The 72,089-nt window shown below is 40.4% G+C and overlaps 2 protein-coding genes across 3 annotated transcripts; one reads left to right on the top strand and one right to left on the bottom strand.

The window, feature by feature from the left end:
• Nucleotides 1–24,838: 24,838 nt before the first annotated feature.
• Nucleotides 24,839–46,738, top strand: PYROXD1 (pyridine nucleotide-disulphide oxidoreductase domain 1; the record flags this gene model as incomplete). Of its 2 annotated transcripts, none has more annotated exons than XM_079542674.1 (12): nucleotides 24,839–24,919; nucleotides 27,405–27,485; nucleotides 37,281–37,400; nucleotides 39,327–39,455; nucleotides 40,510–40,583; nucleotides 41,595–41,755; nucleotides 42,411–42,511; nucleotides 43,908–44,037; nucleotides 44,710–44,822; nucleotides 45,544–45,666; nucleotides 45,910–46,047; nucleotides 46,490–46,738. In XM_079542674.1, 12 exons carry the CDS (start codon nucleotides 24,839–24,841, stop codon nucleotides 46,736–46,738), a joined length of 1,500 nt encoding a protein of 499 aa, XP_079398800.1. The 2 variants fall into 2 exon arrangements, with proteins under 2 accessions (XP_079398800.1, XP_079398799.1); XM_079542673.1 differs by having other exon boundaries at nucleotides 43,908–44,041; nucleotides 44,687–44,822.
• Nucleotides 46,739–52,649: 5,911 nt separating this feature from the next.
• Nucleotides 52,650–70,287, bottom strand: RECQL (RecQ like helicase; the record flags this gene model as incomplete). The annotated part of the gene is made up of 14 exons (XM_079550785.1): nucleotides 52,650–52,838; nucleotides 52,984–53,113; nucleotides 53,772–53,991; nucleotides 55,605–55,696; nucleotides 56,075–56,213; nucleotides 58,381–58,498; nucleotides 58,584–58,732; nucleotides 60,451–60,532; nucleotides 61,060–61,226; nucleotides 63,160–63,358; nucleotides 64,319–64,425; nucleotides 65,837–66,016; nucleotides 68,066–68,263; nucleotides 70,272–70,287. The coding sequence occupies 14 exons, from the start codon at nucleotides 70,285–70,287 to the stop codon at nucleotides 52,650–52,652; spliced, it is 1,986 nt and encodes a 661-aa protein (XP_079406911.1).
• Between the last annotated feature and the right edge of the window lie 1,802 nt (nucleotides 70,288–72,089).

The following is a 72,089-nucleotide window of genomic DNA, read 5'->3' as shown; positions in this document are numbered from 1 at the left end:
TTTTAACCTACCACATAAAATCAGGTTGCTCCCCAGAAACTAGCGCTTAAAGCATCTGCATTTAGTGCTTTCCCTCAGTCTATTTCTGTTAAACAGGCTCCAGGCACACTGCAGGTTTGGTTTTCAGGAGGCACTGAGGCTGCTCACAACTGCAGGAGGAGGTAGAAGCATGCACAACAGGGCGAGCAGACCCTAAGGCCCGAGAAGACACAGTGCAAGTAATCTGTACTTCCCTTGGATCATTTTTGTGGCCACTCTCTGGACTCACTCCAACAGGTCCATGTCTATTCTGTACTGAAGACTCCACATATAGACACAGTACTCCAGGTGAGGCCTCACCTCACAGAGTAGAGGGGCAGGATCACCTCACTCGCCCTACTGGCCACACTTCTTTTGATGCAATTCAGGATACAGTTGGCTTTCTGGGCTGTGAGGGCACACTGCTGGCTCACACCCAGCTTGTCATCCATCAGTATCCCCAGGTCCCCAGCTCCCCAGGCTGAGCTCTATCCCAGTTTTTGCTGATAGCAGAGCTTACCATGACCCAGGTGCAACACCTTACACTTGGATTTGTTAAATCTTGTGAGATTCACTTGGGTCTCTCTGGCTGGCATCTTGTCCCTCGGGAGTGTTGACCACACCGCACAGCTTGGTGTCATCCACAAACTTGCTGAGAGTGCACTCAATCCCACTGTCAATGTCATTGATTAAGATGTTAAAAAGAACCAGTTTCAGTACAGATCCCTGAGGGGCACCACTCAACACCAATCAATAATTGGACACTGAGTCATTGACTTCCACTTTCTGAGTATGATCTTGTAACGAGTTCCTCATCCTTCAAACAGTTCACTTGTCAAATTAATATCTTTCTAATTTGGAGAGAAGGATGTTATGTGATCATGTCAAAGGCCTTACTGAAGTCCAGACAGATGATGTAAGTGGCTCTTCCCTTGTCCACTGACTCATAAAAACCCACAGGGTTGGTCAGGCAGGACCTGACCTTGGTGAAGCCATGCCGCTTACCCCATATCACCTCCATGTGCCTTAACACAGTTTCCAGGAGGATGTACACCATGATCTTCCCTGGCACAGAAGTGAGGCTGATAGGTGAGTATTCCTTGGGTCATCCTTTCTACCCTTCTTAAAAAATGGGGGTAATATTGACTTTTTCCAGTCACAAGGTACACTACCTGACTGCCGTGTCTTTTCAAATGTCATTGAGAGTGCCTTGGTGACTACATAAGTTGATTCGCTCAGGATTCTGAGATGAATCTCATTGGAACCCATAGACTTACGGAAGTTTGGGTTTCTCAGGCGGTCAAGAACCTGATTTTGCTGGGGGCATCCCTCCCCCAGTTCCCACATTTCAAATCATCCACTTGAGGGCTGTATGTAGAGCAGTTGCTAGTGAAGACTGAGGCCAAAAAAAAAAGTTGTTGAGTACCTCCACCTTCTCTTTGTCTGTTGCTACGAGAGTGTCTGTATTGCTCACAAGGGGGATATTTCCTCCTGGATTTTTAATTTTCTGGTTGATGTACCTTTCTTATTCTTCATTGCACCCCTTGCCCAAGTCCAGTTCCAGTTGAGCCTTGGCTTTCCAGACTGCATCCCTACACAGCCTTGCAGCATCTCAACACTCCTCCTAGGGTACATGTTCCTGCTTCCACTGCCTGTGCATTTTCTTCTTGCTCTTCAGTTTGATCAGCAGGTCCCAGTTCAGCCATGCTGGGCTCTTGCTTTCCTTTCCAGTCTTCCTCCACCTAGAGATGGAGAGCACTTGTGCCCTAAGGAATGCTACTTTAAGATCTGCCAGCTCTGCTCTACTGCCTTGTCCTTGAGAACAGATTCCCAGGGGGTGTGGAGCCAGGAGCTGGACTCACTGATACTTATGGATACCTTCCAACTCGGGATATTAAACAATTTTATGCTTATTGAGAAAAGACTTTCTAAAAACATTCTTCAGTCCACAGATACTTGTTGTTAACTTCCTTTTCTTTAGGAAGCCTTTTCCAAAAATCAAAAAAGCAGATGTTACCACTGTTTTTCCTACTAATTCTTGTCTATCTTACAGTAAAGCTTGCCAAGAGGCTTTGTGTGCACTCCTCCAGATAATGTACAGCTAACAGACCGGATATAAGTATTGGAAAAGACCTAATCACAGAATCACAGAATCATGGGGGTTGGAAGGGACCTCCAGAGATGATCGAGTCCAACCCCCCTGCCAAAGCAGGTTTCCTACGCCAGGTCTCACATGTAGGTGACCAGGCAGGTCTTGAACATCTCCAGAGAAGGAGACTCCACCACCTCCCTGGGCAGCCTGTTCCAGTGCTCCGTCACCCTCACCGTAAAGAAGTTCTTGCGCATATTTGTGTGGAACTTCCTATGCTGCAGTTTCCGGCCATTTCCCCTTGTCCTGTCTCCACACACTGTTGAAAATCAAAATATCATTTCATGAACCCAGAGAGTATAAACAGTAAATAAAGAGCATGGTCCCTCAATTTATTTCTGGAAAGGAAGAAGTTTTTCTCATTATTTATTCAGTGTTTTCCAAGCTCAAATTAAGGCAAATGAAACACAGCACTGACGACATTAATACAAGCTCACAACCATGTATATATTGAGTGCTGTAATGTAAAGCCACTAGACCATGATATTTGGAATTAAATGACTGAAGAAATCTATTTCATCCTAATATTCATCCTCTTCATTCCACACCTTAGTGATATAACTTCTGTGAGTCACCACTCCAAGCAGCAAACTAATTTAAAAACAACTCTTTCTACACTTTCAATATTGAACAATTGGTACTGGAGACAGATGACTTCACAGATGATTACAGTCACCATCACCCTCAGTATCACTTTGAGCTGGGTCAGTCTTAGTGTCTGAAAGGAAGCTAACATAACTAGCCACATAACTAGTCATTGTCCAACTCAACAGCAATGGGTGAGACAGTGGTTTTCCAGAACAGCATGCTGCAAAACTTGCTCCATAAAATCAAAAGAGAAATCACTCTATCTCTAGAAGTGTGTACTTGTGTTCAGGTCTCAGTCCAGCAGATGTAAAAATAATTTTATTCAATTTTTCCTTATAGAACACATGGGAATGAAAGAAAGAAGGAAGATCAGTAAATAACTAACTACGGCTTTAGAAGAGTACAGCACAGTCAGCAAAACCTTCTAGAGAAGAGATATTTGGATGTTTTTTGAGGTTGTAGGCAGACACCACTTCAAACATACAATAACTTATCAGTCAGAAAACTGATTTGAATGTATGGTCCAAGTGGCTGTGCAGAAACAATGCAGATTGATTCAATGACCACACAAGGTAACAGGAGAAAGAAGCAGAGATTTCCAACATTAAGGTAAAATTGAAATCTTGAAACAAAATGGTGAATATATTATTGTTGCTTAAAATGATAACTTTTGCCCTGAATTCACAGAGAATTTCAGAGACTTCTCTTGAAGCCATCAACTTTAATGTATCTGTATTCTTCTTCCAAAATATTCCATCTCACATTCTGGTAACTAGCTTTATAAAACATCAGCAAATTATGGGCACATCTCATTTCTGATGTGATTTTCCACAAAGCTATCATTCATGTTAAAACCACTTCCACGTCTGGCAAGACAAAATTTGACCACAAGAAGAAATACTAATAAACTAGGAAATATCTCGAGTCAATTTCAGGCTCAAAAGAGAATAAGAAGAATGTCTGAATTTGAGATTTCACATCATTTCCTTTACTATAAAAGCAAAGTGGAAATTCTGTGGAAGCTCTGCAGCAAGGAGCCTTGGCACACAAATCATTTCATTGACACTATGTGCACGCACACATACATACATGCATATACAGCACAGAGAAAAATTCTGCAATTTCAGGTAAATAGGTTTTTTTTTGCATTCTCAGTTGTGGGATAAAAAACTGAATTTCCCAATTTCTGCTTAGTTTCAGCATTTCATTATTTGAGGGCTGGAACATCTCCCCTACAGGGACCAGCTGAGAGAGCTGGGGCTCTTCAATCTGGACAAGAGAAGGAGGGACCTTATAGAAGCCTTTAAGTACCTGATGGAGACCTACAGGAAAACCGAGAGGGACTTTTTATAAGGGCAGGCAGTGACATGAGGGGAAATGGCTTTAAACTGGAAGAGTGTAGGTTTAGACTAGATATTAGGAAGAAATTATTCACTGTAAAGGTGAAGAGACACTGGAACATGTTGCCAAGAGAGGTTGTGAATGCCCTCTCCTTGGAAGCATTCAAGGCCAGCTAGATGAGGCTTTGAGAAACCTGGTCAAGAGGAAGGTGTCTCTGCCTATAGCAGGGGGTTGGAACCAGATGGTCTTAAACATCCTTTCCAACCCAAATCATTCTATGATTCTGATTTATTATAGTATTGCCAGAACTAATATCAATTCTTATCTTTCTGATAATTTATTTTGTCAAAATTCTTTATGACAAATGTAAAAAAGATACAAATATCAAGAGCTTGAAATCAACACACATTATTACATGGTCTGCGAAGTGGGGAAGAAATTAGAAAGCATAAATTAGTAGTATTGTGTTTGCTGGCTTTGTAGGTAAAGTCCAAAAAAAGGTAAGGATAGCATGCTGAAACTCAGGAGGTAAGTAATGGGCAGTCTAGAGAAAAAAGAAATGGAAATCTTGGAGATGCAAGTATAAATAGAAAACAGTTATGGTGAAGGGAACCATGGAGGAGATAGAACTAACTTTCTGCATCTCCAGAGACCAAAATGCATTCCTACAGAATCACGTCAACACAGGAACTAAACAATTTTGTCTGACTCTCAGGGACTCAAAGAAAATGGAGAGCTCTTCCACACAAGAGCTAGTTTCATGCTAGAGCTGAAACCCATAGTTTCTTCATTTAATCATCATATTAAGCAACAGATTTTACTGCATAAAGACTCTGGGATTTAATCTACTGCAACTACATGCCTGTGAAAATAACCAAGATTTGTATGTCTTAGGAAATTCTGCTCTGTACCCTCTGTGTAGAAATGTAAACAGGAAACTCTTGCAAGATCAATCATACTCATAAATTTTACTGCTCTGTTATTATACTTTATTTATTTATATATCCTGAAAGGACTGGAGATTGGGTATCTGACTAATGCTAGGGTGATAAATTGCTCAGAGAAGAAATCTAAACCTCACTGTGAGCTTCTTCCTCATCTAAACACATCCATCACATTCTAATAATTTGAAGAACAGTTCTAATCAAAAGCGGTCTGGACTTTTTTTAATCCAGACAACAGCATTCAATGCAGATTCGTTGCCCAAAATAAGATTTAGTTTGTTGGTCTGCATTACCATTAGAACTACAGAACTAGAACAAATCACTGCAACAGAAGCTTTTCTATTTCCTACAAAATCTTTTTTTTCCTCGAAGTTTGCATAATGATGTCTTATAACTGAAATCAAAATACTCACCAAATGAGCTGGCACAGAGTGTGCACTCATTTTACATGCTGGGTATGCATGATGCCCTGTGCCTCGAAACCTATTAAATATCTTCAAACAAATGCCTGTTATTTTGGACTGACAGAGGTATAAAGAAAGCATGTATTTGCCCTACCATTTTCCATTATGGTTTGCTATGAAACATAAACACTGCTCATACATGAACGCTGTTAACTATTTCACTTTAGCTAGAGGCTGGCAAGTGAGTAGACCTGAAAATCACACTGGTGATCTGCCAATCTGTTGATAAAACCATTTCATCTGGGAAAAAAATATGGTACCTTTAGCAATTTGTCAAGGTATTGTGGATTTCTCCTTTGCAAACAGTGTAAGTTTGATACTCATATCCATGCAAGTCTACAGAGGTTATTTAGCCTGACCAATTTTTCAAAGTAAAGCTAACTTAGAAGACCTTACAAACAAAACTCAGGTACATCACATACCAGGTGAAACTTCAGCACAAAATATGTCTCAATAAAACCCAAATGCACAACCATAAATAATGATTATATTTTCTACGGATATATCACCCTTTGCCACCCAGTATCATTTTCTGTTCTTCTTGTTGTACCTGCTTGTGTTACTTACAGATGCACTCTTTAAGCCCATGAATTTTTCTGTACCTTCTGTGTAAAGCTTTTACTTTTCAGTGTAGTAAAGAGCATTGTTGAAGCCACAGAACTCTCCTTGTGCAGTTATCTTTTCCCAGTTTGCAACTAATAGTATTAAATCATATGGTAAATTCTTCTAGACATGTCCCACATTCTGAGCTGGCATAGCTTCTACTCTCCTGTCCCTCTTGCCTCATAGCCCCCAGGTTGTTCTAGAGGCTTATGGCAGCTATCTTACTATGCTGTAACTGAGCACAGGCAGAGTACTTGAAAGATGGAAGTCACTGCTACTGGGAATAAGATTCTGCTGCAATCTGATACTACTACCTAAGAAATCAAAATAAAACAGAAGCAGCTGCCCACGTGAGCACAGTTAGGCAGTTGAAGCCATACAACAGAAAAGACTGTTATACCTTAACAAAACAAAACAAAAACAATTACCAGTGCTTCTAGTGAAGTACAGAATAGCAGCAAATTCCACAAATGAGACTAAGTTATAATCAAACAAGGAAAGACTGCTTCAAGTCTACACTATGATAAGAATATGAAAACCAGTTCTGATGGCAGTGCAAAAGGACCCAGTGCCCCCATTGTACCTCCTCTATGAGAATGGATCCCTTCCTCCCTTTTAACTCCATATCATTAGCACACAGACAGTTCCCTGTTGGCAAGCCATAGGGTATTGATTACCATTCCCACTCACCTTTGGTCCAGGCTGTATGTGATAGATGAGTGAGAGCTGTCGGCTCAAGAGAAGCAGCCCCACGCTGACTCCTAACAGCCCCAGAACTGCAGAGTTTGTCTCTGCTCCCCCACCCAAGTCTACCCTCTCCAGCAAAGCAGCAACATCCAAGTTCTGTGTTCAAGCTGCTCTCTCCTCTTTCAAAGAAAACTTACAAAAGCAGCTGCAAGCCCAGGAAGACAGCCAAGTTTGTTTGCCCTTGAAAGCAGGTGGTCATACAAGGCGAAAGACAAAAGGAACTGAAAACCCCTCAGGAAAAAAATATTCACTGCCCTCTAAGCATTATTTGGAAATTCCAGAAGCTGGGCAACAAAATGCTGTTTTCACAATCCCTATGTGAAGATTTGGTGGTTTGTTTTGTTTTTCTCCTTAGTTCACCACAAATAAAGAAATTACTAATGCAAGAACACACATATTGTCAAGGAAAAAACACCATATTGATGAGTTGAGGTTCACTCTCGTTAACATAATGTGTTAAAGAGACAAGTAGTTCCTTTACACAGTGCCGGAAATCCCCTTAGAATTAGAGTTACAGCCTCTATAAACCCAGGGTTAGCAAAGAGGGTAAAGGTCCGTATCTAAATAAGTTTCACAGAGGCAGACCTGAGATTGTGAATGAGCTCATACATACACACATATGTATATGTATCCATCTGGCCCAATTGCAATAATGTCCACAGGTGACTCTTGCAAGTCAGCCAAAGGGCATTTCTACAGAATAAAACTTTTACGAAATAGAAGAGACAAGGACCAGCTACTTGGAGAGCAGGCCTTACTGAGATCTCCCCAAAAGCGGTGAAAAAGGAGACGGAGAAGCCTGCTTAGCCACCTCTTTCACATGAGAATTTCAAATGATGGCAGTATTGCAGCTGGCAGCATTTCATTGCATGCTATGAAACCTCTGAAAACTACAACATAAATGACAAAGCAGAGAGTAAAGTATGCTCTAGTTCACAGCATGCTGTTTCAATGGCCAGAGTGCAATGAATCCCACTCTCCCTTGCTCGTTTCCCTCTTCCTGGAGAGCACTTTGGCATCCACCAGTAACCTCAAGTTTCTTTCAGCAGGGCTGTATGCTGTCTTTACATCCCTTCATTTGTAATGATGGCAGAGGTAACCATGACCCAGGTGCAACACCTTGCACTTGGATTTGTTGAAACTCATGAGGGTCTCCTGGGCCTACTGCTCAAACCTGTCTAGGTCTCTCTGGATGGCATCCCATCCCTTGGGCACGTCAACTGCTTGGTGTTATCCACATACATGAAGAGGGTGCACTCAATCCCCCTGTCCATGTCACTGATGATGTTAAAGGGCACTTTAACCTCTTGGTACTCACCCATGAGGGACAACACTCATCACTGATCTCCATCCAGTTATTGAGCCACCGACCATTAGTTGCTAAATGTGATCTTGTAACTAGTTCCTTGTCCATCAAACAGTCCACCCATCAAATCCGTATCTTTCCAATTTGGAGAAAAGGAGGTCTTCTTTAGCTCCGAGCCGCTCTCCATCATATTTGAGAAGTCGTGGCTGTCAGGTGAGGTCCCGGACGACTGGAGGAAGGGTCACGTCACTCCCATATACAAGAAGGGGAGCAGGGAGGACCCGGGGAACTACAGGCCGGTGAGTCTCACCTCCGTGCCTGGGAAAATCATGGAACAGATCCTCCTGGACAACATGCTCGATCACATAAAGAATGAGCATGTGATCCGAGACAGCCAGCACGGCTTCACCAAAGGAAGGTCATGCCTAACTAATCTTGTGGCCTTCTATGATGGAGTGACGGCATTGGTGGACGAAGGGAAGGCGACCGATGTCATTTTCCTGGACCTGAGCAAGGCCTTTGACATGGTCCCCCACCACATCCTCATCTCCAAATTGGAGGGAAGTGGATTTGATGGGTGGACGACCCGATGGATAAGCAATTGGTTGAAAGGCCGCAGACAGAGGGTGATGGTCAATGGCTCTATGTCCAGGTGGAGGCCGGTAACAAGTGGTGTCCCCCAAGGGTCTGTCTTGGGACCGGTGCTCTTTAACATCTTTATCAATGACATCGATGAGGGAATTGAGTGCACCCTCAGCAAGTTTGCTGACGACACCAAGCTGAGTGGTGCGGTTGATACGGTGGAAGGAAGGGATGCCATTCAGAGGGACCTCGACAGGCTGGAAAGCTGGGCTCGGGTGAACCTAATGAGGTTCAACACGGCAAAGTGCAAGGTTTTGCATTTGGGCCGGAAGAACCCCAGGCACCCGTACAAGCTGGGAGGAGTGGTCCTTGAGAGCAGCTCGGCAGAGAAGGACCTGGGGGTCCTGATGGACGAGAGACTCAACATGAGCCAGCAGTGCGCTCTGGCAGCTCGAAAGGCAAATGGGATCCTGGGCTCCATCAGGAGAGGGGTGGTCAGCAGGGACAGGGAAGTGATTGTCCCTCTCTACTCGGCTCTTGTGAGGCCCCATCTGGAGTACTGTGTCCAGGTGTGGAGCCCTCAGTACAAGAAAGACATGGAGATTTTGGAAAGGGTCCAGAGGAGGGCGACTAAGATGATCAGGGGGCTAGAGCACCTCCCCTATGAGGACAGGCTGAGGGAGTTGGGCTTGTTCAGCCTGGAGAAGAGAAGGCTGCGGGGCGACCTCATTGCAGCCTATCAATACCTGAAGGGAACCTACACCCAGGAGAGGAGTAAACTCTTCATAAGGGCTGACAATAGCAGGACTAGGGGAAATGGATCCAAGTTGAAGGAGGGAAGATTTAGGTTGGATGTTAGGGGGAAGTTCTTTACGAGGAGAGTGGTTAGGCCCTGGAACGGGCTGCCCAGGGAGGTTGTGGATGCCCCGTCCTTGGACGTGTTCAAGGCCAGGTTGGACGGGGTCCTGGGCAACCTGATCTAAATGTGTATGTTTGGTGGCCCTGCTAGGCAGGGGGGTTGGAACTACATGATCCTTGAGGTCCCTTCCAACCCGGGTGATTCTGTGATTCTGTGATTCTGTGATTCTGTGACTTGGCCAGGTAATAAATCTCTTCGAAGCTGATAATTTCAATGCTTAATGCATCTTATGCTCTTCAGCCACATATAAACTTCACGCATTCATAACAAATGTTGAACTTCTGTTCTATCTAGATGTAAGAGGAAACTGTCCAAACAGAAAATGTTCTAAATCTTTTACAAAACACGGTAATGAACCGTGACTGATAATTTAAGATGAAATTTCTCCTGCCCTTAAACGCAGTTACCTGGACTCTACTTTTAATTACTTGGCAGTAATATTAACTTCCCATATTTGAGGTGTCAGTGCTTATGACAGTTTCATTGGGGCATTAAATGAAAAAGTGAGCAGTGACAATGGCTTTGCTTTCTGCTCAAAGGAAAAACTAAGGTGAAAAATCCTGGATACTGCTAAATTCACAACTGAAATTCACAGGAGATGTGGATGCTAGGCACCTCCCAGAAAAATGTGCAATATGTTAAAAATTGCATATCACGTAAGAAATTAATAATTCACATTCTTTAACATAGGCCAATTACCCACCTGCTTAAAGTCAACATGTGCTTCTGAGAAGTCAATATTTTTCCCATATTCATTCTGCATTCAGTTCTTTTTCAGCTACAACCTTACTATCCCTGATGCTCCTGATGCTCCTCAATCTCAGTGCCACTCCCTGTTGCACACTCTTTTCCCATACATGTTGAAGTCTGCATGTGATTCCATCTTTAACTTTTACCTGGCTAAAAAGGAAAAGTACACAGAACAATAACAAAATAATTAAATTAAATAAAGATGTTATTTTCCACTCCTCTACACTGAAGCCTTGTTATAGGAATGTAGGAATAATGGTGCAATCCTTTAGTTTTGAGACAAGAGATGGGCAGTTTACAAGTACGAAAGGATTTCTTTTTGACAACCTAGAATTTACTTGTGGGCATGAATTTTCTTCCTATTCACAAGCTAGCTCCAGCCTTAACAAACTTCTGTGTCACTTGGGGAAAAACAGAAGGCAAGAACTACTGCATCCCACTAACAATCTCATGAAGTGCTACTGAGTCAAAATTTTACTCAAACATCAAGTAAGATAGATAATATATGGCAGTATAATTATAATTACATATTAACCAAAACAGTAACAATTTGTTTATTTTTTCTTTTTTCTTTTTTTAACAAAATGCCTTTAATTAAGGAAATTGAGAAATGAGAATACTCCTAACATTATTTCTAGAGCTCACCAACTGGCTGAATTTGCTGGAAAAGATACAAAAATACTAGTCAGAACAAAGCAATGAAGCTGAACAGCCATGCCTTCAGTGTTAAAACAACCTTTGAAGGAATCTTGCAGCGTTAGCTAACCCTAACACCAGATCAACTAGCTAAAACTCAAGTCCTACTCACAGAAGAGAGAAACTCATTTCCCTCTGTAGTTGCAGAGGGTAAGCCAAACCTCTGAGCTTTCCACCTGTCATTCCTAGGGAATCCTCTCACTGTCAGCTTTATACTCTCATTTCTTCAATTTTCCTCCAGTTAAGCTGAACAGCCAATAGATATATAAGATTCACATAAATACATATCTGCTCCCTATTTAAGTGTTGACAGATGCAGCTGAATTTGGGCCCTGCTATGTATTTCTTTATACACTTGATATCACTATGAACTTCACAGATATTATTTGAAAATTGGAGTTGAGGGTTTTTCTGGTCCAGAAGAGCAAGACAGAAAGAAAAGTTAAAAGTAACAACAAATTAAAGGCATTCTTCTTCAACTCTTTTTGCCAATTACTAGGTGTCCTTGCCTCCTTTTTTATGTCCAAAATCTGAAAGAGCTACATGATGCATAAACAGTGCTGCAAACTTTGTAACACTGCAGTGTCATTTACAGCTAGAAATACTCTTTCCTGCTTGAGATTTTGAGCAGGATTCGTATAGCCATATACATGCTGCAGGAGAGTAAGAGCTAAATTTTCATCAGTGAATTCATTACACTGCTTGTTTGATCATAGTTACCTTTGAGTAAACTGTCATTACCAGACATACACGTGAAATTACAACCTTCAAGTCCGTATGGTTTGCAATAAACAATCATTGGCTTTAATAATGTAATAATATAAATGTTTAATTTATTCATTTACTGGAATAATTATCTGTCTTTATTGCTTATTTTCTCTGACACACTACTTAAAAAAAATTCTATGAATATATGCTTTGGTATATCTGAATTCTGAATTGATGTAGATTTAATAGATTATTGCAATATGAAAAATCTTTTACAGAATGTGATGAAATCCTGCTTGGAAAAACGTGTTTATTAGCAAGGGCTTTAGAGTGCCCATTAATGCAGACTAGAGACTCTTAAATCATTTGATGCAAAATATTATCTTACTGTTCTCTTTAGTTACGCTGTTAACACTAAAAAGGACTTGCTTGCTTTGTCAACTTACTAAATGTTCAACAAGAAATACTGGAGTGTATGAAAAGGCACTTTTTTTTTTTTTTTTTTTTTTTTTTTTTTGTTAAAATACCTTAAGGAGAAAGACTTATTTATGAATGAACAGAAAAAAAGATTAGGGAACTTTGGGAGTTGGATTTAATGACCTTGAAAGGTCCCTTCCTACTTAAACAATTCTATGATGACAGTTTTTCCCAGTTTTATTTGGGCAAATATAAATACTACTTAACATAGATATGGTAAACAATGTCAGAATCTGGCCAGGAAATATGTGTTACATAGTACAGAATTATATAATGCCTTGGGTTGTAAGGGACCTTAAAGCCTGGTCTAGTGGTTGGCAACCCTGCATGTAGCAGGGGGATTGAAACTAGATGATTATTGTGGTCCTTTTCAACCCAGGCCATTCCATGATTCTATAATCCAGTTCCAACCCCGTGCTGTGGGCAGGGCTGCCACCCACCAGCTCAGGCTGCCCAGGGCCCCATCCAACCTGGCCCTGAGCACCTCCAGGGATGGGGCACCCACAGCTTCTCTGGGCAGACTGTGCCGGTGCCTCACTGCCCTCTCAGTAAAAAATTTCTTCCTAACTCCTAACCTAAATCCCTCTCTTATAGTTTGAAACCAGTTCCCCTTGTCCTATCACTACTAAACTGCAAGAAATTCATTTCCCTCCTGCTTATAAGCTCTCTTATGGAAGGTTGCAATGAGATGCCAGAGCCTTCTCCTTCTCCAAGCCAAACAAGCACAGCTCCCTCAACTTTTCTTACATATTGTAAAATCATGTGTATATAAAAATAGAGATGTATTGTTATGGATCTTTTTAAACAAGAAATCTGCTCCTTGTCTTTGTAAACCGAGATGGCTTAAAGTCAAAAGAACTGTGCTGATTCACACTCCTGGTTCAGTCACAAATGAATACACAGGAATTCTGTATTTACTTAAGAAAAAATCCAAAAGTATTAAAAAAAGGAAAAGTGAAACAAAAACAAAAACAAAAACCAACAAACAGAATGTATCTTGAAAGATACTGGTCAGATGTGGATTTTTGAAGGCAATGTCCTTATTATCTTTACTTACTTAAGGCTCCATTTTCTGGTCCCAGTAAAATGATCGTTAAGATCATGGTTATTCTATCAAAACAGGTTTTGATTTTAAACCTTGACCACTAAATTTAAAATTCTATAAATTCTACCCAGAAGATAGGACCATGCTGACCTTTTCAAAGAAATTATATGACAAAGGAGAAACCAATTCTGATAGCTTTCTGCTATTAGAAAAAAATTACATGTTGAGCCTCTGATGCACCAGCAGAGTTAAATGACAGCATCTGTGTTAAAATGAATCATCAAAAGGGACCAGTGTAAAAAACATTGCAGAAGAGTTTTTCCCTCTGCAAATGATTCATGTATCTAATCTTAGGGAGGGGAAAAAAAAGATAGGAAGTTAGAAAACTCTGCAGTTGGAAAATGAGAGGCCAGAAGAAAGGAAGCAGGCTTATTGGCTTTTTTGATAGGTAATTGTATACTGACTATACCTGCACAGAAAATGAAATATTGCTTGTTATATGGATTATTGCCGAGTTGTACAAAAAGTGTTGCAACATTCACAATTATTTGTCTCAACTTAATACTATTCATAGTTTGAGGAGATTAGTTAGGTATAGGTTATCTAAGATGGCAGACTCTAAAAGTCTTCTCACAAGCACTAAAGATGCACTTGACATTTTCCTCTGCATCAGATGTGCAAGAAACATCATACAGCCAAATGGTCACCATTCCTCTGCTCTTATTCATACTGGAATTAATGTTACATAGTGGCACAATAAAATAGCAAGATGAGAAGCAAAACCCTTAAGGCCTAGCATGGAATAAATCTCAGAGTTAACAGCAGAACTTTCAGAGCACAGGAAGGAAGATGCACTTGACTTGCTAAGGAAAATACACACTAGTCTAGACATTTATGCAATACAGAATTCTGAAGCTCAGCATTTCAAAAATAAGTTTTTTCTAAATATTTTATGAAGTTACTCAGCCTAATTTTCCTTGCAGCCTCAGTCTTGTGCTGCTGGAATCATGATCTGTAAGACTTAATGGAACATTTTTAAAGTAATGGGATGTTTTTATTTTATCTGTGAGAGCATCCAATTTTTCTATTGGGATCTCTGTGCTAAAGACAAAGATGTTACTAGTAAGTTAAGGCCCATCCAAATCCCTGCAATTAAAGCCTCCAGGTATTTCCTTATAGTTGAAGTGCTAGATTTTTCTAAGCCCATAGTTCCAAAGATGTAAGGGAGGTAAGTGGAATTTATTTCTAGCTGCAAAGATCACTCAACCAGTACATCTGATGAGTAATATCTTGGCCTGCATTTGTAAAAATAGTGATATATCTCCTACAATTTCATTTATTTCCACAACGAGTTATTTCTGAGGTTACTCTATCCTCCCAGAAGAATGAGATTTGAGCTGCACATGATACTTGCAGAGGTTTCCTGCCTTAAAAACTTCTCAGTTGCTCAGCATTTACACTGCCATTGCTGTCAGAAATCATGGTCAGAGAAGGAAGATCAGCCCTCAGAGAGGCTGACCAAATGTCATTGAAGTTTTGGATATCAAAGGAAAACATACATATCTACTTAGGGAGTAAGAGCAATTCCCTAAAGGTGGCAACATTTATTCAATCTGCTTTGTATCCAACATCAGCCAGCACTGTTTTTTCAGGTGCAAGCTTCAAATTTATCCAGAGCTACATGTTGGCAAAACAAAGCATGCAAAAAGAAAAAATGAAAAAGAAACATCCCAAAAAACAATTTTCTTTTCTGGAATTCAAGAGTTGAGCCCTTTAAATAAAGAATAATGTGTTCTGTAACTGTGAAAAAAAAAAATTACAGCCACTAAAGAATACTTCCTATCATTTCTATGTCTCTGCAGACAGCCCAAAGCATGTGGTGTCAATTTCACAAAGTCCTCTATTACAGCAAGTTGAAATAATCTTACCATTTCTGTACAGATGAAAAGAAAGTCACACACAAAATAACAGGATATTATCTTTTTCAACCCCCTAGTCTGAAGACTTAGGATGACCAACCTCCATTTCCAGAACTACAAATCACAGTGTGACTTGCTGTCACCTGTCCACCTGTGAAAATGTGTAAAGCCTATTGAGCACCTGAAAGTGGCTACAATATACCACGAAGTAACAGACACAGAACACTATAAAAAGCAGAAAAATAAACAAGTTAAGTAAAGAAACTTAAAGTAAATCTATTTTATACTCGTGAGCCTACTAAACAGTTTAGATTGTAAACATTATCTCTGCAAGATTCTTAACCAGAGACCGTGAGAGCCTGAAAGAATGTTCCCAAGGAAATTCACTTTGTGTCCTTTCTAAGTTTATGTAATTTTTAGACACTGGAAGAGCCTTTGATCCAAGACTGCATTACTGAACACGTACACACACAGAGGAAGTACACTTTATTTTATTTCTGTTGCACAGGATATTTTTAAACTTACAGTCAGAGCTTTAAAAACAACCATATACATAGAATTACCTGCATATACCCCAATTTGCCATACTTTACAGACGTCACACGTTACTACCTTGTAACAAATTTAATATTTCAGTGTTTTAAAATACCACATAGAAATTATGCACCAAATTAGATTAGTAAAGGCAAAGTATCTGTGAAAGCAAAGCAGGAAATAAATACAATGTGCAGTATACACTACAGTTGTTCATCATAAGACCCTGAAGAAATGATTAAAGATAACGCAGTTCACAGAAGAAATTTCTGTCTTTGACGGTTCCATTTATAAACAAACAAGTTTAGCTCCATGACAAGACTACATTAAAAGAACTATTAAGTTAAATGTTACCAAATGCTATTTTGTTTTTGCTATCAAAACTTGTTGCTGTCAGAACCACTAGCAATGTCACAGGCTTGTACAGATAGAATCAAAACTGGTTGTTTTAAGCTATTATTAAAACACTGTTTACACACAGCATGGATAGAAGTTATTTTCCATTATCTTCTGCCTCTAAGACAAGCCAGGGAATAGAAAAAACCTTCAAAAATTAAAGGTTAAATCTTTATCATAGATGAAAATCACCCTGGGGAGGATCGTTTGTACCAGACTAAATCACTGGTGAACATCTTGTGTATATTCTGTTGATATGCTGAGCTGTCTGGTCACATCAACAGAACACCAATGCTAGGACCAGTTGCAGCAATACTGCTAGGATGGACACCTGAAACTGATCTGTGGAAGCAAAATCTTCAAAACACCTGGTTAAGTATTGTCCATAGAATTAACTTACGTATTATTTATCGTTTCTTCCAGGTCAACAAAGTAAAAAAAAGAATTGATCTATGGGCAGAAGGGATAAATGGGCATCTCTGACTGCCTTTAATCTACCAGTAGCCTCCTGGGTTGACACTAGTGGACTTTGTCGAAAGAAAGCTGCAAACTCATTGGAAGGTCAGCTCATATCCTCTGTTCAGCAGTCCCTGCAGCAAGCTAATTTCAGCACTGCACCTGGACTTGACTTCAGCAGGAACTCATTGCCTGACTCCAAAAGGTAGCCCAGAAGGAAATTAACCTTAGCACAACAGATAACCAGGGGACCAGGAGATGAGTAAGAAGTGGGAAGAACTGAGAATGAACTAAAACATGCAGATTGGTTGTACTAATATTTCTGTCAGGCTTAATTTCTATGTCTGGCCTCACCTGGGACACCCTCTGCACAGGAGCCCTATTGACAATATTGCCTTTGTTTCGGTGCACCTGGTTCCTGGCTGATTCTCAGGTTTCTGCTGCAGTCACGCCTCATGATGGACACACATGGACTGCCTGAACGGACCTGGCTCATCACCACTCCTAGCCAACCTCTCCACAGTGACTATCTTGTAGAGCTGTGGCTGTGGGTGAGAGAAAAGCCTACCTGTGGCCTCCCATGAGATCTCATTCAATACTTTGCTGCTGACTTGCTAATCGAGTATTTCCGTCAGCTTTGAATGCTAGTTAAAAATAAATAAATAAATAAAAAGTTTGGATAAAATATTGTTCTGAAAACATTATTTCTAAGGCGCTCGGGAGACCAGAAAACAGAGAGTGATATTTGTGATACTTGCTGTCTAGCCACTGCTAGAAAGCAAGAGAGGAATGAATAAACACACATACAAAAATAATGCTATGGAAAAAAAATAAATTTTCTTTCCTGAAAGAAAATCATTTCCCAAAGCTAAATTACAAGCCAGACAATTTGCTGAGGTGGTGCTGTTCTTGACCTAGCTGGAAACAGCCTTCGCCTCAGCCATCACGCTCTGTCCAGGGGCAGTGCAGGTGACAAACAGAAGCCAGTGGTTGTCAACAGAGCAACATCAAAACCTCCGATACTGTAAATTGCCCCTACAGAACTAATCCAGCCTTACATATGCAGGCATAATTAATGTGAAGTGACACAACTGTGATCTGATAATGAGGTAACAGAACTGTCAGAGTGCTTTCCGGTGCAGAGATAAATGGTGTCATTTCTATTTCAGGAGGTTTGAGGTAGAAGAAAGCTTCAACCGCACATAGTGCCAAAGAGAAAAGGTATTATATCCAAGAATAAAAATATTAAGCTACAGCTATATTGTAAATTACCCATACAAACATTTGGGCTTGTATTCTTGTGCTATGCTATTTCATTGTGCATACACTGTCTACACCTCTATTCTTTGTATGGATCATGTCTGAGACCACAAGTGATACCTAGGTATATGGGCATCCCAACTATTGTTTCACCCTCAACACAGTTGTTTCACAAAGTGTTTACAAGGTGGCTGGGCACTACAAGACTTGGATAGTCCTTCAACAGCGTTTAGGGAGTTTACCGTACACCGTATCCGGATCTTCTTTGACTCCAGTACGTGCTTTCCTATTGTCTTCTACTACCCAAGCATTTGGTAGCTTGACCAACAGATTGTTGAAGACTACCAGGAAAGATTCTAGACTGCAGCTCATCCCTGCTCTGCCAAGTCAAAGATGTTTCTGGTGTTGGCTAAGAAGCCAAATGCATGAATTGCTGGTGACAGTAAGAGGTAGGTTTTAGGCCTCACAAATGAAAAGTAAATTACAGTTCTAGCAGGGCTTATGCCCTGATAAAGAGGTACATTTTCCTCCTGAGGAAAGGGTCCATGCCAGTGCTGACTAGACCAAGCACCAGTGAGGGTGACTGTGTATGTATGGGCAGACAGACATTCACATGCCTCTTGCAACTTGATCCTCACTAAGCCATGCCAGAAATTTGATAATTCCAGCTTTTACCATCAGAACTCACACACTGTCTGAGAATTCGTGAATTCACTTGCATTTCCCTCCAAAACTACACAGGACAAATAATTAACCATTGCATTATTCAACCACAAGTACCAGAAAAGGTATAAGGAGAAAAGATGATGAACTAGAAGTAAGCCCCCATATTTTCTCACTGTGCAGGTTACAAGTTTCAAGAATGCTTGACAGAGGATAAGAAAGAATACTGTCTGTCTCTAGCAGTCAGTAAATCCAGTTAAAGTGCTCATATGTTTCTCCTCCTATGTTTAGAAATTCTATTTGCGTAGGTATTCCATAGAATCATAGAATCATGAAATCATTGAAGTTGGAAAGAATCCTTAAAGGCCATCTAGTCCAACCCCCTGCAATGATCAGGGACACCTGCAGCAGATCAGGCTGCTCAAGAGCCCCATCCAACCTGACCTTGAATGTCTCCAAGGACAGGCCATCCACCATTTCCCTGGGCAAACTGTGCCAATGCCTCAACACCATTACTGTAAGGAACTTTTTCCTTATTTCCAACATAAATCTCCCCTCTTTTAGTTTGAAATAATTTCCTTTTGTCCTATCCCATCAGACCCTACTAAAGAATCTGTCCCCTTCTTTTTTAAAACCTCCCTTTACATACTGAATGGTTGCTATCAGTCTCCCCAGTGCATCCTCTTCTCCACCTCTCTCAGGCTCTCCTCACAGGGGAAGTGTTCCATCCCTTGGATCATTTCCTGTTGTCCAGTCAGTTCTAAAGAACTGGGAAGCTGCCAATTTTTCATTTTTAAAAGTTAGCATTTGCACAAGGCAAAGAAACAATAACCCAGTCACCCACAGGGTGTTATATTAATATTTTATTTGGCAAATACATCAATCCTTACCCCAGAACAAATCATACTGTTAATGAAGTAAAATATTCCCCATGCAGATCAGCAGCTCCTTCATACCAGGAGCTTAAAAATAAGTACATTGTCTACTTAAAGAACAAAAAATACGCCTTGCAAAATAAGTACAAAAGCTCTCACGGTGTTTCATACCCCAAATTAGCTACAAGCGCCTAACAAACAAGGCATTAAAAGGGTTTTATCTGGCATAAATGAGTACACAGTGCATTACTAACTTCCTATCTCTCTCACGACTCTAGGGCATTATTGATAACGAAAGCATTCTCTGTCTGGAATTAATTAAAGACACCATCAGGATCACAGGTCCTCTCAGCCATGTCTCGTGAAAAACATGGGACTCATGCTCCTGTTCTTCCACTTCATGCCTCTCACTGCAGTGTCAACACTTTTCTATCACTGTAATGTCCACTTTTCTTTGTCCTCCAGGCACTTGATGGTGTAATACAGATGATCAATGCACCTCTAAAGGAGAAAGTGAATGAAACAGTGCAGTAGTTGGAGCTACATAATCAACTGCAGAGGAGTGCTTCTGCCATGCGAGTTAATGAGCAGCTATACAGTAACCATTTGACTGGCATCTGTCTCCAGCATGCAGTTTGCCAGAAGAATTCCACCCACTGGGTTTGTTTCCCACTTGCCATACACTGTGCAGAACACAGCAAGCTGCATCATGCAGGTGCCATATGCAGTGCATGCATCCGAGCAGCTGTGCACATTTCACCAGTTATTGACTTCCAATAACTGCAGTTACAGCAACTGCCGTGAATGGGACTGGTCCTGGACATGTTACTGTACTATTAATTTATTTTTTAGTATAATGGGTCAAAATGATAATGCTTGGCACAAAAGCATTTCCTGGAAGAAAATTATAGTAGTAATCATTTAAAAAAATACAGAAAACATATTAAACTTGGATATCTTGTAACAGAGAGGTGGAAAATAATGTTTTGGGATCCCACTGTTGGTGTTTCCATTGTGGATTAGCTGTGGCAACAGTTTTGTAACGTGTACCAGCAGCAAGTGGTTCTGAAGACTTTAGCTCACATCAAGGTAGAAATCAATGAAAAGCTGCCTAATAAATGCACTTGCAGCAGTTGTATGACACAAAACAGGCAATGGTCACCATGAACTGAGAAAACAGTTGAAGAGAGAACTTGGGTGGGGCAGTTCCAAATATGATACAGACTAGGAGAAGAGCTCATTGAGAGCAGCCCAGTGGAGAAGGACTTGGGGGTCCTGATGGATGAAAAGCTGGAAATGAGCCAGCAGTGTGTATTTGCAGCCTGGAAGGCCAACATTATGAAGAGCCCTCACAGAAGTCCCATCTAATACTGTACAGCTTTGGGATTCCACTGGAGAGATGTTCTAAGATTTTCTATTCTATCTTTTGTTTCTTTATAGTGTTAGCTCCAATAAATGGCATTTTGAGTCATACTTTACAGAGCCTGAGTGTCTTTGCTACTGGAATCGTAATGAACCAGCACCTCCTAGTGCCAAAACATTCAGATGTTATCCCAGAAGCAAGTCTATAGTTTTAAAAATAAATCAGATTTACAGCATTATTATTTCAGTAATATTATATCTTCTGTCTTTCATGTGAAGCAAGTACTAACTGACAACAAAATTGTCTTGGAATCTTTAATGTCACTGAGCCTATAAAATGTTTTGTGGTCTCTTATGGCTTTATCACTTCTCTGATTCCCTACCGAAGGCCACTCAAATAATGTGTGATTTTCAGTTCATCTTTATCATTCTGTCAGTGGACTGAGCGCTTCTTGCCTCCCTCTGCTGTTTCACTCTGAACAACCTTTCCATCTGTTTGAGGAACTGAAGACAATGAAAGAAAAGAATTCCTTATAGTATTTAGTGCTATCAAGATTTTACTGTCATGATCCATACCTTAATTCATTATTTGTGACTGGCACATTAGTCATATCCCCTGACAAAGCCTGCCTAACTCGAGAAAAGCCCAAACACGCTTACAGAAAAGGGCAGACGATGGAAATATGAAATGCATCCCCACTGGCAGGCAGCACAGTCTGCTTTTCGCAATTAGAGCTGTGATAGATGGACTTGCACTGTTCTAAAGCGTGATGGCAATTTAGCAGAGGACAGGGTAGCAGTGACCCAGTCAACCTGTTACTGCATGTCATTTTATAGAAAATAGGGACATAGAAAAATCATTTTGCTTTACAGACAAATGGATTTCTTCCAGTTTTTTACAGACTCCTCCAAGTTAATAACTTACCCATTTATGCACTGGAGAGAAGTTTACAATGCCCATCCCCACTATTCAAGTAAGTAAACCTCTGGAGAAGGGGAAAGATGGGAGTTGGCGAGAAAGGCTCCTGTCCCACTTAAGTTGCTTGCATCTATAGAAAAGGTTCACAGTCCTCAAAGCTGAAAAGGAGTCAGATGTGCCTATAAGCAAAGATCTGGTCCATTTAACTCTACATCGAGCAAAATCTTCAGGAAGAAAGAGCAGGTTTCTGCAGTGGGTGTGCACAGGCACCTTCATGTCCAGTGGATATGCACAGGGTGCACAGGCACCTCCACCTGTTGACCTTATCTATCAACTACTGTTAGGGTACCAGACCTGGGATACGGTGGAAGGACTGCCAAAGTTTGTCTGACTACTGCCTCCTGCTTTTATTTCATATTCAATATCTTTGATCATGATCTGGATGAAGGGACAGAGCATACACTCAACCAATTTTCTGATGACATGAGACTGGGAGGAGAAGCCGATACATCAGAGGGTTATGGTGCCATCCAGAGGCATATTAACCGGCTAGTGAAATAGGGTGAGAGGAATTTCATGAAGGCCAGCAAGTACAGTGTCCTGCACGTGGGTAGGAACAACTCCAGGTGCCAAGAAATACTAGAGGTGACCTAGATGGAAAGAAGCTTTGAAGAAAAGGATCTGGGGATCCTAGTGTACACCAAATTGAACATGAGTCAGCACAATGCCTTTGACACGAAGAAGACCAAAGGTATTTGAAGCTGCATTATGCAAAGTATTGCCAGCAGATTGAGGGAAGTGATCCTTCCCCTCCAGCACTGGTGAAACTGTATCTGGAGTCTTGCGTCCAGTTTTGGGCACCCCAGCACAAGAAAGACATGAACACTCTGGAAGGAGTCCAACAAAGGGCAACGAAGATGATTAAGGAGTGTATTTCATCCATAAAAGGAGGCTGAGAGATCTGGAACTTCAGCCAAGAGAAGAGATGGCTCAGGGGAGATATCATGGATTTGTTAAATACCCGAAGGGAGAGCACAAGCTGGAAAGCAGAAGGTTTGCTCTGAACACCAGGAAACACTTCTGTGCTATGTGGGTGATGGAGCACTGGCACAGGTAGTTCAGAGAGGCTGTGGAGTCTTATCATTTGAGACCTTTAGAAACTGTCTGGACATGGTCCTGAGCAACCTGCTCTGGGTGACACTTCTTGAGCAGCGATTTGGATCAGATGGACCCAGAAGTTCTTTCCAAGAGCAGCCATTCTTTGTGAAGGCTTATGCAGTGACATGGCACATGATGGGTGCACAGTGACTCCTCAGAATATTAGGAGTCCTAGTTTAACAAATAATAAAACCTGCTTAATAGCAGTCATCTACTTGCACAGTCTTACATCCTCTGCTATTCCTCTTACACATATGCACTAAGAAGCTTGGCAAAAAGCCGCATGAATGCATTTGCAATATGTTACTGATACTAAAGGCAAATTAATTGTATTCCCTATATAAATTAAATACTAGCACATCTCATAAAGTTTTCTGCATTTAACATCCATGTTCTGTCAGTTAGGAACTAAGGACTTTGTTCACTAATTGTGAACAAATATTTTCAGTCCTAATTTGCCTCATTGAAATGGTTTTTTACATTTTTTCACAAATAGAAGCAATGACTTTTCTTAGTTTGCTCAAGCAAATGCTCTAAGTAAAATGAGTTATCTTGTCATTTATCATGAACTGGAAATGAAATCCTTGGAGGGTATGCTCTTACTTGGTGACGCAAGTCTGTCCAATTTTTTTTTTGTACTGTTTGGGTCAGGTCATCTACTCAAGTAATTTATAGTGGAATGGGATGTATTCAGAGAACAAAACCTAGTTTGTGATCAAAATGGTCAGCAATTGTCTGAACTATGAAATTACCTCCAGTGCTACATAAAAGTGTCTTTTTTAAAAAGACAAAATGAAAGTATTTGTAACTAACTACCATCAGGAAGTCACTGTTTGGAGGACTGATTAAAGTCCTGATAGAAACAGAAAGCCTGAAAAGGCAACAGCTTTGAAATAGTGTCACTTCTGTGGTGTACACAATGAGTAGTCTCATCTTTTCTTCCAAGAGAGAAAAAAATAAGTATTGAAAATTTGTATTAAAATTAAGAATGGACTTATATGCTGAAAAGTCCAAGATAAACTGGATTGTATAAGCTTGAATACATTTTAAGTAAATCATATACAACAATTGGCACTGCTGGGCAGTTTACCTGTCCAAAAATAAAAAAAAAAAAAAAAAAAAAAAAAAAGAAAGAAAGAAAACCAAAGTCAGCCTCTCTGATCTCCCCAGAGCAAACTGCAAGTTTACCCCCACCAGCCCCCTGCAGGCTCCTTCTAGCTGTCTCCTTTCTGAACTGCAGTGGATGCTTGCAGAGGAAGCACCATATGCTGCAGCACTGCTGCATGTTTGAATAGAGGACTGGTTGGCCTTTAGAGTCCTAAGTCCCTGGACACGAGCATCTCAAAAATGATAAATAGCTCTCTAACTGCTTGTTATGCTTTATTTCCAGTCTCTTAGAAGTACACAGAATCAAAGAATTGCAGAATATTCTGAGTTGGAAGGAGCCCATAAGAATCAGAGTCAACTCCACCCTCCACAGGGGAGCACTCAAAAATCAGACCATGTGTCTGAGAGCACTGAGGTAATGTCCTGCCTTCGAGATGCCACTGGAGGTAGCCTACAAGATAAAGAATCATAGAATCATAGAATCGCTCAGGTTGGAAAAGACCTTAAAGATCATTGAGTCCAACCACCACCTAACCATACTACCCTAACAAGCCTCCACCCAAAGTCTCACATCTTCATCTTCCTGCTTTCCGGTTAAGAAATGCAGAGAGGCTTGGGTGTTTGTTCGTTTGTTTTGTTTTTTACTCTTCGTCTCAATTGCTGGCCCTCTACTCTCCTCGATCCTCCGACAAAGTCCGGCTAAGAGCGGAAGCCAGGGCCGAGCTGCGCGAGCTGAGGAAGTTTGGGTGCCACCGCACACCGTAGGCAGAGCGCCGCCGCCACCTTCCGCGTCTGGGCGAGGAAGCGGCAGTGCTTTTCTCCCTCCTTGCCGCTCTCGAGAGAGGCGGGAAAATGGCGACAGTCCCCGGCGTCGCGCGGAGCCGCTTTGTGGTGGTGGGCGGAGGCATCGCCGGAGTTACCTGCGCCGAGAAGGTACGGGCTGTGGGGCCACTGCCCGCCGAGCGCATGCGCGCCCTCCGCCGGCTGGCGGCCCGTGGGTTCGTTGTGGTCAGCGCCGAGAGGGGATTTGGGTCCGTGTTTAATATTCCAGGAGACTATTTGCCTGAAATAGAACTATACGTAGTTGCTGTGGCCCTATCTCACAATTAACGTTAATGATCTTTAAGACTGCTTTAAAAGAGATCAAAATTTATTGCTTTCCTGATATTTTCTTCCAAATCTCACATTGAGTGCCTCTTTTTCATTTATACATGTTTCCCGATCAGATTCTTATGTGATGACTGAGACTTGCTGCTTTTGCTCATTCTTCCCGCATCAAGGAGGTGGAACTTGATGATCTTTGAGGTCCTTTCCAACACAAACCATTCTGTGATTCTGTTTCCCAGCAGCACAGGAAACACAGTTGGAATGAGTATTAGCAGTCTAATAGCATGTCTTTTAATTCACGGAATCACAAAGTTGCAGGGGTTGGAAGGGATCTCTAGAGATCATCAGGTCCAACCCCATGCTAAAGCACATCTCCACAGCAGGTTGCACAGGCAGACATCCAGACAGGTGTTGAATATCTCCAGAGGACACTCCACAGCCTCTCTGAGCAGCCTGTTCCTGTACTCCATCCCTCTGACAGTGAAGAAGCTGCAATCCTGATGCTTTCTCACACAGACTTTTAGGACAGTCTCCTCCTTCCAGGCAGTATTGCAAGGGTTAAGATTCAGTTCAAGTTTTCACTGAGCACCACGTGTAATTCCATCCTCATGTACAGTGTTTTCTGCACATGCCTGGAAAGGGTCTTTTCAGAGAGCAGCACCTTCATTGCCATATTAATGTATTCATTAACCCCATCAAAAACGGCCTCATGTGTTCTGGAGAACTTTCTATTCTATGCTCTACATGTGTAGCTGCTGGCATGCGTGAAATAATAAACCAGAGACATTGAATACAATCTTTCTCAGTCTTGAGACGAAGGGTATAATTCTCTGGAATAAACACCTTGTCCATCATACTGCATTTTGGGTATGCACTTCGGGCTTCTCAGGCTGCTCTCTGATAGCAACCATTGCTTCAGCTCTAACTTAAAAAAAATGCATAGTCAGGTAATTTTCAAGTACATTTAAAACAGCCTGACTGAATACCTTTTTCGTTTTTTTTTTAAGGTTAAATTTATTCCCTATGTTATGAAATGTTTCATGTCTCAACCCAATTTCAACCTTCCCTATTTAGTTGCAACATTTCTTTCAGGTTTGTCATTTTCAGGTTTGTGTTTTTCTTTACACCCACATCCATATGTTTGGATAAACTTAATATCTTGTGTGGCAGATTTCTAGTACTTAAAAAGATAAAGGAGTGGAACAACATCAAGGGGACTGAACGAACATTTCAAACTTCCATTCAGTCTGAGTAAAAAGAGAGGGATAGACATTAGAGCGTGTGTAAGTGATACAGAGTATGTGATGTTGGTGTAAAAAGGTCTTAAATACATCTTGGTCTTAAAAGGTCTTAAATACATCCGATGGTTATTATCTGATCCCATGCTTTCTATGGCATTCTGTAGTTTTTTTGGAGACTTTTATAAGGTACACCTGGAAGCAGCTGCAGGGGCACACTGTGCTGCTCTGTTGCATGAACGTGTCAACCATTCTTCTTTTCTGTCAACATAAAGCATACAGCTACAATGGGTATGAAATACGTATTAGGGAGTCATGCTATACAGGGTGTATTACATGACGTTTTTCACATGTCCTCATTAAATGCATTTGTATTTTATGCCAGAAGTGTGGCTATGTGGATCTCCCTTAAACCAAAGTCTTGGTACTTTGACCTTCAGGTTCTGCCCATCTGAAGTACCATCATAAATGCCCATTTGGTCATGTATAAGACAGAACATGCTTCCTGGTGGTTTTTACAACCGTCTTGTTCATCTGTAGGATACTGGTGATAAGGAACCTGGGTTCTACTGTGGCTGAGCAGTGCAGCACTTAAGGTGGAAATTCTTCAGTTGCTTGCAGCCTGTAAGAGTCTTGTACTGTACTGCTTACCAGCATTCTGAAGATGATCCACTTATCAGTTTACTAAATTACATTTAAATTAACCGATAGGAATCAGTATTTCCTCTGTCAAAATGAAGTCTATTAAAAATCATAACAAAAATGCAGGGAATCTCCATAAATTGTGATGAGAGTCTTCCAACAGCCAGCCTTTAGAATACAGTGAAAATATTCTTTTGAGTAGTCTTTCTTACAGTGGCTGCAGTAGTTGAAGTTGTATGACATAAGTCTTGGCTTTCCCAATTTGATTCATTTCAGTTATGTCCTTCTTTCGTAGCCTTGAAACACTGTTTACCTGATCCACATTTAGGTAATGTAGTGATGTATATTACTTTACTCCAGTAATTTTATTGTGTTTAATTCAAATTCTGTTGATGACTACTTGCTTATCATATTTTCTGTTTCTTTACAAGCTGGCCATGGACTTCCCGTCAGAAGACATTTTTTTAGTGACAGCTTCTCCAATCATAAAAGCTGTAACAAATTTTAAACAGGTAAGAAAGCTTTAATTTTTGTTACAGTAAGACATCTTCAGAAGTCTGTCCTTGTACGGATAACTTTAGAGTCTAATCTTGAAAGTGATTGTGACTGTGTGTTATTTTGTAGTGATTCATAATCATTACTAAGTTCTCAGTGAATATATTTACAATATTAGTAAATTACCAAAGATTAAATTGGATACTTACACGATATAAGTGTTTAATACATTTCTACTGAAGCATCATTTCACTGCTTAGCTAATGGGAATGCTCCATCTTAAGCTCCAAAATGATATCTTTGGAATAAATTATTTAAGAAAGTTAGCCTTGCTAGTAGATCTCAGATTGCCCGCCATTCTTATAGTAGTAATATGTTAGAATCTCAGGCAGAATCAGACTTCTGACATGTAACAGAAAAGGAATATCCTTCTGTGAAACTGTGCTCAATTTCATCTTCCATAGCTGGTGATTCTTTGCTGCTGTTTTTAAAAATAAAATAATTCCATACTCGAGTTCAGATTTCTGGCTTATAGGTTCATTAGCCAGAGGTACTCAGATCTTACAAGGCACTGCTCTTTTTCCCACCACTTGGGAACAGATTCTACAGTAGGTCATGGGAAGAGTTGGGCTTGGATTGCCCAGAATTCAGGATGAAAAGCTGCAAGCCACTTAAGCTAGTCCATAGCAAGTTAGGTTTTACCACCTGAGGAAAGTTACCAGCCTTCTGCTTGGTATTTGTGTTTTTCTGAGAAATGGTACATAATACAAATATATCATAGTACAGGTATGTCTTAGGACTAGTAAAAAAAAGTTATTATTTCTTTTAGGTCTGCAGGTCTCAGAATCAGTTTTCCTGATGTATTGATGCTTATGTTCAAATTTCTGAAGGGGGAAATTTAGGCATAGAGATTTAAACAAAAGTTTTTGCTTTTAGTAGCTGTAACTGGCTGCCAGTATCTGAGGGCTCTTTGTGAGAATGCAAGGTAACACCCAACTAATGAATCTCGAGCACAGATACAGATTGGTCAGAGAATGGCTTGAGAGCAGCCCTGACGCGAAGGATGTGGGAGTGTCAGTTGATGAAAGATTCAACATGAGCCAGCAATGTGTGCTTGCAGCCCAGAAGGCCAACCGTATCCTGGGTTGGATCAAGAGAAGTGTAACCAGCAGGTCGAGGGAGGGGATTCTGCCCCTCTACTCTGCTCTTATGAGACCCCACCTGGATTACTGGGTCCAGTTCTGGGACCTCCAACACAAAAAGAACATAAAGCTGTTGGAGCGGGTCCAGATGAGGGCTGTGAGGATGATCAGAGGGCTGGAGCACCTCCCCTATAGGGACAGGCTGAGGGAGCCGGGGCTCTTCAGCCTGGAAAAGAGAAGGCTCTGGGAGACTTTACAGCAGCCTTTCATTACATGAAGGGGGCCTATGGGAAAGCTGGGGAGGGACCTTTTATAAGGGCATGTAGCAACAGGATGAGGGAAAATGACTTTAAAATGGAAGAGGGTAGGTTTAAATTAGATATTAGGAAAAAATTATTTACTGTGAAGTTGGAGAGACAGTGGAACAGGTTGCCCATTGTGGTTGTGAATGTCCTCTCCCAGGGAGCACTTAAGGCCAGTCTGGATGGGGCTTTGAGCAACCTGGTGTAGAGGGAGAGCCCTCCCTGCCTAGAGCAGGGGATTGGAACCAAAAGATCTTAAAGGTCCCTTCCAGCCCAAACCATTCTATGATTCTGAGTTTTCACAATGCTGACTCTGGTGGTCCTGGGTATCCAGGACAGACACTTACATATTGCAGAGATGTAAAGTCTGTAATTTGTATCAGCAGAAGTTTTGGCAAGTGAAGTGTAAGGGAATAAATAAGCACTGTTTGAAGGCAGAGCATCTAAGTTTTGGACATGTATACCTTAAGTTCTCTTTGAATTTCAGAGGTGTCCAGTTCCTAGCTGTGCACAAGATTGTTTAAATACCCTACAAAGTAGAAGGCCTGAAGGTTCCTATGCAGCTGTTTCCTTCTGGAACAGACCTCAGTTCTGTTACTGAGGTCATAACTTACTGGGGTGTTTTCCAAGTTCTGTTGTTTGTTTGTTTTTTTCACTAGTCTCTGAAATATCTGATAGTGACTACATATGTGCTGCTGAGTAAATGCTCTGAGGAGATCTTGAATCTGTTTTGCATGAACATTTACCTTACACATCTTACTTACAAGTTGGACAAAAGTAAGCACTTTTTCTGACATAAGGACCAAATTACCTGCAACATGAGGAACATGTAACATGTTGAACTGTTGAATGTTAGAAGAAAATATCACTGGGTACTTAATTTTTTAAGAAGGTGTCATGGTTCTATGTTTTTGTTTTTGTTTTTGTTTTGTTTTTTGTTTCTGGGTTTCAGTATTCCACATCAAAACATCATGTAGTATACGGGGCATTAAAGTATCACTGCCCCAATTCCAAGTACCTATCCCTGTATGTTACAGAAGTCACGGGATCTGGCCCTTCCGGTTGGGGGGGGCGCTCTCTTGCTGCCTGGCAGTGGGTGCTGGAGGGTGCTTTCCTAGCCATTCCAAGCCTTTTCAGGTTTGACTCGGTTCCGGGAACTCTCTCTCTCTCTCTCTCATCTTGCCTGATTCATTAGTCTCAATTTCAATTAAATTGTATATATTGTGCTATCTTGTATTCCAATATTATAGTAAAATAAGTTTTCCTCCATAGATTGGTGCCGCTGCTCTTTTCCTCCCTTCCTTCCTCCCCATTTTTGTGGGACTGGGGTGGGGGGGGAGGGCAGAGGCCTGTCGCCCCTGTCACGGACATAGATTGATCTGGTCAACTCCGTGACAGGTTTTTGGCGCCCAACGTGGGGCCCGAGCTGCTTTTTAGCTGTTAGAACGGATCTTTTTTTCTCTCTGCTCTTAGAGAGCTTCGTTAGGGAGCATTATCAGTAGTTCAAGTTTCTGTGCTGGAAAACCTGACCTTGAAAGATTAGGCGTACTGCCAGTGTTCTGGGATATTTGTAAACTTTGAGCACTACTTAGTCTGGGTAGTGCCTTTTTTTTTTTTTTTCCCCGCTCTTGTTAGCTTCAATACATTAACCCCTTTTTAGCAGGCACGTCTGATGAACCCACTCGTTATCGTGGGGGCGCTGTGTAAAGGATTTAAAGCAATGGTGTTACTCACAACCTACTGGCCAATAATCCATCTTGCACTTACGTGTGTTGGAATTGCGTCCGTATATAGGTACATAATGGCACTGATGGAGACACCTATGTTTTACCTACTTGCAATGTGGTATGATTTGAATTTTGACATTTACATCCCGGAAGGAATGGTTAATTTCACAAACAACTATATCCCAGAAGGAATGGCTAATTTCACAAACAGCTACATCCCAAATGGAATAGCTAATTTTACAAACAACACAATGTTCAGACCAGTCTCCGGGTTTTCTTTTCGGTTTGTAAAACGTTTTTCGAATCTTGAATTAATACTCATGTTGTTGTTCGTGTCATCAATTCTCCTGAATGTATTCCTAAGCATTCGTAATAAGGAGTCTCCTCAAAAACTAGAGAATGATGACTGGCAGGGGATATGGAGAGGTTTAGGAAAGGTCTTAGAAGCATGGGGACCCGCAGTGTCATGGGATTTTACTCTTGAACACCTGTGGGATCCTGAGAAACTAAGCCAGTATTTGAGTCAGGGACTATGCGGCTTACATAAATCTAAGGAGGTACAACTTATTTGGGGTTTGGCTTGTGCTTACCGTGCCCTATATAATACCATTCTGGAGAGAGAGAGTTTCCGAGCTGAGGTTCAAGCCAAAGGGGAAAATCCCCAAGTCAAATCTAATCAATCACAGGAGACACCAGTAACAATACCGGTTGCTCCTGTGGAGGGCAAGAAATGGAAACGAGTGTCTTCGCGTCTTGAACGAAAAAGAGAAGAAGAGGAGGAGGAGGAGGAAGATCCAGGCGAGGGGCCCTCCTCAGAACCACCACCATCGCGAAAGGCAAAAGGGAAAACTAAGAGACATGCAGAAGAAAGTGATGAAGAGGAAGTCTCTATTACTACTCGCCGGCCTCTAAAGATGACTGAAATCCAAGGTTCAAGAAAGGAGTTTACACGGCGCCCGAATGAAACTCTTGTTTCCTGGCTGGTTCGTTGTTGGGACAGTGGGGCCCATAGCTTGTCTCTGGATGGTAATGAAGCTCGCCAACTAGGTGCCATTGCCAGAGATCCAGCTATTGACAGAGGAATTAGTCGATGTTCGGATGAGGCTGCCTCCCTCTGGGAACGAGTGTTAATAGCCGTGAAGGAAAAGTATCCCTTCAAAAATGGCTTGAAGATTGCGATGAAAAAGTGGGATACAGTGGAAAAGGGTATCCAGTATTTGAGGGAAATAGGCGTGGTGGAAATGTTGTATGACCCTAACTTTGTTCCTAACCACCCACAACAAAACCGCGACCCTGAAAAGGTGAGGACGACGCCTGAGATATGGCAGAAAATCGTGACAACAGCACCGGACAAATATGCCGCTACACTAACATCAGCATGTGACAGATACCAAGAACAACAGAGAACGCCCTTAGTTTATGAATTAATTGTTACGCTCCAAAACTACGAACAATTGCTGTCCCCAATTCATGCTGCTGTGGCTGCTATATCAAAAATGACGGAGCAGGTATCTCAACTGATTAACCGTGACAAACCTGTAGCAGTATCAGAAACGCTTGATGAAGATCAGGATAATCAAACGAGTCTAGCGAAGGATGTGAAGGAGGTGAAGGAGATGATGAAATTTATGCGAGCCCACCTAATTAAAGACGATGAACCTTCCTTCTCACGTGCACCATCAAAAATCTCGGCTGTTAGAGGCAAACGTTCTCCAGCTCAAGTAAGGGATAATACACCGCGAATTGTCTTATGGTATTACCTACGTGACCATGGAGAAGACATGAGGAAGTGGCACCGTGAACCTACTGCTGTACTGCGAGCACGGGTGAAAGAATTACAAGGCAGATCAACCACCAGTGCAGTTGCTCCAGTTACCACAGGTAATGAATAGGGGGGCCCTGCCCTCAGTCAGGGGGGGGAAAGGGATAATAGAGTATATTGGACTGTGTGGATTCGATGGCCTGGCACATCAGAACCACTGAAATATAAGGCCCTGGTGGACACTGGTGCACAGTGCACTCTGATGCCCTCGAGTCATGAAGGGACAGAATCAATCCATATTTCTGGAGTGACCGGGGGCTCTCAAGAATTGACTGTGTTGGAGGCTGAGATAAGCCTCACTGGTAAGGACTGGCAGAAACATCCTATTGTGACGGGCCCAGGGGCTCCATGTATACTAGGTATTGATTATCTCAGAAGGGGGCATTTCAAGGATCCTAAGGGGTATCGATGGGCCTTTGGAATAGCTGCTGTGGACACAGACAACATTAAGCAGCTGTCTGTTTTGCCTGGCCTGTCAGAAGATCCGTCTGTTGTGGGGCTGCTGCGAGTAAAAGAGCAACAGGTACCGATTGCCACAAAAACGGTGCACAGGCGGCAGTACCGCACCAACAGGGATTCCTTGCTCCCCATTCATAAGTTGATTCGTCAACTAGAGAGCCAGGGAGTGATCAGCAAAACTCACTCGCCTTTTAACAGCCCCATATGGCCAGTGCGTAAAGCCAGTGGAGAATGGAGGCTGACGGTGGACTACCGTGGCCTGAATGAAGTCACACCCCCACTGAGTGCTGCTGTGCCGGACATGTTAGAACTCCAGTATGAACTGGAGTCAAAAGCGGCCAAATGGTATGCCACCATTGACATTGCTAATGCCTTCTTTTCCATTCCTTTGGCCAAAGAATGTAAGCCACAGTTTGCTTTCACATGGAGGGGCATTCAGTATACCTGGAACCGTTTGCCCCAGGGGTGGAAACACAGCCCGACCATTTGCCATGGGTTGATCCAAACTGTATTGGAACAGGGCAGTGCTCCTGAGCACCTGCAGTACATTGATGATATCATTGTGTGGGGCGATACAGCAGAAGGAGTCTTCACGAAAGGAGAGCAAATAATCCAAATTCTTCTGAGTGCTGGTTTTGCTATTAAGCGAAGCAAAGTGAAAGGACCTGCCCAGGAGATTCAGTTCCTAGGTATAAAGTGGCAAGATGGTCGTCGTCACATCCCGACAGATGTGATCGACAAAATCACTGCTATGTCTCCACCCACTAGCAAAAGAGAGACACAATCTTTTCTGGGTGCAGTGGGCTTTTGGAGAATGCATGTTCCAAACTACAGCCTCATTGTAAGCCCCCTTTATTATGTGACACGAATGAGAAATGAGTTTACATGGGGCCCTGAGCAGCAGCAGGCTTTTGAACAGATTAAACAGGAGATAGCCCGTGCCGTGGCCCTAGGGCCAGTACGGACGGGACAGGGTATAAAGAACATCCTCTACACTGCTGCTGGAGAGAACGGTCCCACTTGGAGTTTGTGGCAAAGAGCCTCAGGAGAGACCCGAGGCCGACCCCTGGGATTCTGGAGTCGAGCCTACAGGGGGTCGGAAGAGGGCTACACTCCAACTGAGAAGGAGATCTTAGCCGCTTATGAGGGGGTTCGGGCTGCTTCTGAAGTAGTCGGTACTGAAACACAGCTCCTTCTGGCACCTCGACTGCCAGTGCTGAACTGGATGTTTAAAGGAAAAGTTCCCTCCACCCATCATGCTACTGATGCCACTTGGAGCAAGTGGATTGCACTGATTACACAACGAGCACGGATGGGGAACCTCAGCCGTCCAGGAATCCTAGAGGTCATCATGGACTGGCCTGAAAGTAAAAAGTTTGGAACACCACCAGGAGAAGAAATAGCTCGTGCTAAAGAGGCCCCACCATACAATGAACTACCAGAGAACGAAAAGAAATATGCCTTGTTCACAGATGGATCGTGTCGTATTGTGGGGAAGCATCGCAGGTGGAAATCTGCTGTGTGGAGCCCCACACGACAAGTTGCAGAGGCCACTGAAGGGAAAGGAGAATCAAGCCAATTTGCAGAGGTAAAGGCAGTCCAACTGGCCTTAGATGTCGCTGAACGGGAGAGGTGGCCAATGCTCTATCTCTACACTGACTCATGGATGGTAGCAAATGCCTTATGGGGGTGGTTACAGCAGTGGGAGCAAAATAACTGGCAAAGAAGGGGTAAACCTATTTGGGCTGCTGAACTGTGGAAAGACATTGCTGCCCGAACAAAGAATATGGTTGTGAAGGTGCGCCATGTAGATGCTCATGTGCCCAAGAGTCGGGCTACTGAAGAACAGCAAAATAACCATCAGGTAGACCAAGCTGCCAGAATTGAGGTGGCTCAAATAGACCTGGACTGGCAGAACAAGGGTGAATTATTTCTGGCTCGGTGGGCCCATGAGACCTCAGGTCATCAAGGGAGAGATGCAACATACAAATGGGCCAGAGACCGAGGGGTGGACTTAACTATGGATGCCATTGCACAGGTTATTCATAACTGTGAAACATGTGCCATCATCAAACAAGCCAAGAGGATGAAACCTCTCTGGGAGGAAGGGCGATGGCAAAAGTATAAATATGGGGAGGCATGGCAGGTTGATTACATCACCTTGCCACGATCTCGCAATGGTAAGCATTATGTGCTTACTATGGTGGAGGCAACCACTGGGTGGCTTGAAACATATGCAGTACCCCATGCTACCGCCCGAAACACCATACTGGGTCTCGAGAAACAAGTCCTGTGGCGACATGGCACCCCAGAAAGAATTGAGTCAGATAATGGGACTCATTTCAAAAATTCTCTTGTAAATACTTGGGCCAAAGATCATGGCATTGAGTGGATTTACCATATTCCCTATCATGCACCAGCCTCTGGTAAAATTGAACGATACAATGGATTGTTAAAAACGATGCTAAAAGCATTGGGTGGCGGAACATTTAAACACTGGGAGAAGCATTTAGCAGAAGCTACCTGGTTAGTCAATACCAGAGGATCTATCAATCGTGATGGTCCTAACCAATCCAGTTCCCTACATACCGTAGAGGGAGATAAAGTCCCTGTTGTACATGTAAAGAACATGTTAGGAAAGGCAGTTTGGGTTCTTCCAGCTTCTGGAAAGGGCAAACCTCTCCGTGGTACAGTTTTTGCCCAGGGACCAGGATCCACTTGGTGGGTGATGCAGAAGAATGGGGATGTTCAGTGTGTACCACAAGGAAACTTGATGCCAGGGGAGTGCAGTCAGTAATTCTATGTATATATATATATATATATAGCCATGTGTGAGTAATGCATTTTAATCATTTTTTGTTTGTTTGTATATATATGTGTATAAATTTCAAGCATGATGTAATGATGTAGAATAAGGGGTGGAATGTCATGGTTCTATGTTTTTGTTTTTGTTTTTGTTTTGTTTTTTGTTTCTGGGTTTCAGTATTCCACATCAAAACATCATGTAGTATACGGGGCATTAAAGTATCACTGCCCCAATTCCAAGTACCTATCCCTGTATGTTACAGAAGTCACGGGATCTGGCCCTTCCGGTTGGGGGGGGCGCTCTCTTGCTGCCTGGCAGTGGGTGCTGGAGGGTGCTTTCCTAGCCATTCCAAGCCTTTTCAGGTTTGACTCGGTTCCGGGAACTCTCTCTCTCTCTCTCTCATCTTGCCTGATTCATTAGTCTCAATTTCAATTAAATTGTATATATTGTGCTATCTTGTATTCCAATATTATAGTAAAATAAGTTTTCCTCCATAGATTGGTGCCGCTGCTCTTTTCCTCCCTTCCTTCCTCCCCATTTTTGTGGGACTGGGGTGGGGGGGGAGGGCAGAGGCCTGTCGCCCCTGTCACGGACATAGATTGATCTGGTCAACTCCGTGACAGAAGGGAAAAACATAGATGCCCTTTTGTCTAGAATGAATGATTCTCTGTGCTGTTTTGAACAAAACGTTCTTCCTCCAGAATACTAAAGAAAGATGCTTGCATGGGGGACCATGTAACATCATTGAGTTACTATATAAGAGTTTTACCAAACAGGTCAACAGGGTCTTAGAAACGCATCTAGTAGATTAAAAATGCAATGTTGCTAAGTCTAATTTTATATATATAGAATCATAGAATCACCAAGGTTGGAAAAGACCTAAGAGATCATCCAGTCCAACCGTTCACCTATTCCCAATAGCTCCCACTAAACCATGTCCCTCAGCACAACATCCAGTCTTTCCTTGAACACCCCCAGGCTCGGTGACTCCACCACCTCCCTGGGCAGTCCATTCCAGTGCCTGACCACCCTTTCTGAAAAGTAATACTTCCTCATGTCCAGCCTGAATCTCCCCTGCCGTAGCTTGAAACCATTCCCTCTGGTCCTATCACTAATGACATGAGAGAAGAGGCTGACCCCCAGCTCACTACAGCCTCCCTTCAGGAAGTTATAGAGAGCAATGAGGTCTCCCCTGAGCCTCCTCTTCTCCGGGCTGAACATTCCCAGCTCCTTCAGCCTCTCCTCATATGTTTATATATATATATAAATATATAAAATAAAACATTATAGCAGTTAATGTATCCATCAGGATAAATAGCTTTAGAACTACAATTCTCTGTATTACTTTGATCCTTTACCAAGGACATGCACAAAAGGTTTTTATGCATAAAAATGTACTTTTGGCAGTGACACAGTAACATGATTCAAGACAATATGGTCTTTATATTATTAGAAATTTACTTAATACTTTTTTGTTGTTTTTTTGTTTTTTTACAAACTTCAGAAATTAAAATGGATTATTCTTATTTTTAAATCTCTTTCTGATTCTTCCAGGTCTCAAAAACACTTGAGGAATTTGATGTAGAAGAGCAACCAAGTTCTCTATTAGAACAACGATATCCTAATATTAAAGTTATCCACTCTGCTGTAAAACAATTGAAAAGTGATGAGCATGTAAGATAATGTTTTCTCTTTTTAACTTATCATGATTTTGGAGGTAAAAAAAAAAAAAAAAATCTGAGAAACCGTTGAATGATTTTGGCATGAAATTCTGTTCAGCAGTGTTCTGGTTATTAAAATGTAATTTACTAAAAATTACAAGAGAGTACCTCTGTAATAGACATGTGAAGTCACAGCCTGAACCAGTGTTTGAGCACCTGGTGGGAAGGCAGGGCCAACCCAGGGGAGCTCAGGTGTATGCAGTGCACCTAGTGACTGGAAGAGGTGGAGCCAGGATCCATCCCTTCCCAGACCTCATGTAAGGGTTGGAAGTGAAAGTAAGGGGTCTCTTACTGTAGATCCCTGCCTGCTTGAGGCATCCCAAAGCTTTTATCCTTTGTTTTTGTGTCCACAGTTGCTGCATTTGTGCTTGTCTTCATATGCTGCAGCTGAAGACTGTGCCAGCCTGCTATTATCACTGTACTCTTCTTTTAATAGATATTTATAGTGGTGTTCTCGTAGACTGTGGCTGCTTGTTAAACGATTATAGATCAAAATTTAGTTGTTAATCAACAAACTGTGCCCTTTTGATTCATATTTTCAATACCTTGGATTTGTGGTATTGAATACCTGGTTGGAACAGGAGGGAAAACAGTCAATTAAACCTATATAGTTTATCAGTGTAGATGTCAGAAAAGTTCTGTAACCCTTAACTGTGTGTCTTCGTGATTCCTGAATTACAACTTGTTGCTACAAAGGCCAAAATTTTAACAACTTTATGATGTATAAAAAACTAGTTCTCAAAAGAAGCAGCATTTCTACCTTTCCTTTGTTCTTTTTAACAAAAGAAACGTTGCAGGCAGGAGCAATGCACAGTACATACATGTCCTCTTTACTGTCCAAGTCAGCTTGATATGCTTGCTTTTTTTTAATTCAGTGATTATCAGAAATTCATGTTCAGGTCTCAAACTGTTCTTGCTCATTTTAAGTTGCAGAGCTGTGACTTCAATTAGATTATAAGGCTGCTTATATTGTGACATGAACTGTTGACTTATAGCTTCACTCCTGTAGGGTTATAGTTTAGTCTAAGTGGATTCCAGTAGCTCATGTATATGGATTTTGAAGGATCTTTTTCCTCTGTTATCTCAAAATCTTTAAACCTCCCTTTGTGTGAAACCACTGTAAACTATTTGGCTTCTAGTTTGGAAAGCATCAAACAGTGCTTTAAATTTAATGTGACTTTATTGCAGAGTGATGTAGCTTGTTTAGCACCTACCCTTTGTCTTCAGCAAAGAACTAAATTTGCAATCTTTCTAAACTTTATTCTGGGTAGCACTTAGTTAATACACTGCTGCAGTTCGTAAGGTAAGAGAAGTCAAAGAGTGTAGTGTCAGTCTCCAATTGTGTGTGTGATTATTCATCCATTAAAAATCATAAAAGACCCAAAAATGTGTTGGTGTCACAAAGCCGTACTTATTTTTTCCTAATAAAACCAAAGATCTGGATTGCACAGTGTTTCGCTCTTACATCTATCTTACTACTATCTAAAAGTGTTATGAGTGGGATTCTTATTTGCTAATACAGAGTAGTGCACAGATCTACATCTGTTGCTGGGGTGGGGGGACACTAACAGATAGGAAACTGATTCTTTCAACACAGATGGTGAGTACAGGGTGCCACCAAGAGGTAATATTTAGATTCCATCTGTTTGAAGTGTATGTGTTCCATTTCATCAGTCACACCATATCACATATTTAGGCCTGTCGGTCTGTGGTGAGGTAACACGAATGAAATAGGTCATAATGAGAGAGTGAAAGTTTGCTTGTTTTTAAGAAGCCAGTGCAACCTTTTAATACCTGCAAAATACACCAAGAAAAAAAAGAAGCCAGTGTTGTTTTATGTGTCTCCAATTACTTCTTTTTTCCCCTTAATTTTTAACAGAAAATTTTCACTGAAGATGGGAGAGAATATACGTATGAGAAACTTTGCCTGTGTGCTGGAGCAAAACCTAAATTAATTTTTGAAGGAAACCCATATGTATTAGGAATTCGGGATACTGACAGCGCACAGGTAAATGCATTTTGGACTTGTATGTGTGTAATATATTCATCTTTCTGATGGGAGTTGCTAAAAATGGTTGCAGGGTGAAACAGAGGAACATCAAATGCTATTTATTATTTTATGTCCTTAAATAGAACGTTTTCAATAGCAGAGAAAGCCTTCAGAAACATTAAATAATTGGTGACTAAGTTTATCAAGTTAATAAATGGTTCATAGATTGTGTTTCTAACAGAAGAGTCCAGAATAAAAGGTGTTCTTTTGCTCTCTGGGCAGAAGCCAACTTGAAAATGCAGACAGGAAGTAGGAACTTCCCTGAAAAGGTGCACACAGTACATTGTGTGAAGGGCTGCTTCATAGTGAGAAGCAACCATGGGTGGACTTCTTTTGGTTGTACAGAAAAGAATTACTATTGTAATCCAGGATGTGAACTACAAGATGTTTTTGTGTGTTGCTGTTTGTTTTGGATATTAAAACTTTACCTGAGGTTACAAAATGGAGAACTAAAAATAGAAGCTATATTGGCTTGTTTCTTTTATTTCTCTCACCACTAAGATTGGATTTGGAGACTTACTTCTTTCTAAAAATTTTTGGGGGCAAATAAAAATAACTTCTCAGATTTTCTACAGATCGTTTATTTTGCTCCTGAATTCTAATCAGGAATTCTTACTTTCCTAAATGTCTGTATCTTTGCTCTCTTAATGTTGCAAAAATCACCTTGAAAATTATACTTACTGTGATAAAATTTGACTAAGAGATCATACAATGCTAATGGTCTCTGGGACATAAAGCTTTTATGGATTCTATTATGGGTTCTGTCAGTTTGGCTTAAATGTAATTACTTAACATTCTCCTGGCTCAGCTTGAGACTTACAGTGCTGCAGAAACAATTTCATCCCTTAATGTGATAGAACTTCATGGGTTCCATTGGCTTCTTTAACAGATTCTTAGCATAAGTAAACGTTTATCAGTAGTTTGAGAAAATGAAACTAAAACCACTGAGAGAAAGTATAGGAAAGGATATATTTTATCAATGTTCCTTCAATTGTTTTCTTTTCTGACACAGGCTTTTCAGAAGAACTTGGCTCGAGCTGAGAGAATAGTAGTGGTTGGTAATGGTGGGATTGCACTTGAATTAGTGTAAGTCAACAACTAAGTTATAAATTCACATATGCAGATAAAATCTTTAATAGTTTAATGTTCAGTCGTGTGCATGAGTTTGGAAGAAGGTTGACTTATAAAGAGCTCTTAATTGATTTTTCTACTAAATGCCTTAAGAATTGTTTTTCACCACATAGTGAAGGGTGTTGTCACAAAATTCAGACAGCTTTATAAGAAGCTCTGACATACAGATATGAAGAATATACAGCATTTTTCTAATTTGGCACCAACAGATTTCTGTTTATGCTATTAACAGTGACATTTATATTACAAAACTTCTCTACTTTCTAGAGATAGGAAATGTAACAATGAAACAGCTGTTCTTGCATCCAGCCTGATTTAAGTAGATAGAGCTTCTGAACTGTCTGATATGGCTTTTGTTGTAGGGAAGATACAGTCTGATAGATTGTGAAACCATTTATATTATACAATTATGTAGTCTTGTTTTGCATTGTAGGGAACTGTTTTTTAAATTGGACAGATACAAACTTGATGCTGGTTGGACTTGATGATCTTGAAGGTCATCCAACCTACATGATGCTATGATTCTGTAAATCCTCCTCTGCGTTGCAGTCCACGTTCCATCTGATAGCATCTTTGATGGACAGGAACAGTTCCAAATACCAGTTGTCAGCAGTGGGCAGTTTGGAGAAAATGGCTGGGTTTTTTCATTGTGAGGAACAGGAAATACTAAGCATTATTACTACAGACTTGATCTACCTTTCCCTCCTGCCATAAAAATGTTAAAAACATAAAAAAGTTAAGTTTGTAGTCATGAGAAAGTGGAAGAAGAAAGGTGTCTCTTCTCTCTTTTGTGGCTTCCTGAAGTAAATATATAAAAGGTTGTAGTGAATTCGATAGGTTTGGAAGTCTTGTTCCTTATTTCTAGCTTCTGGAAAAGAACCTTACAGACTTCTTGTTGTCTTATTGAGAGTCATAGATCCTTTTTTGGGTACTGTCTAATTTTATCCATTGTTTAAATGCCCACAGGTATGAAATTGAAGGCTGCGAAGTAATCTGGGCTATCAAAGACAAAGCCATTGGAAACACTTTTTTTGATGCAGGAGCAGCTGAATTTCTTATTCCAAAACTGACTGCTGAAAAACAAGAGACTCCAATTGAATGTAAAAGAACCAAGTATACAATGGAAGGTATTGAGCTTCAGTCCCCTAGCACTACAGCAATGCTGAATATTAAAAATAGCCCTGAAAACAGTTAATTTAGCAGGCTGTAATCATGGTTTACTATTATAAGCTATTGCAGTCTGTCTAGCTCTTAAGAGCCCATTCTGATGCCTAGCAATAGCATGGTTGTTTCAGAGGCAAGTGCAGTAATAAAAGGCATAACACTGAAAAGTGATAAATACTTGTTTGGGTTTGATTTAGGTATTACTTAGATATTAGGAGGAAGTTTTTTATTCAGAGGGTGATGACGCAGTGGAACAGGTTGCCCAAGGAGGTTGTGGACGCCCCATCCCTGGAGGCATTCAAGGCCTGGAGGAATTCAAGCTGGATGTGGCTCTGGGCAGCCTGGTCTGGTGGTTGGCGACCCTGCACATAGCAGGGGGGTTGAAACTCGATGATCTTTGAGGTCCTTTTCAACCCAGGCCATTCTATGGTTCTATGATTTGTCTGCAAACTAATGATGTTTGGGATTTTTGCCTTACCTTACCTTGTTTGTTCCGTGTTTCTCCCCCTCTTTTTGTAACCAGATCGTATTCCTCTTGATTCATAATTGTTGGTCTGAATTCAGCAAGCAGTGAAGTATGTATGCTGAATCTGATATTCTCCATCTCTCTGTCATCAGGAAGTGAGAAGAAAGAAAGGGCCGCAGCAGCATCTGACAAACTGGGCAGTGCTTTGGGCCCCGACTGGCATGAAGGCCTACAGCTGAAAGGAACCAAAGAGGTATGTTTGTGATCTTGCTTGCATTTGTTTAATTGCTGTTTTATGATGATAGCATTACAGAACTTATGATGATGAAGTGTAACTTTCAGGATTATTAGGATAAGAAAAATGAAATGTGTTTGAACTGGTTCACTTACCAGAATTACAGAGAAAAATGTGTTAACAGAAGTTGAATTGCTTTCTATTTCAAGAGGGAGGTGGCAAATCAGATCCACTGACATGGTTTCATCAATTTCCTATTCAGATTAAACATAAATGATGGTTTGCACACCTCTCCAGGACTGGTGTCAATCCTAGCATTAAACAGAAGCAGTAATACGTCCACTCTCTTCTAGCTGCTTTAGATATATTTTCCTATGTGAAAAATAGGACATTATAACTTGTACAGGGTATAGAGGTATTATCTTTATCATAAATTATGATAGAAAGTGGAAGGACTTAAAGTTCTGCAAGACAGTGTAAGGTAACTGTTGTGTCATAGTCTGAACTATGACTGGTCACCTGGGGAAGGGACTCAGCCTTGGGAGCAAAGGTGAAGGCAATTCACCTATGTGACTGGAAGGGTAGAGCCTGACTGCACCTCTCTTAGACCCCATTTAAAGGCTGATTGCCACTGGGGAAGGATCTCTTTCTGGAGATTCCTGCCTTGTGGAGTTTTCCCCTGTGATCCCAGATCTTCAGAGACAGGTGAGCACCTTTCTTTTTCCTTTGTAACACCATTCCATTTATGCCAGTCCCTTTGTTTCTACGCTCCTATATCACCATTCCACTGTGACCTTTCTGATTGTAACAGAGAGAGAATTTTTTTGTTGTTGTTCTGTTAAGTTCTGGATTTCCCTCTTGTAATGAAAAGCACCAGTACTTCTGCATAAGGTTTCCTGATCCCAAATAAAGTATGCAGAGGCAAGCTGATACTCATCTATTCAATAGAGATACTAACATCAATGGGAGGCAGCTGGCCAGTAGAGTGTCTGCCCTGGGGTTACCCCAGCAGATAACATCTCACCAGCAGGCTGCTACTGGTCACTTAACTCCCTTAGTACTGTGGCCATATATATAACAGCAGGAGACAATAAAGCACCATGAACCAGGTCCTTCACAGAAAGCAAGGAGACCTGTACAGCTGCACAACAGTTTCTCACAAACACATTTCTTCTAGCTGTGTGCAGAAGGTAGAGGCAGATTACTTGCATTCCCAAGGTAACAGACTAGTCACCTGTTCAGGCTGTGATCTGTAGCTGGCTAATATGCCGTGTGATAGGATGGGATATATGGTAATTGTTTTTCATTTAGTAACACCTCAATTTGGATGAGGTGTTACTAAATTACTAAATAATACTCTATTATTTGCTATAATATTGCTAATTAATTAAAAATTTTGACAATCTTTCTTTAGTTTTCTCATAAAATACATATTGAAATACTATGTGAAGTGAAGAAAATACACTCACAGCAAGAATTTATACAACTGCAACAGAATTCCTTGGCTTTTCCTAAGGAGGGGAAGAATGTAGAACCAGATGAAGGTAGGTGTGACCAAAAAAAAAAAAGGTGAGTGCCGGCGCTGATTAGGAAAGCATGCTGAAGTAATGTTGGAGCATGTTTGAGCTTGACTGCTTTGTACTAAAGAAAATGCAGATTTGAAAGAACAGACCTTTACTTCTGTAAATTAAATGGTGTTCTAGCAGTTTTTGTAGAATCATAGAATGGTTTGGGTTGGAAGGGACCTTTAAGATCATCAAGTTCCAACTCCCTGCTATAGGCAGGGACACCTCCGTCTAGACCAGGTTGCTCAAAGCCTCATCCAACCTGGCCTTGAATGCCCCATTTGTAGGACTTGAGGATTTATGGGCTATATTTACTTTGCAAAATGCTATGAAACAGGCTTATTTTTTAACAGAGTCACCGAAATATTGTGTGTAAAATATTTGTTCCTGTGGTGATTCAATAAAAGGATTTGATTCAGGAAAATTCAGAGAAAGCTGCTAGTGCGACTGGCTCAGCTCCAGATCTCATTTTTTTTTGGTCCCAAATGAAATGAAAAGGTTTTATAGGTAATCTCTATATTTGGAAAATATTTTTTCCTATCTAATCAACAAGATATTTCAAATTATTTTCATTTCACTTCCTATAATAAGACATTATTAAAATATCTTCTGTTAGTTATATTCTCAGGGCAATTTTTTCCCCTTTTTCAGTTCAGTGGCCTGTATATGTGGAATTAACTAATGGAAAAATTTATGGCTGCAATTTCATTGTCAGTGCAACTGGAGTTGTGCCAAATGTGAAACCATTTCTTGATAGCAATAATGTAAGTATTTACTGATTTACTTCAAAGTTTGAGCTGTTTGGTTTTGGTGGTTTTTTTTTGTTCCTTCTTTATTTGTACAGGAATAGGAGCTCTTTCAAATGGTTTATGCTTCTCTTGACGTGAAACATTGATGTACAGCATTTCAAAATAAGGCGGGTATGCTGAATTCTGAAATGCAGTACTGATCTGTTCTGAAACACAGTGAGAAGAAAGTGTGGGTTGGTAAGAAATTCTACTTTTGCTAATTTTATTATTGCTCATTTGAAGGGTTTGACAACATTCAGGGTAAGTTCAGCAGGGGGTTGGGTTGCATTATAATATGGCATGGTAATTCTGCATATGTAAGTGATTGCAAAAGTACTTTGTTCTGACGCTCTTCAGGGAAATCTGTTATATTCCCTTAAAAACAAAGTTCCCTTAAGATTGGGATGTTTGAATGTGTTTCTGCCTTTTAATCAGTCTTCTCTAATTGAGTCAGATTAGATGAGCTTGAATAGTCATAAGTTGTTTACGCTGTATTAGCTTTTCTCTGTTGTTAAATGGAGTCCATAAGAGCACCTTGCTGAGTATGAATCCCTGTCTTCAAATGATTAAGTAGAAATTTTAAAGGAGAGTCTGCAATCAAAAAGTAGCAAATGAGGCGATCATCTAAGATAGATAAAGAAAATTACTCAGTTAAAATTATTGTTACTCTTCTGTGCTGATCTGTGCAAATCCTTAGTTTGCTATAGGTGAAGATGGAGGCCTTAAAGTAGACAAACACATGCACACATCCCTGCCAGACATCTATGCAGCTGGGGATATCTGCAGTGCAGCGTGGGAACCCAGCCCTGTGTGGCATCAGGTAAAACAAACGGTACAGCTGTGTGCTCAGTAGTAATCTATAAAGTAAAATACACAGTTCCTTAGACGTGAAGCGTTATTGAGCAGGAAACCATTGGGTTAGTAGATAGTCCTGGGCATGCTGATAACAGATAACTTTATCTATGTGGCTGAAAGCCAAGTTGTTCATCCTTCTGACTGTGAAGAAAATACACGCTGTGCTTTCATTGCATGCCAGCATGTATCGTGTACCTTCCCTTTTCAGATGAGACTGTGGACTCAAGCTAGGCAGATGGGATGGTATGCAGCAAAATGCATGGCAGCAGACGCTTCGGGGGAGTCTGTTGATCAGGATTTCTGCTTTGAATTGTTTGCTCATGTAACAAAATTCTTCAATTACAAGGTAAGTATACTCTATCTGTTTTAAATTACCGAGTAACACGCATTGCTTGTTTATATTCAATTGCTAATGCTGAACAGTTGGTTTAATATTGATGAAACAGTGTTCTCTGTATAATTAAGATTTACTCTGTTCATGCTGGCTGAATGCTGAAACTGAAAGGGACAAAGGTATCCATTTTATTTCATTAAGATTCTGTTCATGAAGAAATTCAATACAATCAAGCATGGGAATTAGCTCATTATTGCTTTTACTGTCATATTTCAAGATGAAGGTTTTTAATTACACTGTGGCTCCCAGAACCAATGGAAGGCAGACTTTCTTTTTACTCTCGGGGCAAATCCCTGTTTACATCTTTCTTTTGAAGCTTAGAATGTTAATGGTGAGAACACTAAAAGCCGCTGCAGTGTTCTTATGAGTGGTTTTTCTTTTTTCCTTCTGCTAGGTGGTGGTTTTGGGAAAATTCAATGCTCAAGGCTTGGGTTTAGACCATGAACTAATGCTGAGATGTACCAAGGGACAAGAGTATGTTAAAGTGGTGATGCAGAATGGACGAATGATGGGAGCAGTGCTGATCGGTGAAACAGACTTGGAAGAAACTTTTGAGAACTTGATTTTAAATCAAATGGACCTTTCAGCTTATGGTGAAGATCTCCTGAATCCGGATATTGATATAGAAGATTATTTTGATTGAATGAAAACCAATTTCTATTTTGTATACAGTTTTAATACTATTTGTCTTCTGAAATGTCTTCTGGGGTTTACCAGAAAACAGGGAGAAGTGCGATTCTTTATTAAGATCTTAGAGTTGATGTCAAATTAGTAGAAGGCAAATAAGGTAGATCTGTGTAGAAATGCAGCAGTAAAAGCAAGTTGATTAATGTTAGCAGTGATTTGATCTAGATTAGATGAGAACATGGAAACAGGGCTATTGCATTCCTGAAAAGCAGGCTTTGCTGTGCTGTTAAGATAGCACTGCATTCAGTTCAGGGTGGTCTTCACTGTTGGAAAGAATGTAAATAAAGCACTACATAATGCATGTTAAATCCAGTGCCTTCCTACTGGGGGAAGAGCCATGTGTAATGTTCTACAATCCATTCCATTTGCATCCTTCTGCTGCTAATAACTTCAAGGACTTGGCTCAGGTTCTAAATCTCCTGTTCCAGCTAACAGCACCATCACTTTCAAGCTGGCACTTAAAGCTTTTGCCATCTGCAGTGTAGTTTGCAAATACAGAATGAACTGGATGCTTTATGTTTGTTTCAGGTATTGTGGTAAAGCTGAACTGATGCCATCCTGTGTGATTTTCAACAGGAGCAGTGTGAAGCCACTCCAAAGAAGGGTTGGCACACCACCACTGGTGGCTGTCACCTGCAGAGATTTTATCAGATCTGTAGAGCAGACTGCTGGATGTATCTCATTAGGTAGATGGTACTGGGTGCCATTCTGACTGCTGGAAAGAGAGTGGCCCTGTGCACAAAGCTGATATTGGAAGTTTTGCATTTTCAATACCAATTGTTTTGCTGTGTGTTTTGAAGATTTTTCTTAAACTTTTGTGCGATTTCCATTATGCTGATGGGGTTCAAGCAGAGAACTATTGCAGTCAGATAAAGAAGTCATTCAGGAGGTTCTTTGTCCTTGCAGCTTTCTGCCCTCTCCTTGCTTACAGTCATGCATGTCAGTTCCAGGAAGGAATTTTTGGAGGTAAGAAATTCAAATGTGACTTTTGGTCACTAATATAAGCCCCCTTCCTGCAACTTAGCAGAATGTTTTAAGATTTATTTTTTTATTTAAATTATTTTAAATATAAGTCTTGAATTATAACACACCACCTGGATGTATGTTTAGTTATGGAAGATGTACTGTAGTCATCATGATACATATGCATGGGTTTGCATATGTTACTTTCTTTGTGACAAGTAATAATAATTACACTAAGTGCCTCATTTCCTAGTGGTAAAATCCAGCTATTCAAGCTATTCCTTCGCATTGTCTTTCTATTCATGGACACAAATTGTTTCATACTTGATTTTGATCTGCAGTTGAGTTACTATTTAGGATTGAACTATGAGTATTTCTTTGTACAAAGTTGTCATTATATGCTGGGACTTCTCCCAGAAAACTACTCTAATTATTTTGAAGAGAATGACTGTTTAATTAAATGAATGAATTCTATTTTTGGCAAAGCTTTCAATTTATTGATGCGTGAAAACTCTAAGCTTCAGTCATGGAATTCTATCAGAAAAATAAAGCTGAAGAGCTTTACTTGAGTAACATGGAGTATTTTTTGTGTGTGGAATTTGAAGTTGATACATAGCTGAGTGCCTACAAAAACGTAGCAGATCAAGCATTCAAACACATATGTGCCTAACTAGCTCTTGCAGTCAGTAGTAGCTGTGTCTTTCCCCCTGTGGTAGCACAGTTACCTTTTTCTGACAATACTGGTGTACGTGTGCGTCTAAGGAAGCCAACTTTTTCTGTGCAGTAGAAATACATACATTCTTCTGACATCTGCAGCTCCTCTGTGAAGGAAGCAAAAAGATCCTGTAGCTAAAGATTTCCTCAAATCCATAGGGATTGCTGAGGAGAGATCATGACCCATAAAAAATGCCACAGTTGAGCCAGGAGGGTGGTACAGGTCACTGCATTCCCATGTTACAGTGAAGTTAGGCTTGAAAAGAGAGAGGCTTCCTGGCACTCAATTATATAACAACGAAGGTAGAGTTAAGCAAATAGAACAATACTGTCACACTTTAAATAACCAAATTCAGAAGATTGCTATATAAACACATCATTCAGGACTGAGGAAAGTAGAAATGGAAAGAAAACTTGTAGTAACCCCACCACTGCAGAAAGAACTGAAGCTCTTAACATACCCCAGCATTTGTGGGTGCTAAAAAGCATCAGCTTTTTTTCTTCAAGAGCTATTTCATGTCTGTGAAACAATGCTAAGCTACAGATTTTGCTCCTTGTTTGGAAAGGAGTATTACTTTCCTCATCTTCACTTACTGTATGAAAATGAACCTTCCCAAAATTTATGGTAATTAGTCAGATGTAAATAGTTATATAGCAAGAATTTTGTGTTTAACAGCAGCTCCTCCATAAAGCTTTGGTGAAATAGATTTAAATCATTTGTTAGGAAGCTGCACATCTTTTTCAGCTAATTTTACTAAGTAGGTGGCAAAGCTTTTGCTGATAACAGTTTAAGGATAGGGTTTGTTTAGTAAAAAAGAGGTTGTAAATGCTATGACGAGCTTTATAAGGAAAGAGCTCTAAATGAGAAGTTAAGCTGAATGTTGTGTTTTCAAACCAGATATTGCTGGTGGTAACAATGTACTGTGCAGCGACCACTTGCATTTCAGACTAGCAGAAAAATAGAAATTTGTGATCAAAGCTGCAAGCACAGTTCAGCCTAAGGCTTGTGAAAGGCCAACTGCTGTAGGTTCCCTTAAATAAAGGTAAGAGGAGAATGGTCATTCGGTTCTAGGTTGAGTTCAGTCTCAAAGGAGTTGATGAAAGTAATATCCTGGTTATTGAATTTATCCAGCAGCAATTTGTAATCCTGATACTAGTGAGTTGATGTATGAGGACTGCTGTCAAAGTAAAGCTTTCTGTTGGCCTACAATGTCAGAGACAGATATTGGTGGTATGGCAGTGGAAGTTGAACCTTCCCCCCAATATTCTGTTACATTTTGTTCCAGTGTGACAGATGGAAGCATCTGACACGGAAGTGCATGTGAAGCCAAGCTGTGTCACTGAATTCCACCACATGGAAAAAAATGGTATCCACTGACATCTGTTGATGCTTGCTGAATGTTTACAGAGACCAAACAGGGCTGTGAGCATAGGGAGATAGTGGGTGGTGCATTTCAGCAATGGCAACAGCGGGTCACAGGGGCTGGTGCAGTTTTCACAAGCGTGGCATTGAGGTTCTTGTTCAGTGCTGGAGAAAAGGAATAGCTAATTGTGGGGACTGTGTTGGGAAAGTGTTTTGTAGGTGAGAATTTGCGCTATCAAACAGTGTTAGTGTGCTCTTTGTATCTATTGTGATTCTCTTTAAAATAAACACCAGGCATTACTTTTGGAGCACCCTACATTAGGTCAATGTACATTTATGTTCTAATTTCTGAGAATGGGGAAATCCAGAACCCTTAGTCAAGGAAAGGACTAAACTTCACTTGAAAAAAGCTGAGTGCTAAGGTCTATAACCTGGTGGGAGCATAACATTTACTTACTGCTCAGGTGCAGTCCACCAGGTGACTGAAAAACCCATTTTTAAGCAGGGGAGAAGAAAGAATAACCCAGGGAAATACCAACCTGTTAGCTTCACCTCTGTGCCAGGGAAGATCATGGAACAGATCCTCCTGGAGGCCATGCTAAGGCACGTGGAGGAGATGGAGATTATATAGGATAATCAGCATGGCTTCACTAAGGGTAGGTCCTGCCTGAGCACCCTTATGGCTTTTTCTGATGGCATAACTGAGTCAGTGGACAAGGAAAGAGCCAGTGGTGTCATCTGTCTGGACTGCAGTAAGGCCTTTGACAAGGTCCTCCAAAACATCCTTCTTTCCAACTTGGAAAGAATTTGACGGGTGAGGAACTGGTTCTGAGATTGTACCCAGAGAGTGGTGGTCAGTGGCTCAATGTCCAGATGGAGCTGGGTGACGAGTGGTGTCCTGCAGGGGTCTGTACTCAGGCTGGTTCTTTTTAACATCTCAGCGTCATCAGCAGGGGCATCAAGTGCATGCTCAGCAAGTTTGTAGATGACACCAAGCTGTGAGGACTGTTGACATGCCTGAGGGATGGGATGCCATTCTGAGAAACTCAAGCAGTGGGCCCAGGTGATCCTCATGAGGTTCAACAAATCCAATTACAAGCTGTTGCACCTGAGTTGTGGTAACCTCTGCCACCAGTACAGGTTGGGGGATGTGAGCATAGAGTTGAGGCTCTGGCAGATGCTGAGATGGGCATGAGCTAGCAATGTGCCCTCACAGTCCAGAAAGCCAACTGTATCCTGGGCTGCATCATAAGAATCATGTCCAGCAGGGTCAGGGAAGTGATTCTGCCCCCCTGCATTGGGGAGACCTCAGCTGGAATATTGTGTCTAGATGTGGAGTTCTCATTACAGAAGAAACATAGACCTGTAGGGTTTTGTCCAGGAAGGGGCCACAAAAATGATCCAAGGGATGGAATGCCTCCCCCGTGAGGTCAGGCAGAAAGAGATGGGGCTATTCAGCCTGGGGAAGAGAAGACTTGGGAGAGACTGATAGATACTGAAAGGCCTCTAAAGGGGGGTTATAAGAAAAAAAGGGACAGACTCTTTAGCAAGATCTGTTGGAATAGGACAAGGGGAAATGGTTTCAAACTAAAAGACAGGAGATTTACATTAAATGAAAGGAAGAAGCTTTTTGGTGTTTTTTCTTCTTTCCACCCCCCCCCCAACAGTAATAGTGGTGAAGGACTCAACAGGTTGTGGATGTCCTTGCCCTGGAGACATTTAAGGTCAGGCTGGAACAGACTCTGAGCAACTTGACTGAGGTGGAGCTGTCTCTGTTCATTGCAGGGGAGTACTTTACTACTTTAAAAAGGGTCCCTTTTTGAACTACTTTAAAAGGGTCCCTTCCTACTCAAACAGTTCTGGATTCTATGATTCTACTTCTCAGTCATTATCTCTAAGTGAATCTTCAGTAAGCTCTTAAAAACTTTGAAACAAAGCAGTAATCTTCCAGTAAATACAGGGTGCAGTTCTTTAACAGTAGCTGCAGAATAGAGAGGATCAGTACAATCCTTTGTGATACGACAGCTGGAGTTCTGGGTTCATTTTTAGACTTTCTTGTTAAAGAAACTGATGCAATATACTGAGTCCAGCAAAATGCTTCTAAACTTTCTTGTGGCTTGGAGATAATTGCATTTGTTCCACATTAAGAAAAGAAAAAGGCTGGATGGCATGGGAATGTTGTCATCTTGTCTTTAACTATCTCATGGTAGAGTACAGGAGCAATGAGGTCCAGCTTGAGCACAGTAAGAAGTAGGACATGAGGCAAGAGACAAGTCACAATAGGAAATAAAAGCTCTAAGAAATTTCCGTTCTTGTTTTTTATTTGTCGTTGTTATGAGCTGGTAAAACACCACAAGTGCTGAGAAGTGTTGTGATATCTCTGTCCTTGGGGAGCAACGAAACTCAGTGAGATGTAGCCCAGAGCACGCTGTTCTTAGAGAACTGAATTTGAGCAGTGAAGTTGCGTTGGACAAGCTGGAAGTCCCCTTCTAACACGTGTGATTCTGCAACATTTACTATAGTTGTTATTACAAGCTACATTTTCTGAAGAGTTAAGAAAGGCAACATGATCGATATTTATATAATATAGTTGTTGCTGTATTGTAAGATACACACCTGTTATTTGATATCAAGCATTCTTCTCTTGACCAGAAGATCTTTGCTAGATTTGAGGATTTTAAAGATACTTGGTTCCCTTTTTTTAACTTATTTTTTTTTAAAAATCATATACAAAACTCCGTTACTAAAATACAAAGTGAGCTTACATGCTGGACTGTCCATGAAGAGGTAAACATAATAATGAGATCCTAAATGCAGTCTGTGTTACTCAGTCAAGTTCTACAGGTTGGTCAGCTCCCCCTGCTTGAAGCTTAGGCTTCTTTGCTTTTAAGTTAGTTCCACAGTTGTGCCGCTTACGTTCTTGTGACTTCTTCACCGCTGAATCTTGGGTAGTCTTTGAAACAGTCTGAGCATTTTCACTGCTTCCTTCTGAATTTGAAGACTCGGATGGTTTGTTCTGTAAGTCATAAACAATTCTATTAAAATTCTAAGTTTTCTTCTTTTCTAGTGTTCTCATGCAAAAGAGATGATAGCTATCTTAAATAAATTGAACAGATGCCAACCTGTTAAAATAAGCTCTATGTAAATACAGATATAAATACCCGGTAAACGCTTTTCTTGCTGGCTGTCCCTTGTATTGTGATGATGTGTGCCTCATTTTTCAACAGACTTGCTTTTGGTCCTATCTTCAGGTAGGATATTGTAGCAAATGCCGTGAAGCTGAAGTCTTCCCTGAGTAAATTAAAATGGTCTCATTTGAGAAGGTTGGAGACAAAGTCAGCGTGCAGGGGAAAAACAGGACACATACAGTAATTGTTCTGATTGATGTTCGAGGTGGCAGCAACTTGATTCTGCTTCACTTAGCCAAGTAGATAGTCACTGCATCTGGTCAGTAGTTAACATAGTTTAGTTTGTGGACTTTTATACATATACAAACACCCCCCCCCCCCAACATAGAGCCATGTTAGAAAAGGAGCACTTTTTCACTATGCTTTCTTAAAATTTGAGTGCCGCTTCCCACATTAATCAGCCTGTCCTATCTTAAATTCTGTGTGGTAACCCAACTTACTTTGCTTCTCCATGGCATATAAATAAGACTCACTATAAATAGCAGACTTCTCCAACACAAAGCTTCCTGCAGATCTAAAGGTTCCACTTACAGAACTGCAGAAGCCCCCAGACTTTTTAAAAATTGAGAGTGGTTCAAATGTTCCTACAACTTGTTTTAACTTACTCAAATAGAAACATGGTAATCCCCTGTTTGTTTGCTAAATACATTAAATGATTCTGAAGGAGATGACAGAACATCCATTAATATTATATGGAAGCAACATGACAATAATTAAAAATGGCTATGAATTGTAAGAGAAGAAAGTAATAATCTTCCTACCTCAGATACTGCTGCAGCAGTAAATGGGCAATAATTCTCTCCAGTTCTTCTCGAGGGAGCTTTGGTGGAGTTACTTCAGCCACCCTGAGTTTTGATAAACCTTTTCCAGACCAAGCATCAATTAACTTCAGTGGAGTGAGCTTCTCACTCATGTTTTCTGCTTGCTCAAGTATCTTGATTAGATCCCTGCAGTATTCTGTGATATCCTTTTGCTCAAGTGCTACAAAAATCAATAGTATTTAAAATGCAAATCATTTATAGTTAGTTTCCATATGCAAAGTAGGTGCATATATAAGTACTTCTGTATGAAAAGATATATCTATAAATACATGAATCTATGTGCCATATAATGCCAATGCTTTCAGCGCTTTGTTTTGTTTTTTGAACTGTAACTTAAACTGATCTGTAACTTCTCCTCTGTCCATGTGGGACTTTTTCTACTCAAACTTACACTTACGTTTCTAGTTCACTATTAAAATTCTGATCCTGCAAATATTTTTAGGTGTTTGTATCACAAACCACATAAATTATTTCAAAGACTTATTTACAAGGCATAATATTTGTACAGTAGCTATTACATTGTTCTGCAACTGGATTCCTTTTCCTTACCTATAATGTTTATTATAGAAAGATTAGAGAGCAAAGAGCAACTGAGGAACATGCTCAAGGCATGTTTCTTTTCTCAAGGCACTTACAAAATAAGAGAAAAATATATTTAATTGTACAAATCAGCTTCATCATGTAAAATTTTTCAAGTACTCATCACTACAGTATGCAATGCTTCACAACAGATAGAAGACAGCGAGTTGGTATTTTCCACATTTTATACAAATTATCTAGCATTCAAAAAATTTTAAGGTGTTTTTGTGTGTCTCAGAGATCCCCAAGACTAATTATTTCTCAACATTCTTCTGAAAGATTTCTCAGCTTTATAGGGCATTTCCTATGTCTAAGATATGGATTCTACTTTGTAAGCATGACAAAAAATACTTTATACATTTGTAGAGACTCGCAGCTTTCTGGATGGGCACAAAAAGTGACAGTTAAAACAGCAACAATTACCACAACAGTGTATTTTAATCTAGCTACCCAACAGTGCTTAGGATGCTTGCTGGCAAAGCAATAAAAGAAATTAAGTACCAGAACTGCATTCTACTGAAGGCATCCTCTTTTACCACACTGCAGGACTTGTTCCAGCTCCTCTACTAACCTCCCTGTACGTCTGGCCCATATGGTCCCACTTATAAACCCAACTTCCCTCCAAAGGAAAAGCATACTCCAAACCAACACTGTGCTATTATGGCTGACGTTCAGGATTTTGCTACATTAGTGTGCTCAACTGTCATATGCACAGTGCTGATACAGGCAGGACTCATGAGCGCGCAGTACTGAAATCCCTAAAGATTTTACCAGACAAGTTGTAAAAGCACAAACTGTGCCTTCTCAGAGCCGAAGTGTGAACAGGTTGATGGGGAAGGAGCAGGAGAATTCCTGGAAATGCAGCTTTTGCACCCCTAAGAAAACCCTTAAACAAAACAGGACCCAAACCGATCTCCCCTAAGTCTCATATTCACTTCTGGAAGCAGATGAACTGCTAAGCCTGAAAGATATCTCAGGCAAAAAGCTGTACAAAGATGCATCCTGCTAAATACTCTGTAATTGGCAACAAAAAGTCAATGAAAACTGATCTCCATAACAGAAGTTGCAACTGGGTAACAGGCAATATATCAAGCATACTTTACAGAAGTTGCTCACAGTCACTCTAAACTAGATTATTTTTAAGCCAACCTTTTCCACGTGCTCTGTCTTTATTTGTAAAAGCAAATTACTTACAGTTTTCTCTACAGCAGTTATCACACATTCTGTTGCAACTTGCAGACTCCCATACTTCATCAAAATGACGGGCTATGAGCACCCGGCGGCACCTGAAAGAACAGAAGAGCAAAGAGGGGCTATAGAATACAAATTTATATGCAAGCATTACAAATCATGGAAGTAGTGAAAAGAAATTATCCTGGTAAGTTTTTATCTCTAAGCAAGCATAAAGAAGTGTCTCAGGAAAATCAAAAGATAAATACCACAACACAGTATTCTCTGTCAGTTACGCTAAGAGAAGTAATTAGCTTTCACTAATATAAAAAGTAGTCTGTAAACAGCATGGTTAAAGCAGAATAAGTATTATTTGCAATTCCAATAGAATGAAATACATCTTTTACTATAAGCTCATTCTTAGACTGAGTCTAAGAAAGGCTGCTCTGAATGCTATTTAAAAACAAAGCGATCAAGCAACTGAAGTAACTCACTTGCTCGTATTCTGGCAGTAAGACACCATATCATACAGCTTCTCTTGCCCCACATTTTCCATCACTACCATTGAGCTGATTCTGAATATATCTCCAAAACCATAATACAAGATGCAGTCAGCTTTTTGGTCATCCCTACCTGCAATACAGTAAGACAAACAAAAGATGTAGACTTTAAGCATAGTCCGGTACAAATTCTAATCACATTTTCTTTGGTTTCTGTAGTCTCATATAGAGTACACCACTGTAACAGACTACTAAGTGTAACATCAGCCAATAGAACACAACGTGATACAGACTAGAAACAAAATAGATCTAGAACAGTCTTTTACAGCTACACAAGCAAACTGAAAAATCTGTGGAAGGAAGGTTCTGACTCTTGAACTACTAAAAATAACACTGATGTGATACAGAAATTGAATGCAATCACCATTTTCTCACTCACCCTACATCTCTTGGAAAATCCTATCCAAATATATTCTGAAGCCTAATTCATACTCTATTAAAAGATACTGTGACCTTCAAATACCTTATTAGGTATTCATAATTAATTGATAATTACGATTAAACAAAATATTCCATTTAAAACCAACTGTGAGTTCTACAGCTGAACTCAGATAATCTTTCTGTTGGCCACTCCTCCTGATGATGCGATGGGTACTCTCCTACTGTTTGCAAGATCCAAAGAGCAGAAAGGGTCTAAAGAGCCTATACTTGATAAGAGTTTAACATAAAAAAAGAGAGGAACTACTTCACTTAGGCAGCCAACTGGGAGGAGAAAGGAAAGTTTCATAAACTAAGTGATATGTTGAGGCAAATGAGTAGCAGTACTTAAAGAATCCCCCTCATAAAAATCCCATTTAAATTAAGTAATGGAAAACATACAAAAGCCTACTGTAATCACCCGGAGCTGATAAAGACTGTGAAACAACTACTTAGCACCTGTAAGACCCCTGACTTTACAATATTTACAATTCACGTTAACTCCTGCACTATCTAGAATGAAACAGGTTCTAGTGTAAGCAGAGGTCGTTATTTAGCGTGATATGGAAAGACAGTCATCAGAAATAACTGATCAGAGTTTTGTACAATCTTCCTACTCTGAACTGGGACTCTAGAGATGGGTAATATGAAGACCTGAAAATTCTAATAATGGAAAATGAATTATTCAAGTAAAAATATGACATGGTATTCAAGACTACTGAGAAAATTATTTTGATTTTAGACTATCAGAGATTTCTGAAAATAAAAACATCCTTTTATTTAAATAGAAGTATTTTTTAGTACAATTAAATATTCTCAAGTCATTATAGCATTTATGTGAAGTATAAACTCATGGAGTGAAGCAGCTGACAGATGCATATATACTTAATTGAGTTTGAAATTTGAATCCAGAGAAAAACATTTCACTTTTGCTACATGGACAGTAACAGTGTATGAAGAAAAGTCCCAGAAGATATTTCTCCATAATGACTCCACAAACAAGTATGAACGCATAGCTTTATACTGTTTGGCTGATTCATGCAAACAGCTTTGCTCCACTAATAGCCAGGTTTAACTAGCTTTAGTTCAGCACAATAAGTACAGAGGCAGAACAAGAAGAACAAACTCCCGCAATTTTGACGGCTCTTATCTTTTAGGCCAGCATGTTCTACCATAGAGAGAGTTAAAATCTCAACCAACTGCCCTTTTGGGCCCTTAGAAAAAAATAAAAGCTTTCCTCCACATACACTGAAATCTGTTTTTGAAAAAGAACATAAAGCTAATAACTAAACAGGAAACAAACAAACCAAAAAGCATTTTTTTTAAAGCTCTTCCAGCTATTTAATCCTGCTGTACAATTTAGTGATTAATCCTTAAAATTCATTGCCCCAGGCCCCCTGTTCCACTTTTATTTCTGTGGCCAGCAAAATTCAGAGATCACACATCATCTAGAGATTCTGAGCAGATTACACATCCTAGTTGCTGTGCTAAGGAAAAAAAAAACTTCTGTGACAAGTCTGATCAATGTCATGTTGCTCTGGTAAGCCACAGATGCCAGAAAAATCAAGTAACTCAACAAAAATCTGCCTAAAGGGCTGGACACTCAGCTATTTTTGCTACTCCGCAAAAATACAAAAAGTACAGAGGTTTGACATCCAAGAATGTAGTTTGTATCTGCTCTACAACATCTTTATGGAAGGCAGAGTGGTGGAATGCTTTGGAATTAAAATCAAAGACAAAATACTGCATGTAGGTCTGAAATGAAAGCATAATTTTATTAGCCAAACAGATGTTAATGGATGCTTTGCTGTTTCCTACAATACCTGCACGCCCGCTCTCTTGGTAGTAATTCTCCATTGACTTGCTCATTGAATGATGAATTACAAACCTCACATCAGGTTTATCAATTCCCATGCCGAAAGCAACAGTTGCCACTACAACCTGAAATAAGGTTGAGAAACCATCAAGGTACCAAGTTACAATTTGTTTTAATGAGACAGAAATCTGTGAGAAATATCTGTTTAACCTGAATTTGATTTGCTGCCCATCCTTTATGAACTTTGGTCTTATATTTAGCATCCATGTTTGCATGGTAAGTTCCTGCCTTTATTCCTAGTTTCTGCAAACTGATGGTAACTTGTTCAGAGTCCTTCTGAGAAAAACAGTAAACAATTCCTGCATAAAAGAAAAAGATGCCTTATTATAATGCCATAAAAAACAAACACACCCTACGATCCCCAATGCTTAAGAAGAAAGAAATTGTGAAAGTTTTATTAATTTACAAATAACTAGTCAGTAAATAGTCTTTGTGCCTATTCAGTATGCAGTATTGGTAGCCACAAGAGGAATTTAAATAATCAATCTGAAAAAGACAGAATAGGTCAAAAGCAACACAGAAACTCTCCTACCAAGCTTCTTAAATTTAGGAAAAAAAATTGGCTTACCTACCTTTTGGGACTTTTTTCCTACTGTACAGAAAAACAGTTCAACTTACAGCTTTAGCTTGTAGGTTAAAGAGAAAAAATGGATTCCAATCTGCATAATCATGGCAGCGATTATGATCAAGGAAGACAATGCTTTTTAGTCCTCATATGAAGTAGTCCTTTACTAAAGGGGCCCATTAAGTCTCCTATGGCATCTGACATCTCATCTGAGATTTCAGATAAATCAACTTCTTGTCAATTCGGACTAAACCTAAGATGATAGACTAACTCATGCTGTTTTTCATCTTCTTAGTACAGTTCAGTATACAGAGAGCTGCCTGGTATACACAGGTGCAAAGTTATACATCAAGGCCAAGCAAAGACTGCTGCTCCAGAAAACTGGGATCTGTTGCTCTTGTAAATATATTACTTTTGATGTGCGCTATATATGTAGGGTGCTTCAAAAGTAATTTCTCCTACTTATTACCATGGAAACTACAACAGATACAAAGAGCACAATAACACTATTTGATAGGTTGAATTCTCCAATACAAAACACTATTTTTCAAAGCAGTCCTCACCATTAGCTGTGCATTTTCTCCAGTGTTGAACAAGAACCGGATGACGCACTCATAAAAATGTGCACGGTCATTCAGAACATGGTTTGTTCATGCCACTGTCACCACTGCTGAAACACACCACCTCCACTGTGCTCACATCCATTCTTTGGTCTCAATAAATGTTCAGCAAGCATTGATGAACGTCAACAGGTGCCATTTTTTTCCACATGGAAGAATTCAGTGCCACACCTCTGCTTTATACACACTTCCAAGTCAGACACCATTCTATCAGACTGCCCCGCTGCTGCCATCTGCTTTAGGGCAACAAAATGTGACAAGATACTGGTGGGAAAGTTCACCTTCAGCTGCCATACCAATGCCTCAGATGTCATGGGCCAACATAATAGAATAGGAGGCATTACTTTTGGAGCAGCCTTCATAATTTACTGAATGCACAAAGTCCAGCTTTTACAGTTCTGCTTTCATCACAACAAGTGCAATTCACCATTCATCCATCCATTCTGGGCACTGGGTAATACATGAATCTTATGATCAAACAAAAAAGAATTGTTAAATTGTTACTAAGTATATTAACACAGATAATACATGGGAAATATATGAATTAAAAGCACAGAGAAAACCTCTTTTCTGACTTGTTTTTACAGTCTTAAAAATTGCTGTTATTCTTACCTGCGTAAGCACTGTTCTACATACATCAACACTGTATCTTCTGAAGTATTAAAACAGACATTAATTGTAAGAAAAATTAAACACTATTGAATGGAATGAGTGATTACTCAAGGTACAGATCTTACTAAATTTGGAATTTCTCTGTAAGTTTAAGGATCACTTGAAACAATTCATGTAATGCTAAATGCTATTTATAATAGTACGGTTTTATATCGTTTACCTGAGAGCCCTTTGTATCTTCCATTAATGATCTTAACAATGTCCTCAATGAAATCTTCATTATTTGAAGGTTTATGCCGAACCTCAAAAACATAATACACACATGCCAGAGAGGTTGGCAAGCAAGCTGTTAAAACAATGCTTTTATCCTACTTCTCCAAGCACTGTAAATACAACTGTTCTGTCATTTAACCAAAACAGCTACACTCTCATTACTAAGAGTCAGATTACATCTGAAAAGCTCACAGGATGAAAAGGAAAACTAAGATGCCATGAAGAACAGTAAGTCACTGTCATACAGTGCAGCACAACACACTAATTCATGCCTTTTGTAATGATAGGACGTTTCCCAACAGATTGCAGCAGCCTGAAACTGCTCATCTACCCCTCCTCTGTATATGGTCCTATTTGCTAAGCCTTGCTCAGAAAGATCAGGGCAGCCCACGTTCCTATGCAAATGACAGCAGATCCAGATGAAGACATTAAAGAGCACTGCCACTCAGTTGCAGGCTAGATATTAATAATACACGTAACTGGCAATCTATCCCAAAATTCATCAGCTGTAACTTACAGAAGATAATATGGCTGTGATGCACTTAAGCAGACATACCTCATAGTAAAGATTAGGCCGGTTGAAAGACGCAGTAAAGGTAATGCATTTCCGAATGTGTAAAATATTCTGAGCATCCTTTAAAACATGATTTGTAGCAGTTGCAGTTAATCCAATCAAGGGAGCAAGGGGAAACTGTCTTTTCAAGATACCAAGGGATTTGTAGTCTGAGCAAGAATAAAAAAAGAATATTAAAATATTATTACACTGCATTAAACAACATACAGATTACTTCGCAGGTATTTTTAAAACCTGTTGGTTGGGTTTTGTTTTGTTTTTGTAAACTCAGCTTTGCTAATAAACAAGAAACGTGGAATTTGGATAAACAGAACAGAGTATACTAAGGAAAGATTCAAACTTCTTTATGAGCAATTAAAATGTATTTTATCAATTCCAAAGGCATTATCATCACCTAACTATCTTAACAGAACACGAGACTTTGCATCAGGCCTAGCCAGCATGGGTTCATGAAGGGCAGGTCCTGTTTGACCAACCTGATCTCCTTCTATGATCTAGTGACCCATCTGGTGGATGAAGGAAAGGCTGTTGATATGGTCTACCTAGACTTCAGCAAAGCCTTTGACACTGTCTCCCACAGCATTCTCCTGCAGAAGCTGGCAGTCAGAGGCTTGGATGGGTACACTCTTGGCTGGGTAAGGAGCTGGCTGGAGGGCCGGGCGCAGAGAGTGGTGGTGAATGGAGTCAAATCCAGCTGGCGACCGGTCTTGAGTGGTGTTCCGCAGGGGTCGGTGCTGGGGCCTGTCCTCTTCAATATCTTTATAGATGACCTCGATGAGGGCATCGAGTGCACCCTCAGTAAATTCGCAGATGACACCAAATTGGCTGGAAGCGTGGATCTGCCTGGGGGTAGCGACGCCCTACAGAGGGATCTGGACAGGCTGGAGAGCTGGGCTGGAGCCAATGGGATGAGTTTCAACAAGGCCAAATGCCGGGTCCTGCACTTCGGCCACAACAACCCCAGGCGACGCTACAGGCTTGGGGCGGTGTGGCTGGAGGACTGCGTAGAGGAAACGGACCTGGGGGTATTGATTGATGCTCGGCTGAACATGAGCCGACAGTGTGCCCAGGTGGCCAAGAAGGCCAATGGCATCCTGGCTTGCATCAGAAACAGTGTTGCAAGCAGGAGCAGAGAGGTGATTGTTCCCCTATATTCAGCACTCGTCAGGCCGCACCTCGAGTACTGTGTCCAGTTTTGGGCCCCTCACTGCAAGAAAGATATTGAGGCCCTGGAACGTGTTCAAAGAAGGGCAACGAAGCTGGTGAGGGGTCTGGAACACAGGCCATATGAGGAGAGGCTGAAGGAGCTGGGAATGTTCAGCCTGGAGAAGAGGAGGCTCAGGGGAGACCTTATTGCTCTCTATAACTTCCTGAAGGGAGGTTGTAGTGAGCTGGGGGTCGGCCTCTTCTCTCGTGTCATTAGTGATAGGACCAGGGGGAATGGTTTCAAGCTACGCCAGGGGAAATTCAGGCTGGACATGAGGAAGTATTACTTTTCAGAAAGGGTGGTCAGGCACTGGAATGGACTGCCCAGGGAGGTGGTGGAATCACCGACCCTGGGGGTGTTCAAGGAAAGACTGGATGTTGCGTTGAGGGACATGGTTTAGTAGGAGCTATTGGGAATAGGTGAACGGTTGGACTGGGTGATCTTTTAGGTCTTTTCCAACCTTAGTGATTCTATGATTCTATGATTCTATGATCCCAGAATGAAATCCTTTACCTCATCTAGAGTGCTAAAGACTGGTATACAAAATTGCACATTTTTCCTGTAGCAGAAGACTAGAGATGACTGCATGGGCTTTATTCAAGATGATATCCAAAAACAGTTTCAATAGCAGTTTTTTCAGAATACTAACACCAAAAAGGACATTGAAATAGCCCCAACTTGAATGAATCTAGCTACTGGACAAGGATAGAGTGGCTTATGAACAGAAGTTCTTGAGCTAACACACATTCCTGTCATACCTAACTATGGAATTATTTACTTAACATATGAAGAAAGCACTTAACTTTATTTCAGGCCTAACTTATTATTTATTGATGCCTGAACAACCCCGCAAATTGGATTTCTAAGGAGCATACCTGGCCTGAAGTCATGGCCCCACTGACTGCAACAGTGGACCTCATCTACAGCAATGCGAGCAAGACATCCTGCTTGATAAGCTTTCTCTAGCTTTGACATGAACATTTTGCTCTTTGCAATCTTCTCTGGGGTCACATACAGGAGCTTCAGTTGTGACTTTCTGTCTAGCATCTGCGTATGAACCCACTTCACATGTTCCTGTTCAAAACAAAAGGAGAAATCAGGCGTGGGGAAACTAGGACAACACACTGAAGTTGTTTACTACTGGATTCTTAAGAGGTTATTGACAATTTGCAGAAGGGTAACCAACAGAGAGATAAACTGTTACAGAGTATTTACCACTAGTGCAAGTCTTTGCAAAAGACCACTATATATATAAAACACTAATTTTAATACTTGGAAAATCTTTCACATAAGTCTGAAAAACAAAACTATTCAATTTTTGTTTTTGCTTCAGCATCTGTTGTCAGTATTTTCCCATTAAACTATAATGTATCAAGCAAGCCTGTGATACTACAAGGATAAAATAATTATTTATATGCAACAAGGACTCCCAGCTGTAAGCTGTATTACTGTATTTTCAATATGCTCCACCTGAAAGCTGGCTGCAAGTCCGGCAAGTAGCATCAGGCCACTAAACCATCAAATTCATTGTCATGTGCAATTTTATGACCATGGCCTCCTGGTAGTCAGGAAAAAAAAAATCACTGCAAAAAGTAATTGACTAATAACACACTGTGAAATAAAATACTTCTTGCCCTCGGTATTAAACATTTACCATCTCAAGGGAAGACAAAATGCTGCATGTAAAAGCTTGCACTGCTCAAGAAGTCACTAGCAGACAAAATCACCTCCTCCAATCTTCTTTCATGTCCAGAAATGCAGTAGAGACAGAAAATAAACACCAGCCAAAGGTCTGCACATCCTTTAAATAACCCCACATAATCTACCTATTCCATGAAAGCTGTTAGTCTAAATGTGCCGTTGTTATTAAAACAAGAATGCTATAAATTCATTCATGTTACCCATACCACAGCACACAGCTAGCAAGATTCTGTTGATAGCACTGGCTGCTAAAACTGTGCCATTCAGTGTTCGTAAATAACAAACAGAGGCAAGATGCGAGCTTGGGCATAAAATCTTAACAGATAAACATACCTTACTGCTTGAAGCATTTAATAAAGTTGCAGAAATGCCAAGCTGTTCCAAAACCATGAGCTGATCTTCCATAAGTGATATCAAAGGACATATCACAAGTGTAAAACCTGTAATAATAAATTATCTGTGACATCTGAACCATAAAGTTTGCATGCTGTCACTTCTAACACTTTTTTTTTTAATTTTAAATAATGCATCAATCCTGTCCTGTTAGAACTGCCTAATAGGAGCTTAAACTTTATATAGCTAGTAGCTGATTCCTCTCCTAGATAGCTGATAAGTGCATGGTCACACATGTCAGGGACATTTGATCAACTGACTATGACATGCACCTTCTCTTAAAATCTAGAGCTAAGATGCAAAAAGCAGAGTATAAGGACTAACATACAAAACAAAGCAAGTTAAATTCACAGCTGTGTCATGAGGTGACGTGTAATTAAGCAATGCTAGATAGTGATAGGCTTGATCTTTGTAAATAAAGAAACTTCCACACAGTCAGAAGGGTTATTTTTTCCAAAAGAAGTTTAAAAACTACAGCTGGATACTTGTTTTCTGTTTTTTTTTTGTTTGTTTGTTTGTTTTATATATGCACAAAGCCTCTCTCAAATAATCTGGAGCTAAAATACAGAAAAATAACATTTATCGATATTTGAATAATTTATAATCACAGAATCACAGAATTGTAGGGGTCGGAAGAGACCTCCATAGATCATCGAGTCCAACCCCCTGCCAAAGCAGGTTCCCTACACCAGGTCGCACAGGTAGGCATCCAGGCAGGTCTTGAACATCTCCAGAGAAGGAGACTCCACCACCTCCCTGGGCAGCCTGTTCCAGTGCTCCGTCACCCTCACTGTAAAGAAGTTCTTGCGCATATTTGTGTGGAACTTCCTATGTTGCAGTTTCCCGCCATTTCCCCTTGTCCTGTCTGCACTCACCACTGAAGTAATGATAATACAGAGTAATCTGTATATTAAATTAAAAGCTTAAGAAAAGAATATAGTGACAAACATTAAAAAACTTCTTCCGGTGTTTAAAAATATGAAGTAATGACAGGAATGTATGCAAATGATTTGACTCACATCTAAAAGGCTCATCTATTTTAAGGCTGCTCCTTAAAAAAAAAAAAAAAAAGAAAAAAGAGCAACGCAAATATTTCCAGTAAATCTCTCTTATTTTTGCTCTTTTTTCTCTTGCTTAATGTCAGGTATCAGGGCAGGTTCAGGTTGGATGTTAGGAAAAAATTTCTTCTCAGAAAGAGTGGTGATGCATTGGCACAGGCTGCACAAGGAGGTGGAGTCACCATCCCTGGAAGCGTTCAAGAGCCGTGTTGACGCGGCACTGAGGGACATGGTCAGTGGGTTGGTGGGGATGGGCTGATGACTGGATGATCTTTGCAGTCTTTTCCAACATTCATGATTCTATGATCAGACACCAATGCAACATGCATTCTCCAAAGAACTTCGTAAGGGGGAAGCTAAATTCAGTTGTTTATAAATGGCCCCTCCTCCTCATACGTACCATCAGAACAGACAGCAGGCAACTGATAACAGAGGCTCTTCCCACCACCTGTAGGCATGACAAGAAATACATCCTTTCCTGCCATTGTAGCATTTACTGTTTCAAGTTGCAAGGATCTAAACTTCTGGAGTTTAAACTTGTTTTGCAGTGCAGTTTTTATCTTCTCATACCATGGAAAATCTGTAAAGGACAAAAAATGTACTTTTACCCATTTTCCTAAAATACAAGGGTAACTTACATATACAGTAACTAGAGTAGAAAGTGACACACCTTTTGATGCAAGAGTTTTCAAAGACTCAATAAGGGTACAAAAACCAAGTCTGTATAAACTAATTTCTAGTTGGTGTACCTTTGAAAACCCTATGTAAATGCAAACTGATCCACCTCCAGACTAAGGGCTTTCATTTACATATTAATACTAAAAACTCACGAACAGATGAAGCACTTTAAAATGCTAATGATTAAGTCAATTGGTTACTACAAAATTAAAGGGAAACAAGAAGCCCATCCTGAAAATAAACAAAAGCAGACATGGAGTCCTACAATAGCCTTACTACACGGTTGCCCAAATGCCTCCTTCATACAAATGCAGTCATTGCAAGTAAGATAATAAAGGTAGGTTTATCATTTGTTCCATATATTCCAGAGATAATAAGCTCTGGGACTTGAGGTAGCATTGCTTCCTTAATTTACAGAGATCACAGCCAAGTCCCAGGGCTCTATGAGAAAAAGGAAAGCCTCCCGTTGATTTCAATAGGCTCTATACTGAGAACAAATTCTGCTATACAGTACATACAAACACAGCACTTGATTGAAAAAAATGTTAAGTTTTAAAGCACAGGAGAATAGACCCTCAAAATATATCATTTTGTTCAATAGCACTGATCTGAAATTGCACATTATCAGTAATAAAAGTAAAGTTAAAGAGGAGGAAAATGATAGTGAAAAGATTTAATTGAATTTGCTAGTCATAACATGGTCTAAACCAACCAGCCATCCAGATCTTCAATTCATGTTCACTTGAAAAACAGCACTTCCAAAAGAACAGCAGCCCTCACACCACTATGGGACATTTGTAACTTGAACTAAGTCTACAGTACTAACATTTTCTACAATATATATTTTTTTAAGTCAGCATCTATCAAATTTGCATCATTAGGCAAGACAGTGGGGGTATAAAACCGACACTAAAACCACTGGTGTCCTACCCATTCAAGCAAAAAGAAACAGAGACAGTAAGAAGCAACTTTAAGAATGCAAGATTGTTATCAATAAAACCTGAAAACATCCAGAGTAATTATTTCCTGTTTATTTTTTATCAAAAAACAAGCACTGCAACGTATCCAGGTTTACTCTTGGATTATTATTGCAAATACAATTAAGCTGTGACTTTGCATCAAGGAAAGAATAAGAGCAGTTGCTGTGGTTTAACCCAACAGACAGCTCAGCACCACACAGTTGCTCACTCACTTCCTTATCACAGTAGGATGGGGGAGAGGATTGGGGAAAAAAGCAAAGTAGAACTTGTGGGTTGAGATAAAAACTATTTACTAAGAAGAAAAGCAATAGAAAAGGAGAATTATAATAGAAATGATAACAATGTAATACATATTTACAAAACAAGTGATTTACAAAACAATTGCTCGCCATCTGCCGACAGCTGTGCAGCCAGCCCCCTGAACAGTAGCATCCCTCACCCCAGCCAACTCCCCTCAGTTCTATAATTTCCTCACATGATGTCACATGGTATGAAATATCCCTTTGGTCAGCTGCCCCGATTCTGTCCCCTCCCCGCTTCTTGTGCAGCTTCAGCACCCTTTCCTAGCAGGACAATATAAGAAATTGAAACCCTCTTGGCTGTTTATAGCACTGTTCAGCAACAACTAAACACTGGTGAGTTATCAATATTGTTTTTCTTTCGAAGACAAACAATGGCATCCTACCAGACAGGGAAAAAAAAAAAAAAAAACCAAAACAACTCTGCCCCAGCTGAAACCAGGACAATAGTTATTAAAGGCCATTCTTCTACACTAGAAGAACTCAGCCTAGAAGAACTCAGATTAGTATTAAACGCCCAGTAAAGTAAGCACAAAATTATCCTGTGTAAGATGGTAGGCCACCCAGACAAACAAAATAGAATGGAACAGTATCACTATCCAAACAGAGCTCTGTACAACACATTTTACCCCTACTAAATTAAATGGCTTCTACGTTAGAATATTTGCAAACCTGTTTTGTTCCACGCCTCAACTGAGGTTTCAGTCTCTTTACTTCCCCCCGCTGCTGACTCTCCCGAGGACTGCTTTATCAGCTTTTTTAATGTCATCTTCTTTTGAATGAGTTCTTGCTGTTTATCCAGCAGCTCCTGAATCTGCATCTCCACTGCCTGCAGCTCATTTTCAATGGAAAGCAATTCATCCTCTAGCACTGATGACAAAAACAAGGCAGAGGCAAAAATATTAATACAAATAACGTATTTCACATGTTGATTGAGAACAATCAAAATTAAACACAAACCAAGAGCATCTAGAGAAAAAGACAGCGCGCTAAACCCACTGGTAAGATTACAACATCTTAATTTTTGTATGTACCATGTAAAAATTTTTCACAATGCTTAACGAGGTATTTCATATACTAGCAAGCTGTATGAAAGCACTTATGTACTCTACATTGTCACCTCTGATACAGTGTATGAGATATGAAACACTAGCACTGGCTACACTGATTAATAGAGAAAAAGTACATCACAATCTTATTTCTCAGAAGTGGAGTTTCTCTAGAGAAGTACTTGCCATCGTTTTCTTTTCTGCAGATACAGGTTGGGAAATGAAAAGCAAATTGCATCTGCCTGATAATAAAGCTGAAAGAGTTACAATGAACACAGAAGTACTCCAGCTCGTTTCAGTGTGAGCTCAGTGTTAAAACATTTTTAGTAGACTGCATTTACACATAAGAATCAACTTTAACCTCACAAAGCAAAAGTCTTCTGAAGATGGAAATAGAGACATTAGCAGGAATGTTTCATGCTATGTTTTATGCACTCACATCTTATCTTTTGTGCAGATCCAGAGCATTTGCTAAATGTCAAGGTTTGAACATGGAGGACAAAAGCTTTCTGTGAACACAAGCCATTCTTCAAATCTGAAAGAGCTGAAGCAAACAATCCCCAATGCCTGACTCAGATAAGTGAAACTTCGGCAGGAATTTGTCTCTATACATCCTTACGTGCCTCTATGTGAATTATAGCTTGTATTAGGAATGGTGCAGCGAGCAGGACTAGGGAAGTAATCCTGCCCCTGTGCTTGGCACTGGTGAGGCCACACTTTGAGTACTGTGTTCAGTTTGTGCACCTCAATACAGAAAGGACATTGAGGTGCTGGAACAGGTTCAAAGAAGGGCAACAAGGCTTGTGAAGGGGCAGCCGAACAAACTGGGGTCGTTTAGTCTGAGGAAAGGGAGGTTGAGAGGAGACTTGCTGCTCTCTTCCAATATCAGCAAGAGCAGGGTTGGTCTCTTCTCACCGGTGACAGGACGAGGGGAAATGGCCTCAAGTTGTGCCAGGGTAAGTTTAGGTTGTATATCAGGAAAAACTTCTTTACAGAAAGGGTTGTGAAGGTTGTGTTGGAATAGGCTCCCCAGGGAGGTGGCTAAATCAGCATCCATGGATGTGTTTAAAAACAGTTTGGATGTGGTGCTCGGGGACGTGATTTAGCAGAAGGCTGGGTAGTATGGGTAAGTTGTGGTTGGACTCGATGATTTTCAAGGTCTTTTCCAGCCTGAGCAATTATATGATTCTATGGGCTGTGCTCTAGAACTCAACCCCATAAAATGAAAAAGTAATAACACAGTATGTCAATCATGTACCATCATTTTCAAACCAGGCTAGAAAAGCATAAAAAATATTTTTTCTTTTTCCTCCAAAACACTAGGCTTGGTCCAAACATAGCAGACAAGATGAACTGCTTACAGGAAGAAAAATGTTTCACATGCAAAAAGCTTTACAAATGGCACAAAATCAGGATATTTGTCTTCCAAAAAGTCCACTGTTACTCAGCAGGAAAGAGCTGAAAGTGTTTTATAATACGAAGCATATTTTCAATACACTTAAAGCTAAGTACTTCCCTTGGAAAATCAACTTCAATTTTAGTTTTTATTCCAAGAAACAAAAACATTATGCAGTTTAAAAGCAAGAAACCAACAAAAAACACAAACATGGCAGGGTGGTTGGACCAGATCATCTTGAAAGGTCCCTTCCCAAACTATTCTATTACTCTATGAAGACATCTTTCTCTTCGAATCTGAAGTATAACAACATAGATCTGATACTCTTTTCTGCATACATCAAATTCCTATAAATAACAATCAATAAATCAGGTGATCATGTCTGTTAACCAAAAGACAGCAAAATGAACACAGAGTGCTAATTTTGGATTACCTTCCACAGCTGTCATCTCTAGAGAATACAGAGGGCTATCCTCAGGAGAATTTACTTAACCAAGTAACTGTCACTAAGAATAAAACAAAGAAGAACAGTTTCATTAGTAATCCTTCTAAAGTTAGAGCATATTTACTGCAAGCAATTTGTCAGTATATGAGGTGCTAATAGAACAGGTTAAGCACTGGTACATTTGACCCAACTATAATAAATAAACCAAACTATACGACAACACACTTTTTCCCCTGCTGCTAAAGGTGCAGGGGACTTCACACAGATGTGAAGTTATAAACAGCTCTTAAGGTTACACAGAGCCTTAAGCTATAAAGATCCTCCAAATGGAATTGAGAGACTTTTGACCAAGACTAAAATTTTATGGAAGTCTTCCTCATCCCTTTAACAAATGCATGGTGTAATTTAGACAGGTCATTCACCCACATTAGAACTACCTTTTTTTCAATTCTGTTTGAAGACTACTTTACATAAAAATCAGAACAAATTACAATGCATCCATTGAAAAAATACCCACAATAACACTTAGAGGATCTTCCAGGAGAAAGTAGAAAGACAGTTCGGTTCAGAGGAGAGTGATTAGATCATAAATGAGACAAACTTAGAAATCTAATTGCTGGCTTAACATTTGAATGACACCCTTTTTTGTAGTATATACTAGTAATATAAATCTTAAGAAGCTTAATAGTCTCTAAACCTTGGGTAATTCTCAACGATTTATTGTATATATGCAGAAGTCAAATCTGAGGGAAGGTGTAACAGAATTCAGAAGAACTTCACTAAAGCTAATCCTAAAGCAAGAGATATTTTACTCAGTTCCTACAAATAGGACAGAAATGTATTTAAAAAAATATGCAAATAAAGGACTGAATTTGTCAGATGATGTTGTATTTTAGAAGTTGAAGGTCCACACTTCACAGAGAAGCTGACAGTACTCAGCAGCGTGTCCACATCTCCTACAAAATCCAAGTCATACAGTCCTCTCTCCATCACCTGCCACTTGCACAAAAGTATTTGGAAATGTTAGCTTCTTCCAAGCATGGGGCAAGTAGGGGCATGCAGAAAATAAGTAGCTATGGAACTGACACCCTGTAAATGTAATATACTTCTATTCTCCAAAAATAAATGCAATCATCACAAACAACACTATGCTGATAGCTCATTAAGCATAAGACATCTTCTTATCAGAAGAGTGGGAAGTGAATGAAAGTGACCGAGGAAAGTAACCCCTTGTGCTGCTAAAGCTTTACAAGTCTTTAGTTCAGCTCCTGCCTCTAAAAGAAGCATTCAGTATACCTTATAATTGATTCTGTACCAATGCTGCCAGCAAAGAACCCATTTGACTCTCAAATATGCAGCTCTTAAGACAATGAATAAAGACAAACTCATATCTCACAAGCCATAAGCAGACAAAACACAAGTGGAAGCATTCTACCCTGTAGGCAGTTGTACCCTACTGTAAAAACAGAAAAATTACTACAATCATCCCATTATACCCTTACTTAAACAGCCCTCTGGAATGGAGAAAGGCTGCTAAGCCATGCCCAAGGCACGTTAGTGGTATGTGTCACTTGTGGCCCTGAAGATTTAAATCAGTGTCCCTTCACTGGCAGTTTTCCTACCCCACCTTCTATGCAGCCTCAAATAAAAGCCCCTCAGTCCAACTCTAAGAGAGCAATGCTAATAAGATACTATCAAGGAAAGCATCCCTACAGTTACCCTGGGCTGCATCAAGAGGGGTGGCCAGCAGAGCAAGGGAGGGGATTGTTTGAACACTGGGCTGTGCATGGAACAGGGATGTAGTAG

The sequence above is a fragment of the Tetrao urogallus genome (genome assembly GCF_951394365.1).
Source record: "Tetrao urogallus genome assembly, chromosome: 1".
Classification (NCBI taxonomy): Eukaryota; Metazoa; Chordata; class Aves; order Galliformes; family Phasianidae; genus Tetrao; species Tetrao urogallus.
This window is presented reverse-complemented; position numbering and strand designations above follow the sequence as displayed.